The following is a 72,089-nucleotide window of genomic DNA, read 5'->3' as shown; positions in this document are numbered from 1 at the left end:
TCTGCCACATAAAGAGGTCGTGTTTCAAGGACTGGTTCATATGTTGGTGTTTGGAATTCCAAACATGACTTCTGATTAAATGCATGGTACAAACAAAGATCCCAGGTTAAGCTCCACAACGCACAACAGGCAAAATATAATCTACGTGCAGCAGTTACAAAATAAACAATAACAAATATGATAGAATAAAATAAAATTGATTCTTAAGCCAACAAGTCTATTTGTAAACAATGAGTTTATTATGTCAATGACTGACTTTAATGTAGTATATATTCCTGCTTCTCTCAGTTTAGTTATTCAGTCAATAGAGCAAATGCTTGGTGAACACCTACTATGTGCCAGACAGTATTCTAGGTGCAGTGAGCCAAACTGACAAAAATGACTGTCATGACAAAAAGAGAAACAGAGGCAGAGAGAAGACAGGGAGAGAGAAAATGAAGTAAAATTTTTAAGTTCAAAGAAGAATATTAAAACAGAGAAGGGGGTTAGGAAATGTCAATAAACGTGTCATAGCAATTTTAGATTTTAGCAGTGAGAAAGTATGATTTTAGTCAAATCTTGAAGCAGGTGAAGAAGTACTTGCCAGGTTTCAGTGGGAGCCAATCCCAGGCAGAGGCTACAGCAGGTGCAAAGATCCTGAGGAAAGCTGCATCTGCTTTAGAACAAATGTGTGAACACTTGTTGCTCCTACTTGCAAGGAAGATGTGAGCTTTTTGATTAGAGGGACCCAGGGTTCAAAATACCGACAAAATGAAAAATATTTTAGTTAAGTTCTCCCCACCCTCTGGGTGACTACTGAGCTTATGTTGTTCTCTTAGAGACAATCAGTTGGGCAGAAAGCTGGGGGATATTTATGTTCAACTCTTTCCTGTGTACTCTAATTTATGCACGAGACAGGATCTAGGAATGCACGACGTGATGGACAATCCTTTCATGAATCTGTAGGCATGTGTTTTTATATGTGTATTTTATAGTATCTTTTAAGGTACAGAAGTTTGGGAAACTTTTATTGTGAAATGCAACATATATACAGAAAACAATGATGTGGAGCTTCATGATTTCTCACAAAGCAAACACCCATGTTACCACTTGTCCAGGTCGAGAAACAGAATACGGCTGGCATCCCTTGCGCCCCTCCGAGCACCACCCCTCCCTCCCTTATAAAGGTAAACCACCCTCTGACTTCAAAATAACTGCTTCTTTGCCCTCGGGTTTTAAAGAGAAAATGGTAAACGGACCCTCATGTACCCTAGTTATCAATGACAGGCCAATCGTATATCACATCATCCCCATTCCTTCCCTTCATCATTCCTGTCCAGCTAAGTTATTTAAATTATGTACTTACTTTTAAGGAGGGATAGTCTACATGAAGCAAAATGTACAGATCTAAAGCCTACAGTTCCATGAGTTTTACATGTATAAATTATCCACATATACTTTATGCATGTCTAAATTGATATAAACATTGAGCATTACATATTTGTTTTGAGCTCTCTTTAATAACTAGGAACTTGGAAGCACAGAGTAGACTTCAGTGTCCCTCTGTGTCCATGTGAAAATCTGGAAGCAGCTTAGCTAGCAGTCAGATGGAGCCCCTGAAGCATGCTGCTACGAGTCTTTCTAAGCCCTTTCTAAATGTATACTGTTATCAGCTACCCACTGCTTTTCCCTTCCCCCTCCCTCCTTTTCCTTCTGTCGGCAAAATAGTTTGTTATGGATTGGTGATAAAAATCAGTGTCCACTGAAAGACACATCAAGACGACCACCGTGGGAGGCCATCAAAGCATACCAGGCCACGTTATGCCACAGTGTGAAGAGACCGTCTGTCAGGAGGTCACAGGCCATGTCCACCAACTCACTTCTCCTATTTCCCATGAATAGAAGGGGTTTGCCCCCAATCCAACCAGAGGACTCGCTTCCTCGAACTTTCCCCAGTGACTGGAAATGTGCAGGGTGTGTAATGTGTAGGCTCAGGAGATTAGCAGAGCCAGTGAGCTGAGCCTCTGGTTAATAACTCCCCTTGGGGACACATGCATGTTTTCCCTGGTGGTACTCAAGTAGGATTCAGCTCTCCTTCTCTCGCTCCCACCTTCCTTCTTCCTACAGCACTCATAGGGCTTCCTCTGCTGCGTAATGGGTCATGGTGAGCCAGAAACACATTTTTGTCCTCTAGTTACAGGAAGCTTAGGAAGGCAAAAAGTCTTTATTTCACATTCCTCAACAGGCCTCCTAAAAAAAATGTGCATATGCTGATTCTCAACACTTCTTTACTAATAAATGGTGTTTGCAAAATGAGTCAGAATTTCTACATGTTATAATTATATTTAGATGTGAACTGCATGTTTTTCATACTCACCAATATTTTATTAGTCCACATCTCTGCCTCAATTTATTTATTTTTATTTTTTTTTTGACACAGAGTCTCACTCTGTCACCCATGATGGAGTACAGTGGTACGATATTGGCTCACTGTAGCCTCGACCTCCTAGGCTCAAGTGATCCTCCCACCTCAGCCTCCCCAGTAGCTGGGGCTAGAGGAACGTGCCACCATACCCAGCTAATTGTATTTTTTGTAGAGACAGATTTTTTGCCATGTTGCCCAGGCTAGTCTGGAACTCCTGGGCTCAAGTGATCTACCCACTTTGGCCTCCCAAATTGCTGGGATTACAGGCATGAGCCACAGTGCCTAGCCTCCTGCCTCAGTTTAAAAACAAAAAAAAACAAACAAAGTAGAAACTAAAGAAAAGGTATCCCTAACTACTGACTGTGCTTAAATTTTGTGTGAATTTTTTTCACCCTTTAATTTTCTTGATGTGGTTTAGGTCAGCCAAATAGTATTCATTTTACCCACAGGCCCATATAAAATTGTTCCTGCAGGAAAACAAAAGTATGGTTTTCAAAGCTGGCCTGAGTTACTCACAGGTAAGAGTGATAAAATCCCATTAGACAATGACATATAAAGCTGCAAATATCACTACATGTACATGCAGGTTTTCAGTGAGCCTACATAGAACTTAAGACCTTTGATTAACAATTTACAGCTCCAAAACTCTCAGAGACTAAATTTTCCACCTGGAGGGCTTTGTGTTGGGGTGTTCCTCTCTATCAAATATTTTTTATAACAGGAAAATAAAAATGAAAGATCCACAATAAAAATGGGTTTGATCCAAGATTAGCAAATGCAGCTTTGATATGGTCCATCCACATGGATGCCAGTTAAAGTACTGCTCCCCAGTCTCCACGATGCACACAAATCTCTGGGGATCTTGTAAAAATGCAGATTCTGATTCAGCAGGTCTGGGCGGTACCCAAGATTCTGAGTTTCTAACCAGCTTCCAGGTGTGCTCGATGCTGCTGGTCCATGGACCACACTTTGAGTAGCAAAGTGTTAAAGCAAGTTATCTCGCTATGCTAGAATTTTTCAGGTAGCAGACTGCAGTGGGAGGGAGGAAGTTGGAGAAGAAGGGGAGGGTCGGTTAGAGTAAAGGTGAATTGCTTTTTGTTTCCTGTAGTAACTTCTGCAGCCTTTCATGGGAAAGTGAATCCAAGGTATGGGATTCCTGTCTTTTAAGTGCCGTCTCTCCGACATAAAGTGTCCCAAGTGAATTTTCAAAGACTTGCCCAGGGTTTTGCTCTCTTGACTCATGGAAATTAACTATGGTCTTTCCAGTTTATGCTTTGAAAAAGGCATCTGACTTTATTTTTGTGGGAACCTGCATCCCATAATAACAGTGGTTCTCAGTGGGAGGAAGATGAAAGCAAATTAACCCTTTAAATTACAGGGAACAGAGAGCAGTAAATTCACCCTAGTCTGAGGCAGCATCTTTTTCTCCTTTTCATAAGGTACAGAGCTCCTTTTAAGGCAATGAAATGTCTGTTGGAAGATGAAGGCCAACAGGTCTTCCTTCTAGGAGACTTGAATCTCTCCATGTGGCTGTTATTGATCAAAATAAGGTAAGGTTTAGGGATATAAAAGAGGCCGCTTACCAATCACAAGATAAAAAGGGAAAAGCATCGAATTTCTCCTGAGCACCTCACTTGTTCCAGGCTGTCTATATATAGGATGCCATTTACGTTTCATTATTTCTGTGTACAGCAGGTGCTATTCTTCCTTACTTCCTCATTGAGAAAATTGAGATCTACAGAGGTTATGTTTATTGCCACAATTCTACATTAATTAAATGGCAGAGCTTGGAATGTGAGCTCAGAGCTCTCTGATTCCAGAAATACTGAAATTGTTTCCCAGTCTCTTTGGCTGAGAGCTTCCTGTTAATTTACAGGCAGAGCCATCCTTGTATGCTGTGCCTAGTACCCAGGTCTTCAATCACAAATTGTTATATAACTAAATGAACACATTCATATCACCTACATCCCATGTACCCCATACAGGGACGCATGCTGCAAATTACATGTGCAGATCATGAGATATGCAGATTCAACCTTCTATCCTCCTTGAAAACTCACTCAGTGGTTTTACTCTCTTTCAAAAGCTCAGAGGAATTGGTTCCCTCTGCCCCTCCACAAAATAAGAGCCCCAGTAAAAGGAGCTAGATGAAGTTCTCACTAATGTCAGTTCTCAGGTGCCGTAGTGTTTTATAAGAGCTTTAATAGTTTTCCTTGAAGCAATGAAGAGAATGAAGGAGACTGTGGGTGGAAAGAGGTTTAACTCAGAAAAAAGCAGGACATAAGTCAAGGGCAGTGATACGTGCCTCAGTTATTAACATGCATGCCATAGGAGAGCCCCTGCCCTACCTGGACTCAACAGGAAAAACAATTTAAATGAAAAAAACAAGTCATGGTTCTATGATCCAGAAGTATTAGAAAACACAGCATGGAATGTGTCTTCTGAATTAAGAAGTAAGGTCACCATCCCTGCTTTTTTTTTTTTTTTTTTCGACACTAGTGTGAATTTCTCTTCTTGGAATCACTGTGAACAGATGATATTCATGTTCAATATGCAAGAAGCACATACACACACACACACACACACACACACACAGGTACATACCCATATATGAACAAACAGACACACAGAAACAATAGGAAGCAAGTGTCACCACCCTCACAGAGAGTGGTGAATCAGAATTCTCAGACAGTATTCTGGTAATAATACTAAAGAAAGATATTCCATGTCCTCATATACTTGATTGCACTTTCCACATCCACTAAAAATATGGCTCAAAATGATTGCAAGAAAGCGACTGTCTTAAAAACCTTGACATAATTTTCTAAATAAGTATTTGGATCTCCATAAAAACAGAGAACCCAGGTATTTGAACTGTTCATTTGTAGAGTAAAATTAAGTTTCATGAGTTTACTGTTACCTGTCCTTTGGCCTGGTACTTAGTAGAGCCTCAATTTCTATTTGTGGAATTTAGGAAAGAAAAGCTAAGAAATGTTTGCTCTGAAAACCAAAGGACTAGGATAATTGGGGAAGAGCTAGTGCTTACATAAAAAGAAAAATCTCAACACATTAAAGATCTCTTCTATTGTCCTACTGACACACCTGTTGAATATAAACAGATATTGTTGAAATAAATAAGATCACAATGCTCCACTGCATTGATAGAAATACCTCTTGACAGTTCTTTTGTTTACCTGTGTCTTCTCAGTGTGGGACATCTTCATATTGCTCCCTCCTTCCTGTCTTTTCCAATTTCACCTACTGAAATATATTATAGCTGTTTAGTTTTTGTTAACTTGGGGTTGGAAATGGTGCTCCAGAAGTAGAAGCAGCTGAGGGCATGTGGTTTCTAAGATCAGCATCCACTGGACAGGATGAAAATACCGAGCCGACCACATGGATGCCTGGGACATCAGGCTGCCCACACATAAAAACTAACGATCGAAAAGACCTGTCGTTTGGTTAGAATGGAAGTTTGATCAGTGTAACTCTGGTTAAAATCTCAGAAAAGCAAACACTGGGCCTTCTTGGGTGGAGGTGGAGATGCTATCAGTCTGTTTTCTTTCTCCTGATGGGCAGCTCAACTTCCCTCCTCTCCTATCTTGTCTTGATTTGAGTGACTCTGCTCTGGAGATCTCCCCATCATGATCACTTTCCTAGAATTTCAAGAGGAATTTCTGCCACTTCAGGAGAGCATCGTTGTCTGTTTATTTTGATAAGTCTGTCACTAGGACAATAGAAAAGATGCCAATGTCTGAGATTTCCGTCTTACAAGGGCACTAGCTCTTCCATTATAGATCTCAGTTCATTGGTTTTTCAGGGCAAGTATTTCTTGGGTTTTCCTTCCTAAATCTCACAAAGCAATTTCCTACAGAAAGCAAGATATTTGAAGATGAGTGTAAGAATCAGGAGTTGTAAGACAGTTTCATTTTGCCTTAAATTTTAAACTTCTATGGGAGAGAATACACTGATGGGTAGCTGGGAGTGAGAGGTCACTTAGCTCCTCCCAGAATCTCTTAAAGCCACCCCAATTAAACACAACCTAAGTAAGTATTGTGTGTTTACAATGCAACCACAGCCTCTGGAAACTAGAATGCATTCGACTGTATTGAGACAGTGAATTTGTTTTAGATAAACAACTCTGGGATAGGGGCTCTTGCTGTTCTGCCTTACCTCTGGAAGGGTACAGGAACTGAAGGGACGAGAGGACAAACCCGAAGTAAGGGAACGAGTGGGAAAGTATGGAAGCAATTATTACAAGCTGAGATGAGCCAGGGAATCAAGGACTAGAGAGCCCATCTTGGCTCATGAAAATGAGCAAACTCAGTATGACGTTGGAACTGCAATCCAGAAACAACAATCTCAACAATGCGACTGGAGTGTTATTCTAATTGAAATATATAAAAGTACATCATCATCCTCCTCTTCAGCTAATTGTTCCAAAGCCATCTATTACCCAACTGTGTTGGTAGAGGAGGATTTGATTTAAGAAGACTCAGAAAACATTTAAAAATTGTGTTTGAATGGAATATGGTAATAAGCCTTTTATGTGAGAGCATCAAATAAAAGAAAGCAGCTCAGTTATGACATGTCCTGCATTTCCTTTCATTGAATGCATCTGAAATATTTTGAATTTTAAATATAGGATAAACATAATTTCTTCTAAAAATAGTTTTTGGGTCTTAGTTTTTAAGCCAGCACAAGTAAATTACTCTGTGTAAAGGTTGAATAAACCCAAACTCTTGCTTCTATCTTTAAACAGCATATACTATGTACTAAAGCTCTCTGAAAGAAAAACAGGTGAGCTGCTAAGTTGAGATCCTACAACAGATAGACTCCCATCGAGATATCATCAGAGAAGCAGCAGCAGCAACAATATTAAAAATCTCAGGAGAAAAATTGAGTTAATTTTAGGTCTACTTTCAAAAGTTAAGTGCTTTTGAAAATTTACTGATTCTCTGATTTCAGAATAATTCTTCCTAGTAAATAGTTAGATAAAACAGCATTCACAGCTAGCTCAAGTCTGAATACCTCCTAAAATAAAAGAAGAATATATTATATAAATCCTTCAGTTTTCTAGAGCACTTTCACCTATATTTGTTCCTTTGTTCTTCAGAACTACTCTGATGTGTGTTCACAATGGTGGCAGGGCATCCTTTCAAGAAATGTTATTCCATCTCTTCTAATGTCCTCAAATCATGTTTTCACCATAATGGATGATGCCTTCCTATGTGAGATATAGCAGAGGTAGAAATGCCCTGTCCCAGTGGCTCCCAAAATTTGTCTGTACTTTAAAATCACCTGGGAAACGTCAAAAAATATGATGTCTCTGTCCTGCCCCTGGAGATTGTGATTTATTGGTCTGGGTGTGGCTTGGAGTTGGAATTTTTAAAAGATCTGTAGGTACTTCTAATATACAGGCAAGGTCAGGAGCCAACAACCTAGTCTCTTTGGATCTCATTTTCCAGACTTGAAAACAGCATGTGTGGGTGGAGTTGAAAGGGCTTGAAGGTGTCGGGTAGTCATTAAAGAGTTTCCTGAAGTAGGTTCTGGAGAACTCTGGTCTTCTCTGAACCATGTGAGGAAACAAAAGGGGTTCTCTGATGAAATCACTTTGGAAAACAATGTGCAAACTACATTGGTTGAATACATAACAATTGTCTTAATAAAAGAATCAAACTATCAACCCAGAATCAAGAGTGCTGGCTCAATTTCTACCTCACCACCGACTAATTATGAATCACTGGATGTCATTTACCTCACCAGAGCTCAGTTTACGCATCTGTAAAGAAATGGGTTGACCAGATCTCCAGTGAGATGCCTCATACTTCTAACATTCCACAAGCCCTGAACCAGAAATCTCTGAGATCCCATTTATTTTAGGATCCCAGGAGTCAAAGGGAACCAATGATCTTATCTAAGCCACTCAAGACTACAATATGGGGGGTATTCTTAATTGGTCTAATTTGCAATGAATCATCATTAAGCCTCTAGGCAATGTAGCTGCAGACTGTGATTCTTCCTCTAGTGGTTAAGACTCATTTTATTCCTGAAAGCTTTTTAAAATATTATCTTCCTTACTGCTGCAAATAATGACAGCAGAGTCTCAGACAGGCTGATTCATAGCTACTGTTTCTCAGCCTCGTAAGTACAGACGACAATCGACACAGGCCTTCTTGCCTTTAGCTTTCTTGCTGCCAGCAGACTGTCTGGACTTTGCCCGGGCCGACATTGGGCATTAATGAATGCCGCATTCACTCCACTGGATATCCGAAGTGACTAATGCATGGAATATTTGGGCTGCCTTCAGTACATTCAATGTCCTCTTATGCCATCTACCCATTTTCCTCGTATTAGGCTGGAAACAAGAATAACTCATAAAATACAGCAAGGCCAAAAGGAATTTAGTGGCAGGGAGGAGAGAAAGTCTAAAGGCCTGCTTGGTCCTGTACACCATCTATATACTGATGACTTGTCAGTAGAAAGTTTGGGTGAATTGTGTTTCCTCTGAGCCGATCCTTTCATGAAGTCTTGCAAATTATTAAAATACCTATAAGCTAATTATTTATTTTGAGAATAAAGGGCTGCCCTTGATGCCTTAAATCAGCTCTTGACAAAGCATGACCCATGGGATAAATTCAGCCTGTAGACTATTTTAGTAAACAATATTTTATTGGAATACAGCCACACTCACTTGTTTATACTTTATCCATACCTGTTTTTGCTCTAAAATGGTAGAGTTGACTAGTTGCAACAGAGACTGTATGAACTGCAGAAGCTAAAATATTTATGATCTAACTGATCATTGTTTTATACTTTATATATGTCATTTGGTATAGACATATTTTTTATTCACTTATTTCTTGCTTTCTTCATGCAATCAATTAATTATAGGTATTTAATAATGAAAGCAATTAAGTAAATATTAAAGAAACAATACAATAAGAAACAACAAATTAAGTTTCTGTCCTTTTAAAACATACCTAAATATCGATAGTCATCTTATTGCAATCATTTATCTACAAAATCTTTTAGAACTTCACTCTTATGTTCTTATATGCTTGGCCTTCAGGGAAAAAAAAGAGAATTATGTACATGACCTGCTCATGTGCTCCACTATATTATGCCAATCAAATAAAATATACATAAATGGTAAAAATCACCCAATCTAAAGCTAAAGAGAACCATTATTTCTGGTCCTTCCTTTCTAGTCAATGTCATAAAACTAGAGTTGGTGATAAATCTAAGTTTTATAATATGCAGGAATCTTTCCTATTAAGCTATCATAATAATATATGCATATATATGTAAATGCACATATAAACAACCCATAAACATGAATATTTGTGGTATATTTCTAAATGTTTCAACATGTTAGGTATTTTGCAATTTTTCTCTCTTAGGATAACTGTTGCCAGAATATGTTTTCTCTTTTTGTAGTCTTAGCATGGACAAAACAAGTAAATACATGAGAGGTTTGGTCTGGGATTTACTCACTTAAGGGGGAAGAAAAGATTCTAGTTGTAATTAAGTTTTAAGGCAGGTGGAAAATATACCCTTGTTCAACCATCTCAATCCTGGGCACTTCTACCCTGAAGCTGTGATGTACATTGAAATCAAAATATGGTTGATTTTGAAGTAAACATTTTTTTTCCTAGCACACAACAGCAAATCTGACACTTAAATATGTGAAAAACAGAAGCCAGAACAAATTCAAAATAAATATGAGTTACTAACAGTTATAGATTAGGGAGTTCTGTTTCCACAAATCCTTAGCAAGGAGTATGCTCACAAAGCATGTAATTACACTAACAACTAACATGATAGATTTCTTAGACTCAAGATCACACAACAAAGTAATAATAATAACAATACTTATATCTCTGGGGCACTGCTTTTCTACTGTTGGGATCTAAAATTCCTAAGTCAATATCTTATTTATTTGCTGAGAACCAACCCTTTCACTTTTCTAAATTATTCCATATTAGGATTTCATGAACTAGTAGATCAGGTTACTACTCCTTATAGAAAGCTGCTGGAAAGTGCTAACTAAAGTGCTGGAATTTTAATGCCATATTTTAGTGGAGTAAGTGCATGGTAGAGGAAGATTAATTAGGTTTAAGACAGAAGGAGAGTCCAATTTAATTTTGCCCCATTACTCAACTTGCCTGGAAATTATACTTAGTGTGTGGGATTCTTCCCCCGAGGGGAATAGCGCAGAGCCTCCTTCCTACCCTGTCAAGCACAGGAAGCTGTGTAGTCTTTCTGTGCTCATTCTGTTCTATGCCCGCAGAGGTCTGTTTGTGCCAGGACAGCTTTGCAAGGCAGTGGAAATCCTTTTCTGGCACAAGATTTGCAAGATGTGGAATGGGCCTGTATGGTTAAGATACGTTAGCATGAAAATCCAGCTTTGACTGAAAAGTCTCAAAGAGGCTTAGGCTCCAATTCTGTGTCAGGAGGGAGAAGCAGAGAGAAATATATTGTCACATTCCAGTTATTTCCAAGTAGATTCTTGCCTTTGCAATTCCAGTTTAGCCAAAGAACTTCCAGAGCTGAATAAGGAAATGCTCCAGAAGAAACACTATGCCAAAAATGCACCTTCCTTCTTCCCCTCTCAAGTTCCATGTTTATTAGCCCTGGAAAAGCCCTCTTTTTACCTATTGAAATTCTTTAAGCCCCAACTCTAACTCATTAATCCTTCCTTAGTCCTTTTCAATATCTCGCCTTTAAATTCTTAGAGTATACAGCCTGTGCCACAGAACTTGGCAGTGAAACTCCACAGCTTTACACCTTCCAACCTGCAGACTTTGAAAGACAGAAGCAAAACTCTGTGTGAGGTCAGACTCATCAACTGTGCCTACCAACAGAGGGCGTAGCAGTTGGGAAAGTGATCTTACGAACCAACTTCCTAGTATTTGCTGGAGGATATTCTAGGGTTTGTCACTGTTCTTAGCCTGTCTCTCATAGTAGAGCACAAGCTTTTGAGACCTGGAAGTAATCTTTGTTAATAACTCGATTGTGTTATGATCTACAGTTTCACTTCTGGTCTCCTTTCCCTTCCAATGCTTTTAAGTCCTCTGTGCTAACTCTAATGCCAGGTGTCACCCATAGGCACAGTTCCTGAGCTAGTCTGAAGAACCCTGGAAACACTATGGTTCCTTGACAATAAGATGCCTTAAACTTTAAGATAAACTATCAACCTAGTAATAATGAAAAATAGCATTGCATTAAGTGTGCTTATTGATTATAAAATGAACTTCAATTTTTAAAATATTCTGTTGTGTGTGTGAGAGTTTTTTTTTTTTTAATGGTCACCATAGAACTGATAAATAAGGCCTATCAGGAACATCACCACCAAATCCAGTGAAACTTGGAACTGAGTTGCTTTGATCACAGATGGACTTGTGGTCGTGAGTCCCCAGGGTGGTAATAATTCTACCTGCTGAAATGTGAGGCCTTGTCTCAAGCATTACAATGGACTATTGGGGTTTTACTATTATTAATACTGCTTCCCTATAAAGCTAGATTTTCTCTTTGAATCCTGACTTGATTTAGTGAAGTTTTGTGCCTTTTCAGCTTGCCATGATCTTGTTCTTTTTTCCCTACTGGTTCTGTATTTTCCTCTTATAGGATTAAGATAATTTATGCAAATGGGCTAGAGTCCCCAAAATATAAAAAGACTTTTACACAATCATCTCTAAAGATTTCATTGTATTTCATAGTATATTTCTATCACTTATTTAATTAATGTCTTTGTTGCTGGACATTTATAGTATATGCCCAAATATAAACAAAATGAAATAAAAATAGATTTCTCATTTTTCAAAAAAGTGGATTAAAAAAAAACGATGTTTTGGCCCACTTGTCTCCATTTTTTTAGCTGTTCATCAATAGTTTCACACTTGATTTGGCCCAGTTTTCTTTTTTGAGTAAGTAACTATGTGGAATGTGTTTGTATGTCAAGGTCGCTGTTGTTATTGTTTGCATTTAGGCATAATTCCTTTGCAAACTTACCGAGAATTGAGACTACGAAGTAAAAGTATATGAATATATTTAAGGCCTTTTACAATTGTTTCTAAAATTTAAACCACTGTAGGTTCCCATTAAGTGTATATAAAAGTAGTAAGATGAGTCACGTTATATTTTTCTAAGATTGTTTTCAAGTTTTTTCTGAAATTTCCATTTTATTTGCAAGAGTGTTCGTAATATCTTAACAATGTCTGCATTATGTGTGTGATGGCCTCCTTGTCTTCCTGATTTTGATTATTTGGGCTTTCTTTTTTTTCCTTTTCTTAAAATTAATTTTCTAGATGTTTTAAAATTTTGTGTTTTCAATGAACCAAATTTTGGCAATGTTTATCTTCTCTGCCCTATTTTTATCATTTGAACTACTTTATTCTACTTTGTGAAAGTTTAGTAACTCCTTGTAATGAATGCAGATATCATTTGAATATTTGTCCTCCCCCACATTTCATGTTGAATTGTAATCCCCAATGTTGGAGGAGGGGCCTGGTGGGAGGTGACTGGATCATGGGAGTGGGACCCACATGACTTGGTGCTGTCCTCGTGATAATGAGATCTCCTGAGATCTGGTCATTTAAGTGTGTGGTGGCTCCGACTTCTCTTGCTCCTCCTCCTATCATGTAAGACACCTGCTCCCCCACCGCCTTCCACCATGATTGTAAGCTTCCTAAGGCCTCCCCAAAAGCAGATGCTGTGCTATGCTTCCTGTACAACCTGTAGAACTGTGAGCCAATTAAACCTCTTTGCTTATAAATTACCCAGTTCCTGGTATTTCTTTATAGCAGTGCAAGAACAGACTAATACAAATACCTAGTTTGTGCATTTCAGCCTCTTTTTTACTGTATTGATTTTTCCTTGCAATTCTATTAACTACTGAGCAAGATAATATGCTAAAATTCTGAGTGGTTATTTTTGATTCATTTGTTCTTTCAATTCCTGAAACAGATGTGTTAAAAGTTTCTTATATGAGTGTAGTTTTGCCTATATATTCTTTTGATTCTCTTATTGTCCACGTCTTCTTGTGGTTCCATCAATTTTTGATTTATATGCTGTGAATCTCTATCATTAGGTGCATGGATATGTAAAATCATTACATCTTCTTGTGAGTTGAAGTTGTTATCATTATAAAGTGACTATACCTTTTGCCTTAAATCTATTATGTTTAGTATTACTATTGCAACACTACCTTTCCTTTGTTTTACACTCAAATAATACATATTTGTCCAAGCTTCTACTTCTGTTTTATTTTTATTGTTAGCTCCAGGGACACATAGGATGTATACTACACAACTTCAGGGAACACCACCCTCATAAACTAGAACATGAATTCCCCACTTCCAGTGATTATGGATGTACCGGATTTCACAGGAATTTTCCTTAATCCAAGCTAATATTCTTTACTTTTAATTATTCAGTCTATTTGCATTTAAATCAGTCTATTTGCATTTCAATGATTACTAACACGTTTGTGTTTAAAATATACCCTCTTGATTTTTATTTTTCTCTAACTATTCTATTGTATTTCCTTTCCCTCTTGTAATATTTCAGTTTGAATGTTTTTATTCTAATTTTTAAATATTAATTTGAAAATCATACAAGTTAAAACATTAGTATACATCAAAGTAGAAAATTAATCAATACTTCAATTTTCCCTTAGAAAAGACAAGGTCCTTAGAACATTTCAACTCATTTTTATCACATTCAAGTAAATCTGTTAATGTTGTTTTGGATTTAAATTCTGTCTTAATCTTTAATACCTTATTATCATGTTTAATTATTGTTATTTTGTACATTTTATTAGACTTACCCACATATTCACTTTGTTCTCTCTTCTTCATTCCCTGTTCACTTTGGATCTTCTCTCTGGATTCAACTTGATTCTGCCTCAAGAACATTCTTTACTATTTCTTTTAGTGTAGGTTTGCTGGTGGCAAATCCTCTCGCTTTTTGTTTGCCTGAAAATAATCTAAATTTCTTCTTCACATGGAAGGTAACTTTCACGGGATATAGATTTTCAGGATGACATTTACCTTCTTCAGCACATTAAAGTCACCATTCCATTGCTATTGGCATTCACTGTTGCTATTAAGTTAGCTGTCAGTCATTTCTTTAAAGATAATCTGTTTTTCTTTTGTCTATTTTCAGGATTTTTCTTCTTCATTAGAATTCTGCAGTTTCATGATAGAATGATTAGGTGTAAATGTCTTTCTATTTACCCTTTTAGAGATTTATTAGCTTTTTTTAAAATCTCTAGATTCTGTCCTTAATCAGTTCTAGAAAATTTTTATTTATTTTCTATTCAAATATTATCTCTCCATTATACTTTTATTCTCTCCTTTATGGAATCAAATTAAGGGTATATTCGTTCTTCTCAATCTATCCTTTTTGCCTCTTGACCTTCTGTATTCCATCCACTGTCTCTCCATGCAACATCCTAAATAATTTATTCTAACGTTTCTTGCAGTTCTAATTCTTTCTTGGATTGTATCTAATATGCATTTAAACTTATACTTTAAACTTTTAATTATTATATTTTTTATTTCTAGAAATAACACTTTTTAATTTTTAAAAGGAGTAACCAATGGGATAGAAATATTACTTTGAAAAATATGCTAGATCACTTAAACTTTTCTATTCTCTGTAAACATTTTCAAATGTGGCTTTAAATCTTTAAATCTAGCAAACAGATTGTTCTATAATGTGTCTACTAATTCTAGAATGTGACAATCTTGGAATTTGTTTTCTTTTCTTTCACTCTTCATTTTTATTTTCAGTTTTCTGCTGGTTCTTGCTCACAGTTCCTTGTTTCCGTGGGTACTTGGAATTATTTGACGTTGTGTTTCTCATTTTATTTGAAAATTATTTTTTAGAAGTATTTTAAGGCTATGACAATGTTATCCTTCTTTAGTCAAAATGAGTATTATTTCTTTCATCTACTCATTGTTACTACCAATGCTGATACTACTCTAAATTAAAATTAACTCTGTGTGTGTGTGTGTGTGTGTGTGTGTGTGTGTGTTTTCTTTTTTTCTAAAGAGGCACCAAGGAATTGCAAATTTGTTGGCAAATCCATCTAAGTTCCACCTTATTTCTTCTTCACTTTTGTTCTGATGGTACAATCCTTTAACGCCTAACTGAAGTTGATGATTCCTCAGCCTTAGAAGGCTCTGAGTTTAATTTATTTCTCTTTTTTCTCCTCAAGGCTAAAGTTCCCAAAACCAGTGTTCACATTTCTCAGTTTTGACAATTGTCTTTATGGTAAAATCAAACTTTGTTTTCTATCTTTTGAGTTGCATCTTTCTCTACAATTTCTATCTTATGAGTTATTTAACACTTCATATTAATCCTTTAAAAATATTTTATTCAGAATTTTAAAATTATTTTTAGCAGAGAGATTAATATGAATAACCTAACTTTCAGTAGAGGTACTCCAATTAAGCTCTTCACAAGTTAACAGCTTTACTCCTTTTCTTCTTTCCTATAAGTGACCTTTGATAGCTTTTTATTTGTCTTTTCTTAATAGCTCTTCAAAAATGGAATAGATTGCTTCCTGAGTGAATGAACTATGAGCCATATAACATAATCACTCCTTGACTGATAAGATCTCAGAGAAATCATAAAATAGGTTTGTATCATAAACAAAAGGTTAAACTAAATGACTTCTGAAATGCTCCCTCAACATAAAAAGGAGATTCTCTTTTCTACCTTAATATTGATTTCCAATAAACTATATTTTCTTTTTACACATTGTAAAAAGAAATGAGAACCTATCACTTCTCTATTTCATTAATATTTCTATTTGATTTTACTTTCTATTTTGTCTTGAATAATTGTCCTATTTAAATTCTTTACATGTAATTCTTCCTCTTAAACTATTTTGTAAATGAGGAATGGCTTTATGTGTACATTTTAAATCTCTCATAACCTCCAACCACTATATTTATTCATTATTAGACCTCTGTAAACGGCTGCATTGTATCTGAGTTGAAAATATTCATAACAAATGATCAAGGCATTGATTTTCCATGTGCTTCACACATATAATTTTATCTAATCTTCATAAAAACTCTATGACATGTAAGTTGTTATAACTTTCATTTTATAAATGAGAAAATTAAGGAATATGGAGCTAATGTATCCAGACCCAAAACAGAAAGTGGTACAAACTGGGGTTTGGTTTCAGGATGTTCGGCTCCAGAATTCTCATTTTTAACCACTTCACTATACTACAGTTTCAAAAGTGGTTGAGGTAATTGCTTAACTAGTATTTTCAAAATAATAATAGTAATAAAACAATGAAAAATGGTAAACAGCAGTTAAAGAGAATCAGGCCTTTTTGGCAATAGAATGGAAACATTCATTCCTTGTAGTCAATACCCTGTTTTGTGCATGTTTGTGTGTGTGTGTCTGTGTTTGTGAGTGTGCATGATGGTGATGTTTTGTCTCTTTTTCTTTAACCATTTTTTCTTGTAAAATCATATTTTCTCATTCTATTATTCTTACTGTGCTGTGAAAATGACTACGCAGGAAGGCCCTATGCCCCTTCCTGACTGCTGCAGCCCCACTTTCTCTCCCTCAATGTCTCCTGAATGACATTTTCTGTGCAGTTCCAGCAGTTCAGCATGCTCTAATCTTGATAACACCTGCATCAAGAATGGAGGGAGTGTGCTGAGCCAGGCCCAAGCAGGCAGGCTTTGGCTATCAATGCTTCCTCTAGAAGCTGGCTTTTTTTTTTTTCTGGCTTATGTATTCTTTTCCATTTCTGGCCTCATTCCTCCTTGCCAGCCAGTCCTCCCTCTATTCACATGTCATGTGGATCCTTTATTGATCCACATGGACAGTTCTTTATTGGACAGTTCTTGTTAGTTGCATGATCATCATCGATGACAATAGTTCTACCAGGCCAGTAAGGTTATAGGATTGCAGTCTTGCCATGCTCCACAAACATCGAAGTGCCATTCTGTTGCATGTACAATAGCCAAAGTTTGCCACGATTCTTTTTGACCACAGATGAATTCCAGGGAGGTCCTTGTTGAGTAGAAAATGAGTGGAGGCTCACTATGGGTAACCTCTCACCCAAAATTGTCAGCAGCAGTGTGCCCCATCACCAGGAGACAGTTCAGAGCCCTGAACTGGGGACACAGTAGCAACTTTAACACCCAAATCCTACATCATCCTTCAGAATTAGAATCTGGCAGATGCCTAAAGGAGTAATGCCCTATAGATTTAGGATGGTTCATGAGAAAGCAGACTAGCTCTTTCTGGATTTGGGACAGAAGGTACAAAGACTCAATGAGGAAGAGAAAAAGTATTGCTTGGATTCCTAAAGCATGCATTATTTTCTACCCCCTTGTATTATTCTTTCTGTCTCTCTCATCTTTGTGAAGAATTAGAGAAGATTATACGGGTCGGTGAGGAGGGCAATATTGTTATTACAATTATTTCTTCTTTTCTTTCTCCTGAAAAACTCAATGTAGCACCAGCTACATAATCTCATAAAACCACAGAATGACAGACTTGGTAGTTTCTTTAAAATGCATCTAATTCAACCCTTCACTTGCCATATGAGAAAAATCAACCCAGAGAAAATAATGACTTTGTCAAGTTTACATGATTTTCTTGTGGCAGCATAGATGTAAAAATCTAGCTCTTTAGACTTCAGGTCCAGCAGGTGCTTGTTAAAGTTCTGATACTAGAAGGATTAAGCATGTAAAGAATTGCAAGCCCTGAAATGCTGCCTCCTTCCCACAGTGACCATGGATGAGTGGCACTTTATTGGGCAAGTTATGGTGATTCTTTATGTCTCCATATCAGTCCTTGAAATAGGTAACCAGGGGAGTGACCTACATACCCTTCATCCCACTCCAATATAGTCTAGAAAAGGATCAAGTCACCTAGTATTTGTTCACATGCCTCCTTCTCAGAGAGGCCTTGCCTAGGGACCCTTTATGAAAAAGAAGCACCCCTTTCCCCACTCAGCACCCTTCCCCTCAACTCTCAATATTTGGCATATGCTGCTTAATTTTTCTCCACAGCACTATGTATTACCCAATGCATTACAGAGTTGTTTATTGTTTGTTTCTTTCTCCCAAATGTCAAAATAACACAAAATGTAGAAGTTGCTTGAGAGGAACTGAGAAAAATTCCCTACTAATGTCAGGGCTGTCTGGTATTAACTTAAGAGTGCCATAGAAAAACAAAATGGGTTCTTATGCAAAGTGAGTGGGAGTGAGGAAAGAAAGAGAATGAAGGTAAAGCCAAATGAAGGACTGAAAAATCATGTAAGATAAAGGCCACTATCAGACTGGCTCACTAGCAAAGATGTAAAAAGATGTAAATGAGTGACCAAAAAAAAAAAAAAAGTAAGACTTGGAACAGTAAGCAGAGGCAACTGCATCTGTTATTTATTGCTGTGATAATAAATAACACACATAACAAACCAGCCCCAAACTCTGGCTCAAAGCAATAAGATTTATTGAGTTTTTGTGTCTGTAGTTTGGTGATTTGGCCTGGGCTCTGCTGGGCCCATTCATATTTCAGAGGTCAGTTAGCCTTTGGCTGATTTAGGACAGCCTTCGCTAAAACCACTGGGATGACATGGCTCTGTCCCTCATGTCTCATCCTACAGAAGGCTATTCAGGGCATAGTGTCATGGCTGCAACTTACAGGGATTGAGTGGGCAAGAGGAAACACACAAGACATCTCGGGGCTTAGACAAAACTGGCACAGTGTAACCTCCACTATAGGCCCAGCTGTGTCACAAGGCCAATCAATAATCAAAGAGTAGAGAAATAGACCCAGACCTCACCTCTTGATGGGAGGGGCTTCAAATAGCACGGATAGAGGAGAGGCAAAGAATTGGGATCATAATTACAATCTATCTTTGGTCTTATGGCATAGAGCAGGAGAATCTCTGACCCTCTCTAGCACCTCTCCCTGAAGGTGAGACTATTCCCCAAGGGAGATGGGTTTTTGGGAAACTATCTACATGTATATATTCAAATATCTTTGTTTCATATATGTATATGACACAAATACACACACATATAACGCCACTTCCTTTAATACTGTCTTACAAACAGCTCGTTTCAATGTACCCTCCAAAGATGTTGAGTGAGGTAGGCTTCAAGCCCAGTAAAATGAGATCATAAGGAAAATGTAACTTGGGTCTATTTTGGCAGCATCACCACGATGACATGAGAGGCTGAAGTGTACATGGGTGAAGAGCACTCCATCATCTCTCTACCTCAGTCTCCAGAACTTGTCTGGTGTCTTAAGTTATTTATTTTCCACTTTAGCTTTCCCTTCCCCAACCTACAACTGCCTATTTATTCGTGTTGAAGACATTGTGACCCTATCGGACCCGAATCTCAGATGTCCTCTCAAACTTGAGACAGCAGGCCCAGTAATTTCCCCCACCCCACTGAAGTGGCTGGCACCAGTGTGCACCTGGTAGGCCTGCATGTCCCTGGGACTACCTTTTAATCAGGCCAAAACCCTAAATAGGCCCCGCCATCCAGCCACCAGCATCCCTCAGTAGCCTTCAGATTGATACAGAGCTGGTCATTATTTAGAAAGGAAAAAAACTCATTTAGGCCTCTCTGTCTCCTCTCTGCATGCTTATTATTGTAGGTGCAAAATAAAATATGAAAAAGGAAAACCAAAGGCTTGCTCATCCTCTATGACTCTACAGGGGAATTCCAATCACAGGCAGAACACCCTGTCCCTTCCTCCCACCTTTTCCACCCAGCAGAGGAGGAGGAACTGGCCTTGGGGAGCGAATCATTTTCCTGTTCCACTATCTGTAAGCACATTTTCCAGATCAGTCCTGACTTTCCAATTTCAGAAATCCTCCACATCCAAATGAGGTCCAGTATTGGACCAGCCTCACAATGGACTTCCTACTTCTCATAGGTAAAATGTTCGTCTGCCTGAAAGGAAGCGATAGAGAGAACATGCACACTGTTGGCCAATAAACAGAGCTGCGCTCATGGCAGCTTGGTTTGGGGGGGGGGCGGGGGTCAGGCAGTTATTTTCCATGGGCTGTTAAACAGGAAACTTCGCTGCAGTTAATGTAGCAGGAGAGTTTGGCTAGTCTCTGAAATAAACTTTTGAGAGCCCTTAAGATAACTGTCGCTCACCTTCCAGACTCATTAATCATCGGCAAACTGAAGCTATCCAGTTAGGAGGAAATGAAGAGAGGGCTGTAGAATTCATGTCAAACAGATCATGCTCTTGAACTGGCACCAAACTCCAGAAACTCCAGTGAGAGGCAAATTGTAAGCCAAGGTGCCAAGTTAAATCCTAGCACTGTGATTGTGTGTGTGTGTGCTCGCACATGTGTGTGAGAGAGAGACAGAGACAGAAAGACAGAGAAATATAGAGTGTGTATACTCTATAGAAGTATAGAGTGTGTGTGTGTGTGTGCATGTGTGTGTGTGAGAGAGAGACAGAGAGGAGGGGAAGAGAGAGGATTGAAGACTAAAGAAATAACATGCCTCTGAGATCAAACACTTAAGACCTCAACTCTCAATTCGCTTTCCTTTACTCCCATCTCCAATGAGAATATATTACCCTGTCTGGGGGAAATAGAGTGAAAAGGTGGGAGAGACACAAAAAGAAATAAAGCTACAGAGTCCTGTGTTCCTGACTTCCTCAGAGAGCAAGGTAGATCTTGAAGGACTTCATTTTTCTCCATTAACTTTTATGAAGCCTGACTTGGCTGTAATGTTGTGTAAATGCCAGCCAGTTTCCAGCCAGGCTTTTCCAAGTGCGTCTAATTGCCCACTTTATCACAGGCACTATCAGGTAAATGGTGTTCCACCTCCGCTGGGCCTGCCTGAGGTTGACACTCAGGACTTGTCAGGCAATGGATCACAGAGCCGGCATGGGGGCCCCTCGCCCTGCATTCCTGCATGGGGGTGACAGTAAATTATGACATCTGCCAGGAAGATCAGAACACGGCTGTGCTACCGGATGCACCTAAGCTACACAACTAGGAAGGCTTTTAGGATGTGACTAGAGATGTGTCTGAAAGCTCTTAAAGGGACAAAGAGCCTCTTTCCCCAGCAACAGTGCAGCAGAGATGATCCCTGAACATTTACTTTTCCCTTTGATGATGCTTAATGACCTATTTTTATGTTTGAGTGAATAATGCTGCCTTGCAGTTGTAAAGGGCTCCAGAGTTTAAGTTGCACTTATATCCATCCTCCCAAGATCCTCAGAACCACCCAGAGGGACAGTCAGCATCATGCCCATTGTCCAGGATGAAAAAAAACAACTGAGATCTCAGCAGGCTGAGTGATTTGGCTTGGGTCAAAAAGAACATGAGAGTGCTGTGGCTAGGCCTCAAACCTAGATCTCAAACCCCAAAACATGTGTTGTTTGCTTTACCAAGATTTTTCGCTCCAAAAGTGTTACTGCTTATTGTAGCTTTGGAAGTATGGATTATATTGTTGTACATGTATAGCTTCTATCTTACGTCTTCACAGGACTGACACTGAAGCTTAATATCAAAACAAAACCAAATGTTTTAAACAAGAACAAGAAAGCACACCAAAAATCAAGAGGCAAAAATGAGATAATCTCATTTCAGTGAATTTTCACACAAAAAAATTGTCAACCTATAAGTTTGTAAAGAGAAAAGGGGGTAGGTTCATAGGTGTAAATACCATAAATGCTGACCTAAAATGGCCAAACAACTCTATTTGGTTATAATACAAATTGCTCATTGGAGGCCTGAGGCTCAACATTCAAGACTGTATGCCTGGCACCTTGACTTGTAAATGAGAGACAGACTTTTGACCAGTCAACTCTACACAAAAAGTGGATGATGCAAAGGCACCAAATTTGAATTCATTCCCTTCATGATGTCTTATTTGTTGATGACCCTGAGCAAGTCATCTAACTTCTCTGGGCGTAATTTTCTCACCTTAAAATGTGGATAAAACTACTTAGCTTGTAGAACTGTAGTAAGGACTAAATGAGGTAGTGGATACTTAAGCACTTTGTAAATTATACAGTAAAATTATTTTCAGTAGAAATCACCTGGTATTTATTGAAACTTGTGCCATGCCCTTGGGGATTAAAAAAGAAAGTGTCAGTAATGATTTTATTCTGCATTCAGCCATCATTTATTGAGCACTTGGTATATGCAAGGTGCTCTAATAACAACACTGGGATCCTCTAAATAGAACACTACATGATCATGGAGAGTAGAAGTTAAGTTGGTCAAGGTCAAAGCTACTCCAGATGTATGGATAGGTCTGTATTTCTTTCTTCCAAAATTTATTGAATAGCCACCTGCTATAATAAATTTATAAAACAATGTCTGATATATGGTGTGTGTATGTACATGCACACAGATACAAATAGATTATATTACATTGTGATATATGTCATGACAAAATAATTTTATGAGCCTATTTAAATGATAAAATTTTCTGAAAAAGAAGTTCCAGAAATTTTAATAGAGGCTTTTTGTTCTACAACTGAAACTATTTATACATAAATGCCAAATATTTCCTAATAATGGTTCAACATATAATGGCTCAGATAATGTTTTTCCTCACTGTAGATTTTGGCAATATTGGAGAGAAGTAAATAAATGGATACACTTAACTTAAGTGACCAGGGAATGGAAAAGCTGACAAGTCATAGTAAGCTTGTATGACTGGTAGAATGAGGTTGGTTCACCACAACTAGAAGCCATAAGAATCCTAGCAGAAAAATATGAATGGATGTGGCATCTTCTAGCCTTTCTTGAGTCACAGTCACTATTTCAAAACACTAGTAAAAAACCACCTCAAATACCTAGTGAAGATTTTGAAATACAGTGTGTGTGTGTGTGTGTGTGTGTTTTAAAGATTAAGTGGTTTCCTTGCCATTCACTCTCAAGTTGCAATCCTGAGGTACTTAACCACCACCCCATCTCCCTTCTATTGGCTAAACCTTCCCAAAAAGAATTATTATTATTAATTATAAAATATGTAGAAAATATATAGTCAACGCTGACAACTGGTGTAGCTCAAGTAGGAGTGTGAATATAATTAATATGCAGTATGTTTTATACTCTACTGTAAACAATTGTTTGAAGTTCTACTAAAAAATTACTTGTCTGGTTCTCAGTTAAGATACATTGAGGACATTATTTTCATGCTAAAGCACAGGCTCCTGTGAATCTTGTCACTTAGGAGGCTGGTATTTCACTGAAAACATTCTACCCCAATCTCCACAACTGCCCATGTCCTTCATTGCAGTTAACACACCACGAGAAACACAATGAATGGTATGACCAGAATGGAGGCTTTAGTTTTTCAAGTGGTTTGAAAAACATTGTCCTTTGATTCTTTTATGAGGGTTCCATAATTTCTTGGGGTTTTCCAACTGCTTTTTGATCACTGTCCCTGCCAGCTGCTCTTCTCAGACAGAAACTGGGATACTTGACAGTGGGACAGTGGTTGTGGTAAATTAATAAGGGGAAAAAAAATAAACAGAAGGCCCTTTTCCCATGTTTTCTTTCTTTCTTTTTTTTTTTTTTAACTTTGCAGATCTGTTCACTCTAGAGTTAATTTGGAGCTTGCAGTGCAGGGACCCTGTCTGGCTTTGGTCATTTATCATTCTCTTCTGATGTTGTTCCTTCCTTAGAGAGTCCACAAGTGAGACTCACAGCAGGCAAGTGAATGGATGGTCCTCTCTCCAGGTTCCCACATTTTTCCAGGACATCAGGCTTGCTGGACGCAAAGACAAAGCAAAACTTTCTAGGATTTGTACAGTCCAATCCCTTAGGTTTAATATCATCTAAATTAATAATAGGCAAAGTCTTTCTATAAATAGCTGTATAGTAAATATTTTTGACTTTGCAGGGCATATGGTCTCTATCACAGTTACTCTACTCTGCCTTTGTAGTATAAAAGTAGCCATAGATAATATATCAACAAATATATTGGCTGTGTTCCAATAAAGCTTCATTTATGGACACTAAAATTTAAGTTTCATATAATTTTCATATATCATAATTTTTTTGTTTTAATTTTTTTCCAACCATTTAAACATGGAAAGCATTCACACAGCCATAAGGCAACAAACAGTGATTAGATTTGGCCCACATGCAAGGGTTTGCTAACCCCTGGTCTAAATGCTCAGTTCTTCAAATTTATGTCTTTAGCCAATACCTAACATTTGGACCTCACAATTGATTCCTGATATCTCTATTTGTCCCTCAAAAACCTTCAGTGTCCAACATTCTCTTCTCTCACTGCTTTTTTTTGTCCACATCTTCCCCATCTGAGAAAAATACTTCCACGTCTTTCACAGTCGATGTAGTTAGAAAACTGCTAACTATGCTTGAGGGCTCTTTTCTTATACTCCACATCTAGTTTACCAGTGAATTCTATGGATTCTCTTCCCAAAACAAACCTGAAATCTATTTATTTCTCTCCATCCAAGTAATAGATGAGAGTAGCTAATCCTGTAATAAATGCCCAGTTGCAATTTCCCCTTTTCTGTCGTGTGTGTGTGTGTGTGTGTGTGTGTGTGTGTGTGTGTGTGTGTGTGAAGGAGTTTTGTTCTTGTCACCCAGGCTGGAGTGCAATGGCACCATCTTGGCTCACTGCAACCTCTGCCTCCCAGGTTCATTTCTCCTGCCTCAGCCTCCTGAGTAGCTGGGATTACAGGCTCCTGCCACCACACCGGGCTAGTTTTTTTATTTTTAGTAGAGATGGAGTTTTGCCATGTTGGTCAGGCTGATCTCCAACTCCCGACCTCGGGTGATCTGCCCACCTTGGCCTCCCAAAGTGCTAGGATTACAGGAGTGGACCACCATGTCTGGCCCTTTTCTGTCTTTTCTATTAGCTAAATTGTTGCAAAATAAGTTACTGTCATTGTTTCCAAGATGAAACTGTGCTATCAATACAGACAAAATATGTAAATAAAATAGAAGTCTCCACTCTGGCCTTCTCGGTGCATTTTGCCATGCAGCATCTGAAGTGAACATGCTAAAGCTTTGGTCATGTAATCGCTCTGATGGCTTCCCTTTCTCCCTGACCCCCAAAATAATCCAAACTCCTAGTTACGTCCTACAAGAATCCACCTGAGATGAACTCCACTTTCATATCCATCTCCCCACCACCCAAGACTGCTCCCACCCTTACTCACTGTACTTCAACCCAATGCTGGCCTCCTTTTGTCCCTGCTGGAGAAGTCACTCTTTCCTGGGTCAGTGCCTTCTGCTCTCTCTTTTCTCTGACTGGGAGGTCTTTCCCCGGTTCCTGGCATGGCTGATTCATTCTTATCCTTTAAAATTCAACCCAACTGTTACTTTTCTTACTCACTCTATCCAAAAGAGTCATCTTTGTCTTCACCCTGATAAATTTCTTTAGGGGATATGCCCCAGTATTTAATAGTTTTGATTGTCCCTTTTTAAAGCCAGTTCATTATCTGTCTTCCACGTAGAATGTAAGTGATGTTGAGTGTAGATAATTGTCTGTTGGATCCACTGTATCCGAAGGCCCAGTCTAGCACTGACTAGCTATCTAGTAAGTATTGAACAAATGGCTAATAAATGAATCTATTGATTAAAAGTTTTAGATCAATGTTGTGGATAGTTTTTTGAATTTATGCAAAGTTTCTATGGAAATATAAATTATACTCAGAGAAATGCATCAATCACGGCACTCTTTAGTTTTACAGCTTTGATGCATTTTTCAATTTTCTACAAGAAAAAAGTGAATTACTTTTGTTATTAGAAATAACAGAAATGCAAACATTAATAAAAGGAAACTAAAGAAAACTCCATCCTACTAAAATTTTTGTCTAATTTTCTAAATTACATCCTTGAAATCTGCATGATTACAGTGGAATATGGAAATGTTCCATGTCTAAGATAAATAGGGAAAAGGTGATACACCATCAGAATGTTGGCATTGAAAAAAACTGTTAAAGACTAATTTATCCTTCAAATGGAGCTCTGGAGGAGTTGGTGGGGGTTGGCTGAATAATTAAAACATCATTTAATTTGAAAGATTATGAAGTGACAGAGGTGATAAAATGTGCATGGATGGGGGCTGTGGCATGGGTTGAAATCCTTACCGTGTCTTTGTGGCTTGTAGAATGTCACCTCCGAGTCACAACTTCCTTCTCTGTAAAATAGAGCTCCAAAGTAACTTCTCAGTGGGGTATTTTAAGACTTGGAAATATTTATAAGGACCTGGTAGAGAATATAACACAACCTTGATATTTAAAAATGAAGTATCAACCTATGTGTCATAAGTAGTATTTTTAAAGGAAGAAGTTTCACAATGTAGAAATGTTTTGTATGTTTGCAAAAATAATAAATAGATAAATATAAATCTAGCTTAAGAAAGATCTTGGCTATCACCAAGTTTCTAAGAAAATGTTTTTTTCTCACTGTGTTCAGAATCCTTGCTAAATGTGTAAGCCAATATTTACTACATTATGCTGCAACAACCAACAGCTTCCAAAACCCAGCAACTCCGAGCTACGAAGGTTTACATCAATTACTTTCTTCTTTGCCTCATATTTGGGCTATGGAAGCTGCACATTAACTACAAATCTGCTTGATACACATTCTTCATCCCAGAATCCAAGATGTAGAATCGGCCCTTCTTTGGGACATACCCTTCTGATAGCAAAAGAAAAATGGAGATGATTGAATCATAAATGACTTAAAACTATAGATATGGCATGCATTACTTTGGTCACATTCCACTGATGAAAGCAAGTCACATGGGCAGAGTGATGTTACTGAGCTAAGGAAGTCCTCCCTCCAAGGGAAGTCACTGTAATTCGCATGGCAGCAAGTTGAGGGTTATAATTTTCTCACAAGAGGAGACTGAATAATGGGTATGATACAACAATAGACCACAATGACCTGGTTCTTTTTGCTTCTAAAATTAAAGGGGAAAGAAGAATGTTCTCTAGAGTTATGTATAGACTGATTCCTCGATGTGTAATAAACCAGTGTTTAAAAATAAAACATTGCTTTGCAGAACGAATGGGTTGAGATGTTTAGCATAATGGAAAATGCTGATTTTTAAGTAGCAATTTAAATAGCACAGTCTGGGAATACAGTTTCCAGTGATTGATACGGTTTTAATAGGGCTGGTCAAATAGGTGGATTTAGTGTTAGACTGATGCGTCTGGGAAACACTGATCATCATTCTCCTTAGACAGCAACCAGCTCTCAGAACTGCGGTCAGCATGATTACACCGAACCCTGGGCTAAAGCATTTTCAGTCTCCTTTATTCAAACCACAATATATTGATTAAATATTTGCTTAGGGTTTATTAGATTTGGTCTACCCAGAGTTGTCTGTATTAATAGCCATCAGATTAAATTTATCTTTTCATGCACTCAGTCATCAGCAAACCATGGAAAATTCCTTTTGCTCCCTATATTACTTGCTTTGCCACCATAAAAATCATATAACTTATTTCAGCTCCACAAGTGGTACCTGTCTTATGGGTCCACAATTAAGGCTGACTTTATACCACTTAGAAAGAAATGAAACAAGTAAAAGGGTACAAAGTTTCAGTTATCAATGCTGACAATTGGTGTAGCTGAAGTCAAAGTATAAATATAGTTAATATGCAGTATGTTTTATACTCAGGATTAATAAGTTCTGGAGATCTATTGTAGAGCATGGTGACTACAGTTAATAATAATGTGTTCTTTGCTTGAAAATTGCTAAAAAAAAGTAGATTTAACCAGAAAAAAAAATAAGTATTTGAGAGGATGAATATGTTAATTAGTTTGACTTAATCATTTTACTATGTATTCATATATCAAAACATCAAACATCATGTTGTACACAATACATGTATACATTTTTTATTTGTTAATTATACCTTAATAAAATGGGGGCAGGGGAAGAGAGTACGAAACAAAATGAGTCTTCTTATTCTCATTTTGAAATAAAGAAACTGACATTCCAGGAGCAAAGCCTTGTCTTCTAACCCTGAGTTCATAACAGGAAGACAAGAAAGCTGCCCTTGTCTTCACAAAACCAGTGTGCACCAGTATTACTTGGTATTTCAGTTTCCATGGAATTCCATAGTGGTGGAAATTTAAACAATTTTATTACAGAAAAGTAACAGCTTTTTCAAAGAAAAGAATTAGTCAAGACAGTTTTCCTCTGAGACAGTCAATTTGTGATATTTTATATATTTGTGTGTGTCCATGGTTCCTGGCTTATAACTCCCATAACCCCTGCCATGGTCTTTCATTATAATGTTGGGGCACTTCAGGCCTCAGGAAACAAAATCTGTCTCTTTCTCTCTGACCTTCTTCTGTCCCTCTTTCACCTGCCCAAGGCAGGACTCTAATCTGATTGTGAGTCAAAAGACCCTCGTTCCAGCCAGAGTTCTTCCCCAGACCCTAGAGGAAGGAATGCTACCCAAAGAGGCCAAAGAAGTCTGAACAGACAAGCTTTGCTGGGTTTAAATCATGCCCTTTTTGTCCAATCATGTTTCTACATGGTTGTCAATTATGCCTATGTAATGAAGCCTCCATAAGAACCCAAAAGGACAGAGTTCTGAGAGCTTCTGGATGGCTGGACAAAGGTGGCTGCCCAGGGAGGACATGGAAGCTCCATACCCCTTTTCCCTTACCTCTCCTTACTCATCTCTTCATCTGTGTCCTTTATAATGTTGTTTATAATAAGCCAGTAAATATGTTTCCCTGAGTTCTGTGAGCTTCTCTAACAAATTAATCCAACCCAAAGAGAGGGTTGTGGGAACTTCAACTTGAAGTCAGCCAGTCAGAAGTCTCAAAGGCCTAGATGTGAAACTGGTGTCTAAAGAGGTGAGGGGCAGATAAAAAGGAATGAGATCATGTTTTTTGCAGGGACGTGGATGGTGCTGGAAGCCGTTATCCTCAGCAAACTAACTCAGGAACAGAAACACAAACACTGCATGTTCTCACTTATGAGTGGTAGCTGAACAATGAGAATGCACGGACACAGGGCTGGGGGAACAACACACACTGGGGCCTGTCAGGGGGTGGGGAAATATTTTTCCTAAATATTTTCCTATTTAGGAAAAATAGCTAATGCATGCTGGGCTTAATACCTAGGTGATGGGTTGATAGGTGCAGCAAACCACCATGGCACACATTTACCTATGTAACAAACCTACACATCCTAGACATGTACCTTGGAACTTAAAAATAAAAATTTTTAAAGAGTTGGAGGAAGGCAAGCTTGGAGACAAAGCCCCCACTCTGTGGCATCTGATGTTATCTCTAGGTAGATAGCATTGGAATTGAACTGGGGGACACTCAGCTGGTGTCCACTGCTTGGCTTGTAGAGAAATAAAAACCCACATCTTTGGTTACAGAAGTCTTCTATGTTGATGATTGTTATGGTATGAAATCAGAGGAAACACACAGTTCAAGAGAGTCTTTCCTGAAACACAATCTTAAATTATTTCTGTTGTTATTGATATTGTTGGTTTTCAAGTACACTACTTGTGTGGATAATGCCGTTGAATTAGGCCACGCTGGTTCAAAACCTTAATTAAAAGGGGCAATTATTTAAATAGATGATTGAGAAATAACTGATTTCTTAATAAAGTTTAATAGTGGTTTACTGGCAAATTAATGATTCACTTCAATAAAAACATCCAAGTCAGTTGTGCGTGTGGATATAAACTATGACAGGAAATGGTAAAATGAACTTTACACAGAAGTATGCACTTTCAGGCTAGAACAAGAATAAAGGCATGAAAATACATGTGGAATGTTTGTCTTCAAAAAAATTTTACTTTGCATTCAGTGTGAAGTAATTAAATGCATACAGAAAAGAAGATACCAAAACTACACATAAAAACTAAAGAACTCTCTCTCTCCCTGTCTCCCCATCACTGAACTGCCTTCCCCTAGAATCTCCCGTTTCTCATGGAGACTTCCAGCAATAAGCCGATATGGTAATGTAAGTTAGTGCTTTTATATCAGCTAAAGAGTACTAAAAGAGAGTAGGAAGTAGATACACTTTTTTTATACTTTTCCATTTTTCCAAGTGTTACCATCAAGGTCTAGGAAAACGATGATCAAGAATAAGAGGAAAAAAGAAAACACCTTAAAAAACTGAGAAGTATCCTGAAGAACTTCTGAGTCTCTTGGCACAATAATTAATATTTTTATTTTTTAAATATTTTAGTAGGGATGAATTTAAGCTTGTCTATTCATTCGTGGAAGGAAACTTATTGAGCACTTAATATGTATCAGGTGCTGAGGATGTAAAAGTAAACAACATAAATATATAGTCCCTAGGGCTTCAGATTTCCCCAAAGTTAAACTAGCCAACCATTACATGATGAACAATTTATATTCTAAAAATATGTAGAATAACCATTCATACAATTTATGAATTAATCAAAAATTATTTTTATTAATGATTGCTATGTATGATGCAGTAGATTGATTATAAAAATGATCATTAGAGAAATGCAAATAAAAATAACAATGAGAGAGCACTACACACTAATTTGAATGGCTAAAATCCAATAACTGACAATACCAATTACTGTAAGATTGTGGAGCAGCAGGATTTCTCATTCATTGGTGATATGAATGCAAACTGGTACAACCACTTTGGAAAACTGTTTGACAGTTTCTTACCACTAATTGTGCTCCTAGGTATTTTATCCAGTTGATTTGAAAACATGTCCACTTAAAAGCCTGCATGCGAATGTTTATAACAGCTTTATTCCTAATCTTCCTAAATAGAAAGCAATACGAATGTCCTTCAATAGACGAATGGACAAACAAGCTGTTCTGCATCCTTCATAGGATGGACTAATACTCAGGGATAAAAAGAGTGAGTTATCAAGCCAGGCAAAATCATGGATATATCTTTAAAAGCCTATTGCTAAGTGAAAGAAACCAGGCTAAGTAGGCTATAAATTTATGCTTCTATTAACATGACATTCTAGAAAAGGCAAAACTATAAAGACAGGAAACAGGCTGGTGGTTGTGGGTCATCTGAGTAGGAAGAGGGTTGAATAGGTGAAAATGTGTTTCTGTTTGTTTGTTTGTTTGTTTAGAAAGGTAAAACTATTCTGTATGATAGAGTAATTGTGGACATATAACACTGCATACGTTAAAACTCATAGATCTTTGCAACACAAAGAGTGAACCTTAGTGCATGCAAATAAAAAAATTAGGAGTTAAGGAAATTCCAGAATGGAATTTAGAATGCGGCAAAAGAATCTAACCATATTACAAATGTATGAAACAATCTAACTGAAGGGGATAGGAGAAAAGGTGTCGACCTAAATAATTTTGGAAATGACAGTAAAGGTGAAAAGAACTGCACATAAGTACCGTATTCTACTTGATAAAGCTGTTTCCCATAAGAGTTCAAGTTGACAATTCTGAAACCACTATACATTTATATTGAAATTGAACAATCAAGTGAATTGATAGCAGATGGAAAGTGACAGGTTTCTTAGTGTTGGAGTATGAGGTTACAAATAGCAAAGAGAGGAAGCTGAAATGATCCAGATCATAATCTGCAGTTGGAGATATGAGTAAGAACTCATGTTTAGCTTAATGTAGGTACACAGGGTTGCATATGGAAATATTCAGAGATACAAGGATATGCACAGGTTAGTATACACTCATGCATTTGATCATTCTGTCGGCTGAAAGGGCCTAGCAGCAACAACACTCCAGCAGTAATGACCAAACCCAGGACCCAGCTTTTAGTTTGTAATACTATTCTCTAATACAAGGAACAAGTTTTCCTTGAAGAAATGATTGATTCTAGAACTCAGAAAATATAAAAGAGGAGGCTGAAGGCTCTGTAATGCCAAAAATCAAGGGAATGCTAAAAAATAAAAGTTTTTAAAAATCCCCCACAATAATAGAAGTATGACAAAGGGACACAAGAAGAAATGGAGCATTCCCAATGGCCAAAGCTGGAACAACTTGAGAAAGAAAATAATGAAAATAATATTAATACTGTGAAATTATGACCCAAAGTAGAAAATAAATACTTGTATGTCTATACTGATATAAATAAATAATTAAACAAGCAAGTAAATAAATAAATAAATAGGAAAATAGACAATTCTCCCATGCAGATGAATTACAAATAATTTATTTGGCTACTTCACTTTCAAGGAGGCAGAACATAAGTTTTTACTCTTATTTGTGTTTTGTACAAGGTGACTCCCTTCCAACAATTATAATATGGCAAAGGAGAGGAGAACATCTTTACAGCAGAGAAAGCTGACAAAATTATGCTGCTCAGGTGGACAAGGTCAATATCAAAAGTGATGGCATGCCAATAATATGTACTCTTGTTTTAATGTAATAAGAGCAGCAGTTAACCTCTGTGGTTTTCTTTTCAAAAACTCATAACCTCAATCTGTTTATGAGAAAAGAATTAGACAAATTCCAGTTGAAAAACATTCTGGCCAGGTGCGGTGGCTCATGTCTGTAATCCTAGCACTTTGGGAGGCTGAGGCAGGCGGATCACCTGAGGTCGGGAGTTTGAGACCAGCCTGGCCAACATGATGAAACCCCATCTGTACTAAAAATACAAAAAATAGTCAGGCATGGTGGCGGGTGCCTGTAATCCCAGCTACTCGGGAAGCTGAGGTGGGAGAATCGCTTGAACCCGGGAAATGGAGGTTACAGTGAGCCGAGATTGTACCACTGCACTCCAGCCTGGGTGACAGAGTGAGACTCCATCTCCAAAAACAAACAAGAAAAAAACAACTTCTACAAAATACCTGAGCAGTGCTCTAACAAAAACTGTCAATGTCATCAAAACTTAGAAAAGGCTGAGAAATTGTCACAACCAATAGGAGCCTAACAAGATATAATGACTGAATGTAGTGTATTCTAGATAGGATCCTTGGAGAAAAGTAACATTAGATAAAAATTCAGAAAATTTGAAAAAAGTATGGAATTTACTAGTGATAATACATTTATATTGGTTCTTTAGTTGTGACAAATGCACGATGGTAATATAAGGAGTTAATAATAGGAAAAGTTGGGCTTGGGGTATATGGTTCCCTATTATCTTCATAATTTTTCAGTATATATAAATCTATTCTAAAATAACCCATTTTTTAATCTAAAAAGATTATCTTTTGCAATATGATATCTTGGCTTCTACCTTCAAGTGGTAGGGCCTATTTCCCTTTTCCTTGAATTTGGGCTCATCTTGTGAATTGCTATGATTGCAAAAGTGCTGTTGTGCAAGTTCCAAGCCAGGCCTCAAGACACCTCGCAACTTCTGCTCTGTTTCTTGGAACCCTGTCACTGCTATGTGAATGAGCCTAGGCTGTCCTATTGAAGAATGAGAGATATGGATGACAAACCAATTGCCTCAGCTGTAATCTGTCTAGGTCAGTCTACATGCATCCAGCTGCATTCCAAATAGGTGGAAAAACCTGACTGCAGATGTATGAGTGAATACAGCTAAGAGAATAAAACCCTCATGATCTTTCCATCTACTTAAGAAAATAACAAATCTTATTATTTTAAGCCACTGAGATTTGGGTAGGATTGGTACACAGTCATTACTAATTGATACATATAACAATTTATGTTGTGATTGTACAGCCCACTGTCATTTTTGAAACAGAAACTTCTAGTGCATCTTAACTTCCAGTGTTTTATATAACACGAATGGAAAGAATAACATAAACTGCAGGATGGTTTTCTGTCTTCCTTTGTATTATGTTATATATGCTGACCTATTTAATTCATCAGGCTCATGCCCCTGACTACATCCATATTCAAGCTCACATGAAATCTTCCACTCTTGTTTACAAATATAAACCCAGAATCAAGTAAAATTGGTATATCAGTAATGAAGCTTCATCTTCTTCATTTTTCTATATCCAGGAAAAAATAATGGCATTTAAGAAAAATAATTTTGTATTAGATTATATTGCTGTTCTCAATTATTCATGCCTCCTTGGCCTGTAAGAATATGTACCATCATCTGTTGCTATGTGATTTCTGTGCTTTTCCAAGGGAGGAATGTGCTTTGCTGCCCCCTTCATTTTGAACCTTGTCATGACTTGCTTTGTTCAATGGAATATAAACCGTCTTGATGTGTAAATAGAAGCATTAGAGGATACTGCACAAATGGCTTTCATCTTTTTTCCTTTTCCAAGAGAATAGCAAAGCCAAAAGAGCACTTCTCCTTGACCGTCAGTGCCGGAATGAGAAGAAATACAATGGGACAGTCCCAAGTTAGTTGACATGAAATGTGAGCAAGGCATAAATATTTGTGATTTAAGCCACTAAAATATGAGGATCATTTGATATCTCAGCGATGCTGACTAATACAACTTCTCATTTATCTATAAAATGGTAAATGATTGAGAACAGTTCACAAATCCAAAGTACTAAATTAATCTACATTCAACTGAACTGTACTATTATCTATTAAAGTTATAGAGAAAGTCAGTGAATTGTATTAAAGATGCTGTGTTTGTGTGTATTTATTGTATTATATAATTTATATTGCTTCTTTGGACCACTGAAAATTCTGTTTTTTGAGATTTATTTGTTGACTTATTTACTTAATTATTTGCTTGTTTAAATTATATACAGGTTTCATCACAGTGGAAAACAAGAAGTAAAAAGACAGTGGTGAAATTACTTATACTTTGTAAAAAATAAAGTACAATTAAATTGCTTTGATTTAGTAGTGTATTAGTCCTTTTTCATGCTGCTGATAAACACATACCCAAGGCTGGGCAATTTACAAAAGAAAGAAGTTTAATGGACTTACAGTTCCACGTTGCTGGGGAGACCTCACAACGTGGCAGAAGGCAAGGAGGAGCAAGTCATGTCTTACATGGATGGCAGCAGGCAAAGAGAGAGCTTGTGCAGGGAAACTCCTTCTTATAAAGCCATCAGATCTTGTGAGACTTATTCACTATCACGAGAACAGTATGAGTGAAACCACCCTGATGATTCAATTATCTCCCACTGGGCTCCTCCCACAACATGTGGGAATTATGGGAGCTACAATTCAAGATGAAATTTGGGTGGGGGGCATGGCCAAACCATATCAAGTAGTGATTTTCAGATAGTACAGGGTAAGAAAAAAATAGCTTTCCCATTTTAAGAGCCCTAGATAGTTCTTGAACAATCAATGTTCATATGCAAGTGGCAGCCAGATTTGCTCTCAGCAAATTGGTTGTTTGGAGAGTGGAATTTTTCATGTGGTAACTTACATTTCAATGAATTTATATTCTTCCCAATCTGCTACCCCAGTGCTTACATTCTAGATTCAGAAGAAACTCAGCTTAGTCCAGACATTTTAAGCTGCAAGGGAATTGTTCAATGTGTCCAACTGTGTATTTTTACTCATATCATCTTTAGAACTATCTCCAAGAGAAGCCAACCTGTATTTCCAAACAGAACTGGAGACTATAAAAAAAAAAAGGAAAAATGAGTTAAATGTGGTGGTTATGCTAAAAGAATTATACCAAACTAAGTCACCAAGACTTCTTTGTCAGAGACCTGATCAATATGATTACAAGTTAATGCTAGAGGGAAGAAGAGGGAGTTCTCACCCTGAACTCAGCAATGTGACAGTGGCATGGAAGATGTCAAGGACTGTAGGTGGGAAATAGATGGAAGTCAGCCTGGACTATCCACAAAGCCCTACAATGTCAACAACTCTAGCAATGTGGTCAGCAAGGCTAAAGTCCTTGTGAATTTTTTATTGTTGGGGAACCAGAACCAACATCTAATGTTTCTATCAGGTGTCTTGCCTAATGATGCTCTGCTTTCACTACAGTCTCCAGGGGAGGGGAAACTTGTGATGTGGTTTAAGTTATTATAAACAATGTCTTTTGTAGGTTGTATGAATTCTAGATCACTATCTGATAACTGCACACTTCCCAGAATTCATAGTCAGATCAGTGGCCCAGAATGAACTCATATTGAATTTTGGAGGAAGATGACTTGAGAGAAACATGGGATTCTTCTTCCATTGATGGTAAGAGCCTAACATCTCCTTGTTGTGTAGGGACACACTCAGAGATGCAGTATATAAAGAGAAGTCTTAGAAAGGCAAGACCTAAACAGAGTATTTGAACAAAGGCAGGGTGATTTGACACTTTCCTGGAAAGTCTAAAAGCTATAGTAGATAGGCCACTTTATAATACTCTTGACCAATAAATAACCTTTACATCTGCATTAGAAATGTGTTAGCCTTGAGAGCCTGTCTGGGAATGGAGTATATTTCTTCTAATATTAAGTTTCCTTAATTCAGATCCTCAAAACAATTTGAAACTTTAGCATTGACTTGGATGATTGCATGGACAACCCAGGGTGACCAGTGGGAAAACCAAAATTATTTCCAGGATATATGAGCATCCTGACAATGCTTTCCTTGTACTATATCTTATGGGTTTATGCTCAGTGGCTAAGCAATACATGAAGACAGGAAATGTTTGGATTAAGAACATTCGGAAGCCACAAGTTACAATTTGATTTTGATACATCCCTACCTCTCTAAATATGTCAAAATAAAGACTAATAAATGTAAGGACATATATGAGTGTTCAGAAACCTCTAAAGATTATATATTTAATATTGTTTTTTGAGAATTACAAATATTAAATTATCCTAAAAAATATTTTGGAGTCATCTCTACTTTGCTGGTGTAATTAGCATGGCATTCATCCACCCATGTGATCCTCTAGCAGTGAGACAGGCTTATCTTGGCCACTAGTGGGACACTTTCTGTGAATTTTATCTCCATAAATCACTGAGCTTATGTTTTCTAAACTGTAAAATAAGGCTAAATATTCCAAGTGATTCCAGAAGTTCTTAGAGAAAGACGGGAGCGGTAACCCATGATGTATAAGGATAGTCAAGTTGGTTTCTGTAACATTCTGAATGAATTTCTAAACCAGAGGGGAAAAGTAAGGTGATAGGCTACCTGAGAGAAAGAGGCAGTCAAGACTGAGTCACAATGACTCAGAGAAGGGAATGAGCTCAGTCCAATCACATAATACTTGCTATTGTGCCCTGGCTTAGTTAGAAGCCAGATTCAGGAAGCACATTCCATTAGACTAAATAAAGCTTCGATCATGTGTAAAATTTCCAACTTGAATAAGCAGCCATCCTATCACTCATCAGGCTAGGTGCATTTAATGGGTGTAATTTCTTCCTCATATTTCTATGCATTTATTGTTTCATTTTTATTATAGGAACTTGGGCTTCTTATTAGACTTATTATTTTCTATTAAACCTAGACTTAAGTAAATACTGTTCTACAGGGTGTACATGCAAATATGTTTCCTTTAGATTGCCAAAAGAATAGGGCAATCTGATTCAACTTAACTATGAGATTAGAAGAAAGGAAAAGTGAAAAAAAAAAAACAACTATTAAGCACCAAGGCAATATAACCTGAGAGTGTATAAAAATTATTTTTGGGGAATTGTAAAACATTAATTCCTCAATTTCAAAGGTCCTGATTTTATAGATTTGAGATAGAATTCAGAAAAATGTATTTTAAGAAGGCTTTATTATATTTTATTTTAATATAGCTGAGCATTGCCTTGGGCCTTGGTAAACTAAGTTAACTTTTCCTTAAATTACTTAGAGGAAAAGGAAAGAAGATTAAATATGAATGTTATTTTTACTCTATTAAGGCCAATTTTCTGGAAAACAATATCAGAAACTGTCTCTGCAACATTTTAATTTCAAGATTGAATTGAATTTACCAGAGCCGCTGAGCTGTACAACTTCTGAAGTTTGGAGCATCCAGGTATCAGCTGGCTGCTAGCCAGAGCTTCAGAGCAAGTGTTCATTAAGCATGATTAAAGTGAGCTGTCATTTTATATATATTTTGGCAGATTTTTCAAGACAAAAATATGCCACAAAAAATACCTAGAAAATATGCCTTAAAGTGGAGACATAGCCCCTGCATAATTGGGGATGAGAAGTGGCTTATTTAGTTTTTTTCGGGGGAATAGTAAAGCCAAAGATGTTTCTATTACAAATTATTCAGAACTTCCCCAGATGTAGACTCAGATGTAGACCTTGAGACAAAGATTCAAGAAGAAATTGTTTCAGAGGTGATTTTAGGAAATACTAGTAGGAGAGGTGGGAAGTCACACTAGCAAGGGAAGATAATGAACAGGGGTGCTTTGTCAAGCAAGTCATCACTGTGGACAACTGGAGCTCAGTCTTACTGGGGAACTCTGGAAGCCTGTGGAACACGTGCATCTGGATTAGCTTCCCCAAGGGAGAGAGAGCTGGGGTTTTTATACACTGACTTCTTCAGTCATTGACTAAATCCTGCTCCAAAGGATCATTAATTTCCTGGGACTTCCAGCCTTCCTCCTGCATGGGCAAACAGGCTTCGGGATCCAGGGCAAGTCCTCAGGCAAAGAAGTAAGCTCTCTGGCAGTTGGGATTCGGGCAAACATATACCAAAATGGTAAAGACCAAGGATGTGGGAGAAGCCCTGAAAACATCAAGTAGGGGATTTGGGAAACTTAAGTCTTTGAAACCAGCTACTCTTCCAGTATAAAGAATAATGGAAGAAAAAACTCGCTAGGCAAGAGCCAAGGCTTATTACATTTAAAATGTCTCTTCTATGAGGAAACTAAGCCAGGTTAAAGGAGAGAAAACTAGTCGGCTGCCCTGATCACCAATCCATAGAGTATATTAAATTATCACAGTGATAAATTGGATTAATGGAACCACTTCACTTAGATTTCAACTTGAGAGTCCATCCATAATCGGTAAAATGTAAAACTTTCCTTAATCCCCAAAGTAGAGAATGCCCTCAGTGGAAGTTTTAAAAGCACTTCTTGCTCACATGCCTTAGCCCTATTGAAGTTTTCTGCTCCATCTAAGTGTAGGTTTCATGGTACAATCAAAGTGAGCAGAAATTCTAAAACTGAATGACACATGGCAAAAAGCTGTTCACCTGGCATTTGGCATTTATTTTCTAAATGTAAATGGTTTGATATGCCTCTTACTAAGAAATTGTTCAGGCCTGGCGTGGTGGCTCACGCCTGTAATCCCAACACTTTGGGAGGCCAAGACGGGCGGATTGCCTGCGGTCAGGAGCTCGAGACCAGTCCGACCAACATGGTGAAACCCCAACTCTACTAAAAATACAAAAAAATTAGCCGGGTGTGGAGGCATGTGCCTGTAATCCCAGCAACTGAGGAGGCTGAGGCAGGGGAATTGTTTGATCCAGGGAGGTGGAGGTTGCAGTGAACCAAGATTGTGCCACCGCACTCTAGCCTGGGTGATAGAGCGAGACTCTGTCTCAAAAAAAAAAAAAAAAAAAGAAAGAAAAGAAAAAGAGAAGAGAAGATAAAGAAAATAAAAGAGAAAAAAAGGAAAGAAAAGAAAAGGGAAATTGTTCGGTTAAGAAAACATATATGTAAGAAATTATGAATTTATGTTAAACATAAATTTTTAAAAATTAATTGAAAATTTTCCTTCTGCCTTCACAAAGTAAATGATGATCGAATGTGTAAACAGCATCATCTTGATGGGATGCCAGGTTTTTAGCCCATAGAGAGAAATCTCATGTGGCTTCATATGGCACTTTGGAACAACCACCAAATTTTGTTGACAAAGTGAGTAATAATATAGTATTATTTAAATATGCCTAGTACCTTCTCCTAAAATATTGAAGGAGTGTCCACAGATGCACAAACTACAGCTTTGGAAAGAATTAAAACTATCATTTTTTCCATGGTGGTCAAACAATTACAGTACTTAAAAACTTGATACCCTAAATCTATATGAATGGAATAATACATAAATTTTTTTTAACTGGAGGTTTGCATATTCTTCAGATGGAGACACTGAAAAATGTAACATGCCAGATTTAAAGTTCATTCTGCCTCTGGTCAGTTCTGAAATTCAGAAGACTTGCTCTTGTGTGCTCTGTGGATCTGAGCAAGCTGCATTTAAGTTTGACACACACAGACACACATACAAGGTACGACTGTTTAGTTGAGACTTTAAATTCAATTTATTCCCACTTCCACTGTTTATCCTCCAGCAAAATTTACAAATTGTAGAAGAGTTCCCTGGCTACATTTGTGCTGGGAATGCTTTCTAAAGAATTTAGCTTAAATCTACCAGCTTGGCACTAGGACCATTAATATAAAAAGATATTCTAAAGTAAGTGTCAATTTCTCAAGGCTTTGTTTTTAGGTTATGTTTTCTGTTACACATAAGTGACTGTTTGCTGTCATTGAAAACTATTGTTAAAAATGTCTTTTCTAAGGGAAAAAGAATCTGGCTACCAACACTGTAATTTGAATATGGGTATAATTTTGCAGCCAGGGCTTATACTGCTGATTTGGGCACTTTCCATATTGTTTTATTTTTGAGACTCAAAAGCCAAAAATATGAGCTGTGAAATCCTAAAAATCACCACTGGCTATTGAAACCTTTATGTCTCTTAATGATAAGACCATACTGAAAGTGTCCAAATTAAAAAAAAATGAGATGATAAACTGAGAATAGTATGAGTTGAAAGAGATGCTGATTAAAAGACACAATAGAAGAAAATTGTATGTATACCCTCCACATTTACATTACACTCTTTCTGTGTCTCTTTGGCTATAAAGTGAAGAGTGACAAGGGAAATGCAGAGGGGAGTAAGAATGAGAAAAGAGGGATAGGAAAATAAAACAAGAAGGACAGGCACCATTTGAGGGTTCATAGTAATGGAGATAGTGACAGAGCAAGTGTCTTGGTCTTAGTTCCTTCTTCTATAACATGCCAATGTTGACAAGGGTGGTCTCTACATACTCAAATAACATTAAAGTTTTTTAGTTCTTACTTTTAATGTAAGAATCTGACTTTAGCCACCAGACAATAAAACATGTCAGAATGACTGCTTCTCATATCTTGGAATAAAAATAGCTCCTTGAAACATGATTTGTGAGAACAAGTTGTCTCCTAGTTTTTTGCGTTTTTTTTTTCTACACAAAGACCAACTTATCAGGCCATTCAAGCTTCTGAAAGCACTTGAGCAAAACTACCAACTGGTAGAAACAAGATCAAGATCAACCAGATTACTGGAGAGCTCTTTGCACAAGGAGCTTTGTGGGCCATGATGCGAGTCGACCCTGTCACTGAGCCCGGAAGTGCAGGTATCAACTGCACAGAGGCAATCAATTTCCAGGTCGAGTTTGGTAGGGCACTGCCCAGAAGTTGAGATGAATCTTGCCTTATGGTGGAGATGTTAGGCCCCACAGAGATAACAAACACCAGCCACTGGTCAGATACTTTAGTGGTAGAACTGATGTCAGTGCAAATATAGAGTCATGCCTGACTTCTGCTTCCAGCTCAGAGTCAAGCTGGTGCATCTTACACTGCTTTGGACAGAGGCAGTGTGATGCTTCCAGCCACTTTCATTTGGAGGTGAGAGTCCATTTTAGAGTAGTAAAGACTTTGCCAATGGATTTCCATTATGTAGGTTTTTAAAGGACTTGGCACAGGGCCACATCAGCTTTTAGTCCCCACATAACTGCATGAGAAATAACGTCCATCCTGGCTGCTTCATACAGATCACTTGCCTGTCACAAGGAACGTGAGCCCTGCATGGCCACAGAACTGGCCTTCCCTCAGTTAACTGAGTTATATCAGATACATCGCCTAACTAAGGACCTACGTGGTTCTGCCGCCAAAGTTTAGATGTCATAATCACCATTTGTTAAGGGGCTTCTAACTCCAGTTTGTCCTGAAGACAAATAGGCTAAGAATATAGAGTCATTCTTTCAGCAATAAGTCACCAAAATGCCAATCTAATTCTGAAAACAAAGGAAATAAATTTTCCTTAAGTTCAAAAACATTTTACCAAACTGGTTAACTAGTCATAGACATTCTTAGAGTCTTGAGATCGGGATCCAAAACAAGTCATGCAAATTAAGCATAAAGCTTGGAAAATTCTCACACATGGAGATCACATTCATAAATTGCCAAGACGTCAATCAAGACAGAGGTGCTAATGTCCCAAAAGCTATGCTTATGATGGCTTCTGGTCACTATCACAGCCCATGTTTCCAAAGGTAACCGCAACCCTGAATTCTCACACCATGAGGTCATTTTGCCTGCTTTTGAACTTCATGCAAATGGAAACACATGTTATATATTCTTATGATTGGGTACTTCTGTTCAACATTATGTTTGTGAAATTCACCCATGTCATTGGATAGTTGTAGTACGTTCAGTGTCATCACTACATAGTTTACCATTGTATGAATATACCACAATTTCTTTATCCAAGAAACTGTTGAAAAGTGTCAGAGTAGCCTCAGGTTTCTGGCTATTGGAATAAATCTTCTATGAACATTCTTGTATGGTGTACAAATATATGCATTTCTGAGGGGATATTTAATCCTTGTAGTAGAATTACTAGTTTTTGGTGAATTCATATGTTCACCTGTAGCAAACATTCCCCAATTTCCAAAGGATCTGTATCAATTTACATTCCACAAACAGCATGTAAGACATTGGAAGGCTCATCAATACTTGATATTGTTTGTCTTTTTCATTTTATCCAGTCAGCTGGGAATACCATCAAGCCACATTTTTATATGGGTAAAATGTATACAGGTTAAGTGAATGTAGGCAAAACACTGATCAAAATAATAGAGTAATTAAAAACATTTAAGCAGCATGTAGAATCATTCATTCACTTATTTATTTGTTTAATAAGTACAATCATTCAAGAGAGATTTTATAAAAGATGAACAAGTAAGAACATAAATTTCAAAATTAATATTTAAAGAGATATTTTTATGCAGTTGTAATTATTTTTTACCTGAACACTGTTGCTATATCCTCCTCAGATGGATGCAAAGTATCTCCCAAACTTCCAGATCCAGGATGACTTCACCATTTTATTTTTCAGCAATAATAATAATAATGATATCAACAAAAACAACTAAAGTAACAGCAACAATCATTTAGGTAAGTGGGCTCATTGCCTTTTACAACATGCTTCTATTCATATTTTTTACTTGATTTTCACAAATATGAGATAAAAGTAGATTTTACTCACTTCAGTGAACAATGGAGAGGATGGAAGTTCTGAGATAAGAAAGGACTTACACAGATGATTGGAACAAATAATAAAAGATGCAATGGGCCTGGGATTTGGACCAAGGACCTTGGATTTCTCAGCATCATAATGCTTTTTTTTTTTTAACCCTCAAAACAGGCCTGCTAATAAAGACACTTTATACTGAGAGAGATTCTTTGTACAATAGCCACTTCGTTTTCATTTTGTTTAATCATTACTTTAAAGACAAAATGAAGTTGTATTTGTCCCATTTCACAAATGGAGAAAGACAAGCCCCAAGGGAATTTAAGAATGTCCATGTTTTTATGGCCAGTTACCCAGTGAGAGAAGCACATAGAAAAATCCTAACCTACTGATTAATTTCTTAAGTTGTGTCTGCTAAAACAGAAGTGCTCAGGAGCCAGGGAGCACAGGCAGCCATAAATATCAGGATGCTCTTGGTGGACTATTAATAATAATTATTGCTATAGTTTTAGAATTGTGCATTTCTTTGGGTTTGAACTTATGATTTCTTCAATATAGTCAAAGAAAAATATATGTCTATAATACTAGCATTATACACCTTTAAGGCTCTGATATGGATTCATATTCAAAATTCTAGGAGGTTCTCTGATTTCAATTAAGCAAATACATCTTAATCATTGCCCCAGTTTGTTCTCTAGTCCACATCCCTTAGTAGATAAAAATGTAACTCTAATACCAATTAATAAATGACCACTTTTTCAGTCCAGGCTTCCCAAATCCAGAGACAAAAATACAGATCGCCAATGTTTTTTTTTTGTTTGTTTTCTTCTTTTTTTTTTTTTTGGTAACAAAAAAATTCAACTTCAGGTAGTTTAAAATGGGATTCAGGCCTTTTTAGTTTCCCCTGGATTTTGTTGTTTAGGGTAGGTTGGGCAGCAGGAAAAGAGTTTGGGAAATATATCAATGAGTCCTTCTCTCTAAGAACAAAAAGACAAAACAAAACAAACAAAAAAACAAACAAACAAAAACCGGAGAAACAAAAAGAAAAAAAAACCTCAGTGTTCTCTGATTTTAAGGCCAGACAACAACCAAAAAGCTTTATTGTTTCTTTGTGAATCTTTCCAACTGCAGTGGAAATCTCAAGAGGAGATTTAGCTTAAACCAGTTAAGCCGTTGCATCCAATATTTTACAGAGTCCAAGTCTGGACTCAATGTCTGGACACGTGAACATGTCTAGTTAGAGGTGTTTGGGTTAATGCACATTCTTCATGTGGTTTGGATCACTTCTGTGGCCAAACTCTACTCCTTGCCACTCCACAGTGGCAAGTCTTGAAATTCACCAGACAGGTCATAAAATCCTCAGGACAATTGAAGGATAAAGAATATAAAAATAATTCAGAGTTATACATTCTGATGAATTGTATTTTATTACTTATAAATATGTCAAAATGAAAAAAAAAATGTATTGGTGGTCTCATCACTGTTTTAGGCTACCTAATTTGAAATCAAATAAAAAGAAGAAAGCCTAAAAAACATAGTGAGATTCTGTCGCTACAAAAGCAAACAAACAAACAAACAAACAAACTAATAAAATAACTGGACAGTGCATTAATGTAGTCCTAGCTACTCAGGAGGCTGAGGTAGGAGGATTGCTTGAGCCTAGGTGTTGAGGTTATAGTAAGCCATGATTATGCCAATGAACTCCAGCCTGGGCACAGAGCAAGTCCCTATCTTAAAAAAGAAGAAAAGAAAGAAAAAAGAAGAAGGAGAAGGAAGCAACTTGAAGTATTTGACCATAGAGTAGTTGAACATTAATTTTTAAAAGAATTATTTGTAGACAAGATAAATTTCCTGTACATTGGGCTATTTTGTACATTTAAAATAGGATTTGGATTATCCAAACCTAATGTATATGCAGCTTTTACAAAAATTATGTAACATAAATTTATTCTGGATCTTACAAAAATAAATTCACTTATATTTTACTTAAGTCATAAAGTAAAGCTCCAATGAGTTACAAATGTAACAAAACTTGTTCCTGGTCCTAAATATGTTTGGAAAGCAGGAGAAAGCAAAAATAGTTTTACTCTGTTGTTTTTACAAGAAAAATAACTCGATATGAATTCAGATAAATTTCTCATATTTGGGTTCTGAAATAATGAATTCCTCATTATCTATAAATATGCAATATATCTGTTGAAGACCAGAGAGGACAAATCGATAAATATAAAGTTGAATAAAGCAATATACTGGGTAGAGATCCCACAAGAAGAAACCAAATGTCTGTAGCATCTGACAGAGCATGATTAGGCAGGAAAAGGCATTTCATTTGGGACATTCTAGAAAAATGCAATCTTTGCATTGCTTAGATTCCTTAGAAATGTACCCACCCCATCCCCCAAAAAAGCTTGAGAACAAACTGTGATCATGTTTTAGAAATGTTCCTTGAAGAAGCAGTCATTTAGTTTGGAAAGAAGTCATAAGTGGCACTTGGTCCCGTGTGCATCAAAACACATGGAATCAGCTAAATTAAGCATAAGAACTGTGTAGACTTATGTTTTTATCTATGTGGGTGGTTTTTTTGGTATGGGATGGGCATGGGAAGAAGGACGGGGGAAAGAAAATGAGCAAGGAGAAATTCTATTCCTAAAAGGAGATAGTCTAAGCCAAGCAAAGGAAAGAAAACAAGGTTGACATCCAAAGGAACACATTAAGCATGTCAAAAGAAGTAATAAGATTGACTCTAAAAGTAGGGGAAATATAGAGTGTTTGGGAATTGGCTTTGCTTCTGTGAAGTGATATTTGTGTTAGAAAAAGCCAGGCAAAAGTCATGAGAGTCAAAATTATTACATGTGAAAGGAAATGGGTAACAATGGGCTTAGAGAATTCAGGAGAAGGGAGGTTTGGTGGTTAATTTCAGGAACTAGAAGACATAAAAGAAAACATATGAGATATTTCACAGAAAAGGAAATAATGTAGCTTCCAGCCAATGTAGATAAAAAGATTGGCAAACCTCCCTTCTTTCACTTCTTAGTTTAGACTACTTTGTCAACATTGCCTAGAATGGCCATCTTATAAAAAATTTGTACTCACCCACCTATGTTTCTTATACCCCTATCCCATCCTAATGTTACCCCATAATACAACATATTCTCATATACTATATTAGTTACTCATTTATTTTGTTTATTGAATGACACTATTCCCCTATCTACCATATAAGCCCACTGAAAGCAAATAGATGTTTGTTCAATGATGTATCTCAAGCATCTACAATTGCACCTGGCACAGAGCAGGCACTGGAAAAGCATTTGTTGAATGCATGAAAGAATAAAAAACACAATATTCAAAGAGGAAAGTTTGCAGGCAGAACTTAAACTGTGAGATTTTTCATTATAAAATAGGTGCAGTTAGTATTGATACAGAAAGGAAAGACACCCAACATTACTTCTGCTTTTAGAACCAAACTAGTTTATAGGAACTTCACAAACATTAGAGAAAAATTGGAAAAAAAAGTGTCATAGTGAAAGAGTATGAGAAATGTGATTGAGTGCCGTGACAACTAGAGGTTGAATTTAAGAATTTGTCTTTGTGGTAGATGTTCCAAACTGCATAGATATCTAATATCTCCCCAAATACTATTGCTTGAGTATCCAACCTGTGATACAGCCTCATCAAATTCATGAAACTCCTGATAAACAACTTCCATTAATTGGTGTGGCAAAAATATAGTGACATTTAATCCTGGAAAAGTTTAGTTTTCATCTGTTGAGTTACTTCCTTAGGCTCCTTAAATCTTACAAGACTGCTAATATAAGTCTGTATTTAACACTGACATTTACACCACTTCTCAGTCATCAGCAACCAACATATCAGTGAAACAAGAATGTTAATGCATGATCTTTGTAAACTAGAATGGAGGAATTTGATGCATATGTCATTCTTGTCTTCCAGAAGCTCAGGGCAGGTATCCCACCCATATCTTCTCAACATTCACAGACTTCTTATTGTGAGAACCTACCTCTATCAGCTTAAGTATGTTCTCTGGTAGGAGGAGGTTGCCCTATACACTCTAGTAGTACCAAAAAGTTAGCTGCCCAGGTGAAGCCTTCACTAATAATGAACAAGAGTTGGAAGATAAATGTCCCACTTCCTTCCCCTTGGGTGGTACAATTTTAAGATGTGCACTGAAGATTATCCCATAAGTCCTTGGTGGAATTATGTGCCAATCATTGACAGTGGTAAACTTGGCAATGTACTTTGAATTGCTTGTCTCCCCTCCCCAGTCTCACGTGAACATTTTTCTACCAGTGCTTCCTGGAATCACATCCTTACACTTAAATCTTCATCTCATGGTCTCATGGTCTAGAGAATCCCTACCTAAAGCAGTCTTATAGCCTATGTATGATGATAATACAACATATCTCAAAAGTGAACAACACCAGCAATTAAATGTTAGACTGTGTGTCAGGAGCTGACTGCCATAGGAGATAAATTTGGCTGAAGATGACAGACATACTTTGGATTTTAGAGAGGAAGTGAGATATTTTGCCAGATTGTGAGAAGTATAGTGGATTTTCAGCTGGATATAAGAGGTGAGTGATGTTAGGAATCAGGAAAAGAGCACAGAGTGTTTGTGAAATTGGGAGTTGGGTGAGAAGGGACAGGTTTTGTTCCAGAACAAGTTTGATAAAAATTGGCCAGATACCTATCAGCAAGCAGAAGATGCCATCATAAAGTAAGACCAACCAAACATTTAGAAAAAATGATTCCCCTACTCCTATGCCCTGGAGTAAGATCTCTAAGAATCACAATTTGTATATAGCAGATGCTGTTACCATCCCCACTTGGATTCCCTTTCCTGACTCATGTATCCATCCCCCTGCTTCTATTGGTTACTAATGGCTCTCAGCTGCCCACTTCTCTGAAGAAATATCCTTGGCCAAAAGGGAGTGTCCTTACCTAAGAGATTGCACATGCCCTGTTCACTGGCAGCCTACATTACAACTGGTGACTAATTGACATGAATGACAAAGGGTACAGAATGCTGGCCCCTAAACCTCTAGGTCATGCAATTTATATTCTAGACCTCCACCTTCTGCTATAGAAGCAGGCAAAATGACACATGTGTGGTATCTTCCACTGCCTTACCCTGCTTCACTCATTGCCGTCTTACAAAAGCTCATCCTCATTAAGTCATGTGCAGTCATGTGCACCCAAATCTGTCTCAGGCTCTGCTTCCAGAGAAGCTCATCCAAGACCCCACATGTACAACAGGAGTGGACCTTCTTCATAAGCTGACAGGGAAAGGCATTATAACTCATTTAGTCCTTCCCAGACCTTCCTTGAGTCTCTGATGAAGACAAGTGAGGTCTTTCCAACTTCCTGAAGACACCCATTCAGTCACCCACAGACTTTCTCAGGATCTGCTGCAAATCTAAGCCCAAATGCATCACCTAAAGTGGCCCCTTTCATTGAAGGGCCAGCAGGCCACTAACTGATGAGGTGGACGTGACCTCAGGCAGAAACAAATCTCCAATAATAGTAGCACAAAGACATTGGAACTGTCCTTCAGGCCAAACTGCTCCCCCATGCACAGTGGAAAGAGTGAGCAGGTAACCTTCTGAGAGGCCTAAAATTGGATCCTTCAGGGAGGCTTGGGACGAAAGAATCATAATGCTTTTTATATACCAAATCTCAGGATCAGTTGGAGGGATTGATGTGTGGGGGGCCCTTGTTCCAGGTCTTGAGTGTATTGTCTGCAACCTCAGTTAAACTAAAAACAAAGCAAAATAAAGTGCAGTCCCGCCGTGCCTAATACTCCCCAGATGACTTTAAATGGGACTATTAGCAGAACATGATGTCTTTCTTTCTTTCTTGTTTTTTTTTTTCTTTTAAAGAGGCATTCTTTTTAAAACTCATTGTGACATTGCAGCTCCTATTGCTACTATGTGGTGTAATGAGGGTCTCTCTTCTTCTGCCACCATGTGGTTTGTGTTGAATGAACAAATGTTTCAACATTAGCCTAAGTAGACTTAAGCAGAAAGTTTATTTGTAGTTCAGATAGACGTGCATGTTTCTTTCATGCATTTCTAACCCAAAAGCAATGGTTTGGACTCCTGAGTGCTAGAACATATCTAAGACCTCAGCACAGAGCAATACACCGGTTTCTTATGAAGCAATCAAAGAACAGTGTATTGTACCTCATGACCAAGCAATTCCTCTCTTAGGAATACACCCAGCAGAAATGCAGATATATGTTATCAAAAGACATATGAGTGTTCATAGCAGCATGATTTGTAAGAGCCTCAAACTGGAAACTACCCAAATGCTAATCAACATTAAATTGTGACATACACATACAATGAAGTACTATACACAACTAAGAATGAACAATCTCTGTTACACATTGCCATATGAATGAATTTCAAAACATAATATCAATAGAAGACAGAAACAAATATGCATAAAAATAAGCGAAATCTAGCTTGTAATATTGCAAGTCAGGATAATGGGAGTTTACCCTTAAGAGCATGGGAGATGGTCACTAGAAGGGAGCATGCCAGCTGGCACCTGGAGGCACCTTTAATGTTCTGTTTATTGATTTGACTGCTGGTTACATGGACACATTCACTTTGGAAAAAATCATCAAACTGTATAGGTAAAATTTTTGCACCTCTCTGCATGTTATTCTTCAGAAAAAGATTTAAGAGAATAAGCTTACTTAACTGAACTGAATGATCTGTTATTTGGGGTCATTCAGATTTATCTTTCTTCCATGAATGTCACTACTGAAACGCCGAGAGATTAAACCAAGTATGGAGTATTAGCAGGAAACCAAGTACGGAGTATTAGCAGGAAGTCCACATTGAGAAGCACTGGTGAACCAACATAAATTATCTTGATACATGAAATTCAGGACAAAATATAACACCAGTTGTATTTCGGTTTTTGGCTTTTGTTTCCAGGGAGAACTTTACCTTGTTAGGTGTTTTAGAAATATAAGAAAATTCTTTAGATTATATTAAATTATAGAATTGTATATTGAGGGTGGACTTGGAGAATAATTAATATAGTCCATGCATTTTGCAAATAAGAAAACTGACCTCAAGAGGTTAAATAATTGGCCCAAGGTCACATGTGTGGTTAGTAGCAGCCCTGGGAGGAGGTCCAAGGTCCTGATTTCTTTTTCCGGAGACCACACAGCCTCCTTATTTTCTAAGAAAGTCCATGAATACATTTAAATGGTCTGCTACAGAATTTTCAAAGATCAACTCATTTAGTCCTGTTGGTACAATGTATAGTCTGTGAACTGGCTCTACTTCCTCTGCTACAATCTGTCAACAATCAACAAGTCCATAGACTGGCATTTCTGCTTCAACTTAATGGTTGACTTTAATTAATACATTGTTTTTGTGCTCATGAAAACTGGTTAGCTCACACAAACAGCTTTAAAATCAAAATATGTTCTCAGAAACAAAGACAATGGAGGCCCTCAGGGTCACTTTTTCAAAAGCAATAACTTTTGTCCATCCCTTGAGGGAGTCACGAAGTCCTTGGGACAAATCTCTCCTAATTGTCATCAGTTTACCACAGAGCTTCCCAACCCTCTTTTTCAGTGCAGTCTGTAGGAGTTTTACGCACCATGATGCTATGGCTCCATCCAGACCTCCCAAGTCAGATTCTCTGGAGAAAGAGTCTGGACATCTGAACCTTTAAAAGCCCAGGTGATTCTGATGTAGCCCTGGTTGGAATGCCTGGTCCATTACACCTCTGTGACATGGCTCCTTTCTTCCTCTCCATGATCCTTCAGGTATGTGGAGATTTAGTAAATAAAGCAGTAACTCACAAATGGTTGTCTTAACTACACCAAACCTGAGTGTCTATTCTTTCTCAAAGTGTCATTGATCACATACCACAGGTTGGTATATTGCCCACTTCAATGGCTACATACATGCAACCAACAAACAATTCATTTTATATTCAAGGGTGCTGTAAATTTCTTAAAGAGCAATTAAACTATACACGTTTTGGGGGCCGGGGAGGTCACAGAAGCATTGATAAAGATTACGCATACATTAAAAAGAAAGAAAATCAAAGCTGGATATGAGAAGGGTCAAATAGGAGTCAGAGACTCAGTCAAGGCTCTGAGTCCAAAGTCAGAGATGGCTGAGAGGCAAAGGGAAGGCTGCATAAATGAAATAAGAATAAAGTGTCAAACCAAAACTCATCTTATTTGAATTTTTTTACAAAATAGAACAATTCTACCGTCACATTCTACCTTATATGATGCACATCACTATAAAATCATTTGAACTCTGTGAACAAGGATCTAAGAGATGTAAAGAGATATATTTTGAGAGACATAAAGTACTGACATTATCAAGCATTGGTAATTAACTAATTATTGGGGCCAGGTGCTGTGGCTTACGCCTGTAATCTCAGTACTTTGGGAGACCAAGGTGGGTGGATCACCTGAGGTCAGGAGTTCGAGATCAGCCTGGCCAACATGATGAAACCCTATCTCTATTAAAAATACCAAAAATTAGCCGGGCACGGTGGTGCATGTCTGTAACCCCAGCTACAGCTACTTAGGAGGCTGAGGCAGAAGAATTGCTTGAACCCGGGAGGCAGAGGTTGCAATGAGCCAAGATCATGCCACTACACTCTAGCCTGGGCAACAAGAGTGAAACTCCGTCTCAAAATAATAATAATAATTAACTAATTATTGACCCTTATTAGTTAATTCATTAACTGATTAATTCATATGTATTGTATCCACTATGCAGTAGTTATTACTATCACAGGTTTTTAAAAGACCCTGTCCTACGAGTTTATATCTAGTGAGATGACAATAAATAAATAAATACCATAATATGGTGCTGAGATATAATTCAAAGACAAGGGTATGGATGTCCAGACCTAGTCATGTGAGTCCTCTTGAGGTAAATCTTAAAAGAAAAGCAGGAAAAGGTAGAAAAGCAAAGGAGAGAGTTATAGAGAGAAAGAGAAAAGTCACATTTATGCATAGGCAGAAGTCACCAAAACACAGGATGAGAAAGATGCTTCTGAGTTTATAAAATTTAAGAAGTTCAGCTGGGCGTGGTGGCTCATGCCTGTAATCCCAGCCTTTTGGGAGGCTGAGGCAGGCGAATCACTTGAGGTCAGGAGTTTGAAACCAGCCTGGCCAACATGATAAAACTTCATCTCTACTAAACATACAAAAAATTAGCTGGCATGGTGGCGCACACCTGTAATCCCAGCTACTCAGGAGGCTGAGGCAGGAGAATCACTTGAACCCAAGAGGCAGATGTTGCAGTGAGCCAAGATTGCGCCACTGCACTCTAGCCTGGGTGACAGAGCGACACCCTGTTTCCACAACAAACAAACAAATAAACAAAACCCTCAGAAATTTAAAAAATTCAATATGATATAAACACAGAGCTCATGAATCCAGGAAAATCCTGTCTTCTTAGCTCACAAGTTCCCATTGCATTCTACCTCTCATCTACTCGACTTATATGTGTATCTTATGAGTTCCTGGAGGACAGGACTCTAAACACAGAAGCATATCCCCTGGTCTACCAGCGTCTCATACATACTTCCGATTGAATAAATTTCTTCCAGATCTATTGTAAGTGAGAAAAGTGAAGTTCAGGGAATTAAGGGGGACAGTCTAAGATCACACACTATTTAGTGGCTGAACCAGATAATAAAACAGGATCTTGGGAGCCACTGTTTGCCTACACAACAGCCCCCATGCAAGTCCTGAGTTAAAGGAGTCTTTGCAGCTTCCAGTGAATGTATCCATAGAATGTTAAGAATGGAAAGCTTGCTTGAATCCTAATTTCCTAAAGTAGATATTAACTGCTGGGATTATAAATTAATCATAGAGAATGAGTCTGAACCAATGACTCAGTAATTCAGGATTATTGTAATATTAACTAAACCCATTTGTAAGAGCTGTTCACTTTTTCCTAGTATACAAATAAGTAATGCTTTAAAAAATTGTAACTTTACATTTTATAAGCATAATTAAATAAGTAATTAAAGCAGATTATAATGGGAAAAAAATGGATCTTCACCCATCCTTAAAGTAATGAATTATTGCCCACAGAGTTCTAAGAATTTATCAAAGACAGAAAAAGAAAGGGATTCAAAATCTTGGGTAAATATTCTCATAAAACCATGAAGACAGAATCAACAATGTCCCACCAACCCTCAAATCTAACACCCAGATATTAATGATATATTTCTCTCAGATCCATGTTGTCATAGAAACAACACTTTTCAAGCAATACCATCTGCCAAAGAAGGAAGCTGGTAGTAATTTTCAATCAGTGCTTAAAATTTTCAATGTTGAGGCTTAGTGCTTTTTCCTCTCAGTTCTGCATCTGGTATGCATAGCTCTATTATTTACAACTGACCTCTTCCCCAGTTTTTTTTTAATTGGTTTATAACAAAACCTTTCATCATGATCATTTCCCTGGACTCCATTGCTGGATCAACCCCTGTGGCCTTGCCCTGGTTACTCAAAGTCTAACACAATTCATGTGAACAGGCACTTAGTGAATGTTGGCTATACCCCCAGCTCTTCGCTTATTCTGGGACTGTGGGGGATGCTCAATGAGCTCTTCAGAGTGGAGGGATGAACAAACACCTAGCATCTATGAATCCATGCAAAGGAATGAAAGGGCAATGCAGAGGTGCAAAGTAGGAACCTGTGTGCAGAGGGATGATGAAGGCTGACAAGGAGTAGAGCTCAGTTTCGGAGGAGTTGTTATTAATATTTATCTGGTCCTTGAATATTCAGTAGAATTTCAATTAGCGTGCCTTGAATGCTCTGCACATGTGTTTGGATTGTTTCTATAAGCCATGGGGAGCCATTAACAATAACTAAGCAGAATTATTTAAGGGAACAGCTCTGGCAGCAGAGCCAATGGAGAAGTGAGGGTGAAAGGCAGAGAGAGAAACATTAAGAGGTTCTCTAGGAGATACTCACAGCAGCAGCTGCTGCATCACCTGGGAGTTTGTTAAAAACACAGAATTTCAGGCTCCATCCCAGACCTACGAACCTAGAATCTCCTGTTTCAGTCAAATCCCTGGAAGAGTAGAGTATGAAAGACACTGGTCTAACAGAAAATGTTGCATATTCCCATCTTGGCAAGGTTAGGGACCATAACTCTGAGTAACGCTGGATTTCAGAGAGCTAGGCCTGTCCCAAAGCTCTGAGTGAAGAGCAAAGGAAATGTGAAATTATTACTAATATTAATAATGGGGGCAAACTCTGGAAGTGGGGGATAATGCAAAGGCTGAAGGACCTCAAGTACAGGTGGGAAATAAGAATTTGCTAAGAAATGAAAGGGCCACGAAAGTGAATAGAAGAGACAAAGTTATGGCTGGAGTTAGGGCATCTGAAGAAACTGCAGAAGGCAGCTGAGATGGCAAAGGAATCTGGTATGGAACAGCTGCCAGGAGGCTTTGAGTGAGGGGTGTATCCATGTGGGGGCAGGAGGTGGGGGTATGAGGACACTGGTTTGCACTAGATGCCAAGTAGTTTCAACTTGGTGAACAGAAAGGAGGGAATTTCAGAGTCACAATAGAGGGATGGTCTATAAGTTTGAGTGACAAATTGTATGCACAGAGGGAGGAAGAAGGAGATGCTGAAAATGAATGACACCTATTTTTCCAACCTGCCTAATTGCAGTAAGGCAATGCCAACTACATACGAAATTAAATGCATGGAACACAGAAAACCTTATATCACTGATAAGCAAAACTCTAGAATATTTTTTTCAGAAAGTACACACAATCTACCCCTGGTGACTTTAGTGTCACCGAAGTGTCACACCTTTAAGAATGAGTAAAAATATCTAATTTGTATTGAGTACTGGTAAAAAACATGATTTAAAATGCTTAAAATGCCCATTATAAACCTCATAACTCCATGAAGCACGCTCGGTTATTACACTCATTTTACAGGTAAGGAAACTGAGGCATGGAAGGGCTACTTAACTTGCCAAAGGCAAAAATTAGTGTTAAAATCAATATTTGGACTTGGTTAGTGGTGTCATAGCCAGTCATCATCATCACTATGCTAGGCGGCATCCCCTTCCTCCCTGACATCTTCATCCTATTATTTAGCCTACAGGCCATTTCTAAGGTCAAACAGGTACCAAGTTTTATATACCAAAAAAATCTGGTATAAAGATTGTGGAGTTCCTCAGAAGACGGTGTGTCTCTAAATCTCAGAAATTACTTTTCTGAATGGAAAAACATTAAAGGGAAATATGTCTTAGAAATAGTAAGATGGCTATATAAATTAGGATAGAATCAGTTCCTGATTATCTGCATTTATTGATGATAGTGTTGGCAGAAACCATTGAAATCCCTCAAACTTTAACAGCCATGTCAATGACTGATTTTTCTGTACTCTCTAATCTAGATCCCAGGTATTTTCAGAGTAGCCTCATGAAAAAGGGAAAAAGTAAAGTATTGTAAGAAACTAAGGATAGATTAATAAAAATGTTGGGTAACTACTAGGCACGTTGCTCGGATGCAGCTTTCCTGAAGTTCAGATCCATCTTCATTTTCCCTACATGCCAACCATATATGAACGGCAAACCACTTATAGCTTATCCATCAGTTCTCCTATCTGCAAATTGGGGTCAGTAATAGCATTTATTTGTAAGTATTGTTGGAGGGAACTAAATGACATAATTAAAGAGGGGCACATAGTAAACACCCAATAATATGATAATCATCAGGTCAGTCATCAAGACCAATACATAAAAATTAAATTGAAAATGACTACTCCTCTTTTACAAACTGTCCACCAGATTGAAGTATATCTGTCTCAGTCTTAATCTCTCTTAATTGTGGGTTGAAAGATGAAGCCCAGGTTGGCAGGAAAAAACTCTTTTCATTTTTCTTTAAATGAGCTCCAGAAGTCTTTTTTCCTTGGCCACTGTTATTTACTCTGGCAGTCAAAGTTAGCAGCAAGAACTATTAGCAAAAACCCCCAAATCACATGGATATCAATAGAATAAAACCTTCCAAGATTCCATATCCTGCTTATGCCTCAAATCCAGAAACATCACTGACCTCCTTTTAGCACTGACTGATGACAATGCAGATATTTCAGGCTGCAGTTCCTTGCACACTACGGCCTGTCTGAGTTTGTTTTGCCCCTGGACTATTTTTGCTCACATGGTTGCTCTCAGCCGCAGACACTCAAATGGAAACCAGAGTGATCCAAATGCTTGGGAGGAACTTATAAACAAACGTAGGAAGAAGCATCTCGTCTGACCACGGCGCCCACAGCAGTTTCTGTAGACAGAATATAAGGAGCTGGAAATCCAGCCCCTACTAGTTAAGAACTTGCCTTAAATCTTTCTTAGGTATTTCAATATTTCACACCAGGATGGAAGGATGGAAATTGAGAGGAGCAGGTTGGGAAGAGCTTATTAATAGTGTGTGCATGTGTGTGTGTGTGTGTGTGTGTGTGTGTGTACCTAAATATTTTTTTTGGCGGGAAAGGTGGCCTGGAAGGGCTAGGTGCCTGCCATTCTGTGCTTGGAGAGAAAATACAGGACCAGGCACAGTGGCTCACACTTGTAATCCTAGTGCTTAGGGAGGCTGAAGCGGGATGACTGCTTGAAGCCAGGAATTAGAGACCAGCCTGGGCACCAGAGTGAGACCTTATCTCTACAAAAAATGAGAAAATTATCTGGGCATGGCCGCACGTGCCTGAAGTCCCAGCAACTCAGGAGGCTGAGGTGGGAAGGTTGCTTGAGCGCAACAGTTCCAGTTTGCAGTGAGCTATGATCATGCCACTGAAAACAAAAACAAAAACAAAAACAAAAAAAAAGGAAGAAAATACAAATAGGGTATTTTTTAAAACTAAAAGGCAACCCCTTCCCCCACAAAAAAAGAAAAAAAGAAACAGGTCCCTATGTTTAGAAACTTCCAGAAAAACCTCAGACTAAATTCAGGTGTCTTCCTTTTAATTAAGAAAAGAAAATGGTTAAAATAGACTCTAAACATTATATGAGTGGTATTTATTTGGAGATCATTAGTACCCCAAAGCCACCTTGCAAATATCCAAACACCATTAACTTAAACAGAACACCTTAATTCTGTAGAGCTCAGAAATGTGGGAATACACACAGTACAAGGCATTCCAAACTTCTATCCTTTCTCTCAAAGTACCTGGCTCTTTCTTCTCTCCTCCCTACTCCACTTCCTATTGGACCATAGTCAGCCAAGAAAGTGATGCAAAATAAGGAAAGGAGGTGGCCCAAACCATGAGGCTGCTCTGGCAAAATCCTCTGATTGGAGCATAAACCGTACCTACCAATGGCTTCATTCATCCAGTCTTGATTCATATCAACTCTTCTGTACATTGTCACCTTTGAAGGATTTCCAGCCACAAACCTCCAATGCTTGCACGCTAGAGAGAAACAGAACAGACAGTGTTATCTGGGACCCTGCTATCCTTGATCAGAATGTCAGGCCTCTGGATCTAAACATATAAAAATAAAAAGGAGAAAACAATTCTGCACAAAAGCAGTAAGAAAACTAGAAGGAATCCTTTCTTTCACAAATGGCCAAATCTTTAAACGTGTGTCTATTAAATACATCTTTTAAGACTAAAAAATGACATGCAGCCTGCCAAAACAAAATCAGGTTATAGAACATTTTCACCTTTTCGCCTTCCAACAAATTGCTTGTTTTCCCATCTGAACAATAACCTTATTGTTTGCACTAAAGTACAGTACATGACTAGTCATGTTAGGAAGTGAATGAATTGTTGTGCTGTCAACATGATTTTTTTCCCACATACCTATTATATCTAGGAATTCCTTCCAAAGTTAGAAACTTTGAAGAAAATGCACACTGCTTTCATCTGCTTGTATTATTTAGAGTTATATTGACATTTAGATTAGAGCTGCTTAGTAATGTGAATTTTATTGTTGTTATTGTTATTATTTGCACAGGTTTCTGAATATACACTCTGAACTCTTGTCAAAGTCTGATGAGAATTTGGGTTTATAGTACTTTGCATGTTTTATTTAAGCCCAGGTTGTAACTTTCTGTAAAACTTCAGTTTACTTACCGGTACAGGAATATACGAAGACATCATAAAGGTTTACACCTGAAATAAGACACTCCGAATCCTTTCCATCCCTTTCCTTTCTTATTGAACTTAATAATTCAGGAGTCTACTGACAAAGAAGAGGAGGTATAAGACATCCAGCTGGGTCTGATCTGGAGAAATGGAAACAAATCAAATATTTTAATAGTAAATCAGAACGAAAAGTTCTGTTGATAACATGTAGAGCTCAGATATTAATTCAACATTCTGTCAAGCATGGCAAACAAAAACGTTCATATCTTCCTACTCTGTTTGTTGATGGCTGTAAATAACAAGTCAGACAGTCATAGAAACTTGGACATGCAGCTGGGTGAAATAAGTTCCATTCAGCATTCATTTCCAACTTCAGCCAATCTCATGACCACACTAATGAACACCTAAACACCCTCACATGTCCCACTTAAGATGCCCATAAAACTCTTACCGTGTGGACCAACCAGCCTTCAGCACGTACCCTTCATTTTAATCTGCTTTTCATTCTATGTTCCTCCTTGTCTTTCTTCAAGTTTCAAAGGGGTAATGCGTATGAAAAATAAATTTACCCTTAGGTTCTTGGTATGCTCAGAGTTCTAAGGCTAGATCAGATTTGCATTAAGACCGCAACATACATGCATCAATATGCTTTCTTGAACCCCTGCCGAAATCTACACACAACAGATGAGTAATGAGTCTTGGAGAAAAGTGAAATCTGTCAATCTGATTATTTTCTGTCTTGGGTGAGAGACAACCTAAATGCTGCTCCCCACCTCACTCTCCCAGCCCTCCAACAGGCCAGCCCTGGCATGTTCTCCTAGCAAAGGCAGAAGCACATAGTTGAAAGCAGAAACATAGAAGCGAAGTTGGTTTTCAAGCCTCTGCATGTGTCCCATATGCTAATATCTCATTGGCCAAAACTAGTCACATGGCCACAGTCAGAATCAAGGGGTAGGGAAATCGGCTCCACCACCTTATGTGTCAGAGTTGTGAATGCAGGAAGGGGAAAATAATTGGGGTCCTTAGTGCAATGAATCCACGATGGTCATTGATGTATTCACAGACACAGGTAATAGAAGGACCCAGGAATAGTTTGAGTCAGAGATAAAACTCACTCACTTCTCTCAGGTCTCCAGATTTCTGATTTGCTCCTCGTTTTCTGACATCCACTGCCTTTTTTGACTGAAGAACAATGAAATGAGTTATAAAAGTGTCCCATAATCAATTTCAATATTATCAAATATGACTCATACTCTCTAAAATAGTGCCTAAGAATACTTATCTATTAAGTAAATGTAAAGAGCTTTGAACCAAACTTAAAAATCTTTATTCCTAGTAAGATTTTATATCATTAGAGGGCATCATGCAAGCCGGGCAAGTATCAGACAAAGAAAAGCCTAAACTCTGATGGCTGGAGACATTTACAATCTACTGAGTTACCAGATTAAGCAAATAAAAATACAAGGTGCCCAGTTAAATCTGAATTTCATACACAAAGGCTATTTTTGTCATGCGTATTTCTAGGGGTACACTTACACTAAAAAAATCCTTATTTATCTGAAATTTAATTGTAACTGGTTATCCTCTATTTTATCTGACAACCCTAAATCTACCATGAGATTTAAGATATACACAAACCATCAGTAACAAGGAGTGATATTCTTGAAGATTTTTTCAAGGAGAATTGCTGTAAGTATTCAGAATAAAGACACTAATTTTATAATGAAAAGTATTGTTGAATTTGGCATATAAGTTAATGTTTTCCAAAAAAAACTTTTCCATAAAGTTATATTAATAAAGCACAGTAGGATTTCATATTTCATATGTATATATGACCATTAATTTCACCATAGGGAGTGAGTGAATAGAAATTGAACCTTATCAGTGTTCATGTAGTCATTAAAATTCTGGGGCTGCTCTGTGCCTTTGATGGACTTGAAAGTGAAAACAGAGCAGGACCCCTTGATTCCCCAAGCCACTGTGGAAAAGTCTAGCCCACAGAGTAGATGTGATAAGAGGATATAGATTTTGTGGCCCTAACAATTTATTCTCAGCGTCTTTCAAAGTGTTCACTGGCAAGAAAACAATACTCGTGGATTCAATTCTATACACCCACCTCCTAAGAACCTCAGCCACAATGCCCGTGACCACCATATCAGAGCTCATTGCTTGAAGTAAGAAGCAAATGGATAGCTGGGAGAATCCAAAATTGTAAAAACAATTAATAAATAAATTTAAATTTAAAATAAAAAGTTAAGTAGATGCAAGAGATTTGTGTTGCTATGAGTCAATAGACAAGATGAAGAGTTAATATTTGTCTGCTTTTGTAACAGCTGTCAGTGGGAAGGAATTTAAAAAAAAATCATCAACAAAAAAACTTCCTCCTCAATCTGGGCAAGCTATCTGTTAAACCTGGTTTCCATTAAATGTTTGTTAATTCAGTTTATAAAAGCCAAAGCCCAATGGCCACCATCTGTACACACAGTAGAGGCTGTATGTGTACAGGCTGGCATTCTGCCAGTATATAGTGTCCTATGGACTGGTATCTTGTAGGTAAACATTGTTTGAATCTCAAATAATCAAAAATTAAAAAAAATATTTTTATGGCTCCAATAGTCTTATAATGCAAGACAAATATTGAATTTCCTGTGCTCAGTTCCTGTGTTCAGGCTGTGGACCTTCTTGTTGGCAACTGAATGTGAGTGGGGGTTTGTTTTACCATTTCATTAGGTCAAAGTTTTCACTTCCGCTAGGAAGGCAAAGGAAGTTGCCTTTGAGGGAGAATCAATTCCATGTTATAAGTTTTATTGTCACTGGACTAGAGCATTACATTTAGTAAAATTTCTCATATTACAGGATGCTGACTTTGAAGTTAAATGTTGAATATGTATAACTTTTACACATAAGTATCTAATGGACATGTCATGTATTATTTATAAATGTGCTATAAATATACACAAAGAAATACAAAAATAGTGGTAAATAATAACAGTGGTATAAATTACATAATAAACTATATCCCAATACAAAGAGTGATTATCATAATTATTAATATATGCTACAAGAAAAAACATTGAAGGGAGAGGTAAAAGTGAAAATATTCACTTTTTTCCTGGCTTCCATTTGCTCTATACATCTTTACTACACAAACTTTCTCCCTTCCCACTTCACCAGTATCAGACAGTGAAAGTAGTTGACATTGGTTCTCTCACTCTGCCAGTCAGAAAGTCTAATTGGACATCCTCTAGGTGCTATGCACTACGCTAGATAGTGTGGATGATATAGAGCAAGTGTCAGACATGTCTCTGGTCTCCGGCTGATTACTATCCACTTATAACGTCCCCACAATGGCTCTGCCCTGGGGTTTTGTCACTTATATAAAAGGCTTTTCCTCATCAGCATGGTGACCCATGGTCGATGAGCATCTCATTGGGTGGCTATGGTGAGAATGGCTAATACAGAGAGCAATCTTATTGATCTTTCTTCTTCAAGAATTATTTATCAAGTATTCACCATGCCCCATTGCATATGTCAATATTTGTTCTTGAGTGTGTATAGGTGTGTGTGTGCATGTGTACATGTATAAGAAAGGAGAGAGAGATTGAGACTGACTGTATTTGTCAGTTTAACTTAAATTGCTCCAACCTGAAAGAGTCAATGCAGCATTCCAAATGGTCCACAACTGAGTACTTTCTCCATCAAATAAAGGAGGCAATTAAGATATTTAAAATCAGAATAAATGTTTGAGATAATGTGGAACAAACAATAGGTTAATTGACTGTTGCTGTTGATTGTTTTGTTTGGTTTTGCTTCCCAGTGTTAACTGTTCCCAGTGTTAACTGTTGCCATGATATTCTGTGGATGTCATTTAATTCCTAGTCCAAGACGTCACTAAAGCATGGGGAGAATGCAGTTTGTTGGTGAAAAATTTATCTGTATGCAATACTCATGTGGACTTTATTCCTATTAAAATAATATGCTTTGTTTAGCCAATGAATTGAAATTTTAAAAAAATTCCTTTGTGCTAAAGTCATCCCTGTATTTTATTTCAAGACAAACCCAAATACCTTATAAGCAAAGAGAAACATTCAGTTAGCCCTTTGTCAAACTCTGGCATATTGATTTCTTAAAACAAACATGTTTTCTTTTGTTTTCTTACACATACCTTTTACTGAGTTATTATTCAGCCAAATACTTTTCCATTTGAACAAGTGGCAAAGCCAAGAGGCTGTAACAAATGAGACAATTCAGGCATACTATATGGAGCTGTGTTCTAGGAGGATAATTGTGGATTTGGGATCTAAAGACCAAGTTTCAATGTCAGTTCTACGTCTTCCTTGATTGACATTGGGCAGGTCATTCAATGTCTTCTAGGCCTCTGTCCTCAGCCTAAAGGTAAAGATGATGCTTATAGTGCTTTGGGGAAGGCTGATAAGAGAAGGTATGCAAAAACACATCACAGGATATGTAAAGGCAGAGGAATTCAGTGATACAGTTTCTGGGACTCTGTGTAAAGTAGCAGAGCTATCCAGAAGTCCTCAGAAGAATAATTTTTATTCTCTCTTGACCTCTGGATCGACATCACCTTGCCTTGTAGCAGCTTCAAGTTTTACACGCTGAACCCTCAAGAAGAACCTGAATCAACCACAGTAATATTGAAGAGTATTCAATATTTTCTTAAATAGTAAGAAGATATTGATGGTTAAGTCAATAATAAAAAAATTATTAATAACGTATCCTCTATCAACTTAAAGCTATAATACTGTAATGTGCCTTACTTTTAAAATCACGATTCCCAGGCAAGATGGCCAAAAAGGAACAGCTTCTGTCTGCAGCTCCCAGCAAGACCAATGCAGAAGGTGGGTGATTTCTGCATTTCCAACTGAGGTACCCGGCTCATCTCACTGGGACTGATTAGACAATGGGTGCAGCCCATGGAGGGCAAGCAGAAGCAGGGCAGAGCATTGCTTCACCTGAGAAGTGCAAGGAGTCAGGGAACTCCCTCCCCTAGCCAAAGGAAGCCATGAGGGACTGTGTCTTGAGGAATGGTGCATTCCAGCCCAGATATTACGCTTTTCCCATGGTCTTCACAACCCACAGGCCAGGAGATTCCCTCAGGTGTCTACACCACCAGGGCCTTAGGTTTCAAGCACAAAACTGGGCAGCCATTTGGGCAGACACCGAGCTACCCACAGGAGTTTATTTTGTACACCAATGACACGTGGAATGCCAGCAAGACAGAACCGTTCACTCCCCTGGAAAGGGGATTGAAGCCAGGGAGCCAAGTAGTCTTGCTCAGCGGATCCCATCCCCACGGAGCCCAGCAAGCTAAGATCCACTGGCTTGAAATTCTCTCTGCCAGAACAGCAGTCTGAAGTCGACCTGGGATGCTCGAGTTTTGTAGGGGGTGGGGCATCTACCATTACTGAGGTTTGAATAGGCAGTTTTCCCCTCACAGTGTAAACAAAGCTGCCTGGAAGTTTGGACTGGGCAGAGCCCACCACAGCGCTGCAAAGCCATTGTAGTCAGACTGCCTCTCTAGATTCCTCCTCTCTGAGCAGGGCATCTCTGAAAGAAAGGTGGCAGCCCCAGTATGTCTCCCATCTCCCTGGGACAGAGCACCTGGGAGAAGGGGCAGCTCTGGGCACAGCTTCAGCAGACTTAAACTTTCCTGCCTGCCTGCTCTGAAGAGAACAGCTAACCTCCCAGCACAGCACTCGAGCTCTGCTAAGGGACAGATTGCATCCTCAAGTGGGTCCCTGACCCCCATGCCTCCTGACTGGGAGACACCTCCCAGCAGGGGTTGACAGACACCTCATACAGGAGAGCTCTGGCTGGCATCTGGTGGGCACCCCTCTGGGAAGAAGCTTCCAGAGGAAGGAGCAGGCAGCAATCTTTGCTGTTCTGCAGCCTCCACTGGTGATACCCAGGCAAACAGGATCTGGAGTGGACCTCCAGCAAACTCCAACAGACCTGCAGAAGAGGGTCCTGACTGTTAGAAGGAAAACTAACAGCATCAACATCAACAAAAAGGATGACCATGCAAAAACCACATCCAAAGGTCACCAACAGCAAAGACCAAAGGTAGATAAATCCACAAAGATGAGGAAAAACCAGTGCAAAAAGGCCACAAATTCCAAAAACCAGAATGTGTCTTCTCCTCCAAAGGATCACAACTCCTCAACAGCAAAGGAACAAAACTGGATGGAGAATGAGTTTGACAAATTGACAGAAGTAGGATTCAGAAGGTGAGTAATAACAAACTCTTCCAAGCTAAAGGACCACATTCTAACCAAATGCAAGGTAGCGAAGAACCTTGATAAAAGGTTAGAGGAATTGCTAACTAGAATAGCCAATTTAGAGAAGAACATAGATGACCTGATGGAACTGAAAAACACAGCATGATAACTTCGTGAAGCATACACAAGTATCAGTAGCCAATTCGATCAAGTGGAAGAAAGGATATCAGATATTGAAGATAAACTTAATGAAATAAAGCATGAAGACAAAATTAGAGAAAAAAGAATGAAAAAGAAGGAACAAAGCCTCCAAGAAATATGGGAATATGTGAAAAGACCAAACCTACGTTTGATTGGTGTACCTGAAAGTGACGGGGAGAATGGAACCAAGTTGGAAAATACACTTCAGGATACTATACAGGAGAACTTCCCCAATCTAGCAAGACAGGCCAACATTCAAATTCAGGAAATACAGAGAACACCACAAAGATACTCCTCGAGAAGAGCAACCCCAAGACACATAATTGGTAGATTCACCAAGGTTGAAATGAAGGAAAAACGGTTAAGGGCAGTCAGAGAGAAAAGTAGGGTTACCCACAAAGGGAAGCTCATCAGACTAACAGCAGATCTCTCTGCAGAAACCCTACAAGGCAGAAGAGAGTGGGGGTCAATATTAAACATTCTTAAAGAAATGAATTTTCAACCCAGAATTTCATATCCAGCCAAACTGAGCTTCATAAGTGAAGGAGAAATAAAATGCTTTACAGACAAGCAAATGTTGAGGGATTTCGCCAATACCAGGCCTGCCTTACAGGAGCTCCTGAAGGAAGCACTAAATATAGAAAGGAAAAACCGGTACCGGCCACTGCAAAAGCAAATCAAAAAGTAAAGACCATCGACCCTATGAAGAAACTTCACCAACTAATGGGCAAAATAAGCAGCTAGCATCATAATGACGGGATCAAATTCACACATAACAATATTAACCTTAAATGTAAATGGGCTAAATGCCCCAATTAAAAGTCACAGACTGACAAATTGAGTAAAGAGTCAAGACCCATTGGTGTGCTGTGTTCAGGAGACCCATCTCATGTGCAAAGACACACATAGGCTCAAAATAAAGAGATGGAGGAAAATTTACAAAGCAAATGGAAAGCAAACAAAAAGCAGGGATTGCAATCCTAGTCTCTGGCAAAACAGACTTTAAACCAACAAAGATCAAAAAAGACAAAGAAGGGCATCGCATAATTATAAACAGATCAATGCAACAAGAAGAGCTAACTATCCTAAACATATATGCACCCAATACAGGAGCACCCAGATTGATACAGCAAGTTCTTAGAGACCTACAAAGAGACTTAGACTCCCACACAATAGTAGTGGGAGACTTTAACACCCCACTGTCAATATTAGACAGAATAACAAGACAGAAAATTAAGAAGGATATTCAGGACTTGAACTCAGCTCTAGACCAAGCAGACCTAATAGACATCTACAGAACTCTCCACCCCAAATCAACAGAATACACATTCTTCTCAGCACCACATAGCACTTATTCTAAAATCGACCATGTAACTGGAAGTAAAACACTCCTCAGCAAATGCAAAAGAATGGAAATCATAACAAAGAGTCTCTCAGACCACAGTGCAATCAAATTAGAACTCAGGATTAAAAAACTCACTGAAAATCACACAACTGAAAAACCTGCCCCTGAATGACTACTAGGTAAATAGGGAAATGAAGGCAGAAATAAATAAGTTCTTTGAAACCAATGAGAAGAAAAACATCATGTACCAGAATCTCTGGGACACAGCTAAAGCAGTGTTTAGAGGGAAATTTATAGCACTAAATGCCCACAGGAGAAAGCGGGAAAGAGCTAAAATCAACACCCTAACGTCACAATTAAAAGAACTAGAGAAGCAAGAGTCAACAAATTCAAAAGCTAGCGGAAGACAAGAAATAACTAAGATCAGAGCAGAACTGAAGTAGATAGAGACACGAAAAACCCTTCAAAAAATCAGTAAATCCAGGAGCTGTTTTTTTTTAAAAGATGAACCAAATAGATAGACTGCTAGCCAGATTAATGAAGAAGAAAAGAGAGAAGAATCAAATAGACACAATGAAAATGATAAAGTGGAGATCACCACAGATCCCACAGAAACGCAATCTACCATCAGCGAATACTATAAACACCTCTACACAAGTAAACTAGAAAATCTAAAAGAAATGGATAAATTCCTGGACACATACACACTCCCAAGATAAACTAGGAGGAAGAAGTCAAATCCCAGAATAGACCAATAACAAGATCTGAAATTGAGGCAGTAATTAATAGCTTACCAACCAAAAAAAGCCCAGGACTAGACAGATTCACAGCCTAATACTACCAGAGAAGAAACTGGTGCCATTCCTTCTGAAACCTTTCCAAAAAATAGAAAAAGAGTGACTCCTCCCTAACTCATTTTATGAGACCAGCATCATCCTGATATCAAAGCCTGGCAGAGCACAACATAAAAAGAAAATTTCAGGCCAATATCTCTGAGGAACCTCAATGTGAAAATCCTCAATCAAATACTGGCACACCGAATCCAGCAGCACATTAAAAAGCTTATCCACCGCGACCAAGTCGGTCTCATCCCTGGGATGAAAGTCTGGTTCAACATACACAAATCAATAAATGTAATCCATCACATAAACAGCACCAATGACAAAAACCACATGATTATCTCAATAGATGCAGAAAAGGTCTTCAATAAAGTTCAGCACACCTTCATGCTAAAAACTCTCAATAAACTAAGCATTGATGGAACATATTTCAAAATATTAAGGCCTATTTATAACAAACCCACAGCCAATATAATACTGAATGGGCAAAAGCTGGAAGCATTCCTTTTGAAAACTCACAGACACACAGACACAAACCCACAGACACACAGACACACAGACACACAGACACAAACCCACAGACACACAGACACAAACCCACAGACAGACAGACACAAGACAAGGATGCCCTCTGTCACCACTCCTATTCAACATAGTATTGGAAGTTCTGGACAGGGCAATCAGGCAAGAGAAAGAAATAAGGGGTATTCAAATAGGAGGAGAGAAGGTCAAATTGTCTCTGTTTGCAGATGATATTATTGTATATTTAGAAAACCCCATCATCTCAGCCCAAAAACTCCTTAAGCTGATAAGCAAATTTGGCAAAGTCTCAGGATACAAAATCAATGTGCAAAAATTGCAAGCATTCCTATATACCAATAATAGACAGAGAGCCAAATCATGGGCAAACTCCCATTCACAATTGCTACAAAGGGAAGAAAATACTTAGGAATACAACTTACAAGGGATGTGAAGGACCTATTCAAGGAGAACTACAAACCACTGCTCAAGGAAACAAGACAGGACACAAATAAATGGAAAAACATTCCATGCTCATTGATAGAAAGAATCAATATCGTGAAAATGGCCATACTGCCCAAGGTAATTTTAGATTCAATGCTATTCCCATCAAGCTACCATTGACCTTCTTCACAGAATTAGAAAAAAACTACTTTAAATTTCATATGGAACCAAAAAAGAGCCTACATAGCCAAGACAATCCTAAGCAAAAAGAACAAAGCTGGAGGCATCATGCTACCTGACTTCAAACTATGCTACAAGTCTACAGTAACCAAAACAGCATGATACTGTTACCAAAACAGATATATAGACCAATGGAACAGAACAGAGGCCTCAGAAATAATGCCACAGATCTACAACCATCATATCTTTGACAAACCTGGCAAAAATAAGCAATGGGGAAAGGTTTCCCTATTTAATAAGTGATGTTGGGAAAACTGGCTTGCCATATGCAGAAAACAGAAACCGGACCCCTTCCTTACACCTTATACAAACATTAACTCAAGATGGATTAAAGACTTAAACGTAAGACCTGAAACCATAAAAACTCTAGAAGATAACCTAGGCAGTACCATTCAGGACATAGGCATGGGTGAAGGCTTCATGACTAAAACACCAAAAGCAATGGCAACAAAAGCCAAAATTGACAAATGAGATCTAATTAAACTAAAGAGCTTCTGCACAGGAAAAGAAACTATCATCAGAGTGAACAGGCAACCTAAAGAATGGGAGAAAATTTTTGCAATCTATCCATCTGACAAAGGGCTAATATCCAGAATCTACAAGGAACTTTAACAAATTTACAAGAAAAAACAAACAACCCCATCAAAAAGTGGGCAAAGGATGTGAACAGACACTTTTCAACAGAAGACATTTATGCAGCCAAAAAACATATGAAAAAAAGCTTATCATCACTGGCTATTAGACAAATTCAAATCAAAACCACAATGAGATACCATCTCACACCAGTTAGAATGGCGATCATTAAAAATTCAGGAAACAACAGATGCTGGAGAGGATATGGAGAAATAGGAATAGTTTTACACTGTTGGTGGGAGTGTAAATTTGTTCAACCATTGTGGAAGACAGTGTGGTGATTCCTCAAGGATCTAGAACTAGAAATACCATTTTACTCAGAAATCCCATTATTGGGTATGTACCCAAAGGATTATAAATCATTCTACTGTAAAGACACATGCACACGTATGTTTATTGCAGCACTATTCACAATAGCAAAGAATTGGAACCAACACAAATGCTCATCAGTGTTGGACTGGATAAAGGAAATGTGACACATATACACCATGGAATACTATGCAGCCATAAAAACGATAAGTTTGTGTCCTTTGCAGGGACATGGATGAAGCTGGAAACCATCATTCTCAGCAAACTAACACAAGAACAGAAAACCAAACACCACATGTTCTCACTCATAAGTGGGAGTTGAACAATGAGAACATATGGGCACAGGGAGGGGAACATCATACACCGGGGCCTGTTGTGGGTTGTGGGGCAAGGGGAGGGATAGCATTAGCAGAAATACCTAATGTAGATGACGAGTTGATGAGTGCAGCGAACCACCATGGTACCTGTATACTTATGTAACAAACCTGCACATTCTTCACATGTATCCCAGAACTTAAAGTATAATTTAAAAAAATCACATATAGAGTAAGATAACTAACCAGAAAAGTTGAAATTAAATGTATATAGAAAAGTTGGAAAATTTTTGCAAATATATGAAATAGCTAGACCAATAAAAATTATTGTAATTAAGCATTTAATTTTGCTCTGAATTTCTTACCAATCAAGTTGACATTTTTAAAAAGAAAAGGATGTAATTCTCATTATAAAGTATCTCGATATAAAAATATTAATATAAGAAAGCCTTTATTTCTGGAGAACATTGTAAGGGGAATGTACTCATTCTTTATTTCTGGGTCCCTAATCACGATACAGTCCTATATTTCTCAAGCTGTGGAGAAAATATCCCCAGAGTATGGGGATATGCCAGGGTGTACCTAAAGCCACAGATGACTTTGAGACTCAGCTTAACAATTTTGGGTAAAATTTACGTAAGCTTACATGTTTATAGTAATGCCAATGAATTTCTTAAGAAAAAGGAGCAAAACGTGCATTCACTTTAACCATAAGACATGTCAAGTGATGATCTGTCGTAGTGTTCTCATACTCCAAACTACAGGATCAAGGTTATATTTTGCTGCCAACAGGATCCCTTTACAGAAGTTTCTGAAGTCTGGCATAATGACAGTATCTTTAATAACATTTCCAAAGAAAATGCTAACGCTTTCTCATTCATTCATATAGATTATCCATAAAAATCCAGGGTAGAACATTAAAGCATGACTCACAAAAGTGCATGCTCAGAAAGCCAAAACAAAGTAGCCCAATTGCTTGTTCTATAACTCTGAGGAAATAGAACTTAATCTCAAAATGTGGTCTTTACAACACCTGCATCAGAAAATCCTGGAAACGCTTATTAAAATGAAGATTCTCAGTATATACTCAAGACTCAAAGAATAATCACTTCTGGGGCAGAGGCCAGGAATCTTCATGGGAAATTATTAGAGAATCGATTCATAGACATACAGAGGTTTGCAAACAATTTAAGATGCTTGGAAGCATTTAAATTCCCTTGGTGTAGTTTTCCTGTCTGACACTTTTCTAAGCTGGCCTTTTGACAGGGCATGGTGGCAGCTAAACCCGGAACAATTTTTAGAGTTGATTAGAAGGCACGCCGTACATTCTGAATACCAAAACTCTAGGTGGAAAGTTTATTATTCTACTGGGGATATTGAGAGCTGGACTTAGAATCTTGCTTATTTGGAGAAGCAGTAACACTCACCTGAGAAAAGTTGCAAGGGTCACCACAAAGAGAGTCAAACATTTTCTGAAATCCCCCTTCAGTCTGTTTAAGTGCCTGAACAAATATTCCCAAGAATAGCGCACATCAGATTATCCTTTCCTTTCACAAAATCAAATTCCATAGGTTGTTAGGAGACAGCATTGACTGCAGACTTTATCAGTGCAAATCTTCTCAGAGTCTTTAATTTGTTAATTTGCGGAATTCTAGAGAGAAAGACAAAAATGTGAATTTTTTTGAACTTATTAGACTAGAGAATCTTTGTATTGGAGAGAATCTTTCAAGACCAACTTTCTATATCCCTCTGTTACTCGCCACTCAAAGTAGGATTCAGGGATAAACATAGATCGGCATCAGTATCCCCTGGGAGCTTATCAAAAATGCATCTCAAGCCCCACACAAGAACTACTGAAACAAAGTCTGCAATTTAACAAAATCCCCAGGTGATTTGTATGCATGTTAAAATCTGAGAAGCAATGCTGTAAAACACATTTTGAAAACCAGTTCCAAGGACAATGAGAGAGATGGTTTTAACCTGGAAAACTTCAAGAACCAGTCTTACAGTTCATTCACCTTGGCCCCTTAAAAACTTCACTGTTGTTTCCATGGAACATCTGCTCCGGGACAGGGATTTTTCACCAGAAAAATTATATGTGAAAGCTCTTTATGCAGTTGAGAAAAGCACAGATCTGTGCTATGATTTGTACCTTCCTTGGCCTATAAACAATTTTGATTTGTGCCAAACCTGCTCCACGAAGACAGGGATGTTGGAAGAGTTAGAACTTTGTCTATCATTTGAATTTACTCCCCTGCAGAGAAATAGCCCATTTCCCAGCTGCAGCTGAGAACACATCATTCCATTTTAACTGACAAATAATCAAATTTTTCCAAATTACTATTCCCAAGCCACTCTGGGTTCCAAGCACAGATTTTGAATCAGGTGTGTGTGAAATACAAACAGGG

The 72,089-nt window shown here is 37.9% G+C and overlaps 2 long non-coding RNA genes across 3 annotated transcripts, besides 1 other annotated feature; one reads left to right on the top strand and one right to left on the bottom strand.

The window, feature by feature from the left end:
* The first annotated feature begins 38,159 nt into the window (after positions 1-38,159).
* On the top strand, positions 38,160-43,361 carry LOC105372528 (uncharacterized). The gene is made up of 3 exons (XR_937260.2): positions 38,160-38,203; positions 39,914-40,037; positions 43,272-43,361. It is a non-coding gene; the product is annotated as an uncharacterized LOC105372528 (long non-coding RNA).
* Positions 43,362-57,392: 14,031 nt separating this feature from the next.
* LOC105372527 (uncharacterized) lies at positions 57,393-59,774 on the bottom strand. 2 transcript variants are annotated; one of them, XR_001754710.1, is made up of 3 exons: positions 59,718-59,774; positions 58,587-58,738; positions 57,393-57,920 (listed from the first exon to the last, which is right to left on the bottom strand). It is a non-coding gene; the product is annotated as an uncharacterized LOC105372527 (long non-coding RNA). The 2 variants fall into 2 exon arrangements; XR_937259.2 differs by lacking the exon at positions 59,718-59,774 and adding an exon at positions 59,050-59,128.
* Positions 61,158-61,452: an enhancer, noted in NCBI's record as "tiled region #14734; HepG2 Activating non-DNase unmatched - State 22:ReprW". NCBI's record gives its function as "activates a minimal TATA promoter and a strong SV40 promoter by Sharpr-MPRA in HepG2 cells {active_cell/tissue: HepG2}" and the evidence as "EXISTENCE:reporter gene assay evidence [ECO:0000049][PMID:27701403]".

The sequence above is a fragment of the Homo sapiens genome, chromosome 20 (assembly GCF_000001405.40).
Source record: "Homo sapiens chromosome 20, GRCh38.p14 Primary Assembly".
Classification (NCBI taxonomy): domain Eukaryota; kingdom Metazoa; phylum Chordata; class Mammalia; order Primates; family Hominidae; genus Homo; species Homo sapiens.
Note: the sequence above shows the minus strand (reverse complement) of the source record. Positions and strands in the feature narration are given on the sequence as shown.